Genomic DNA, 71,602 nt, shown 5'->3' with positions numbered 1-71,602 from the left:
AATATTTAGTGAGAAGACTGTCATTATTTTTTTGGATTTCTTTATGACCTGACTTTTTTTTAAAAGATAGCTAGATTCTCTATCTGCTTCTGCGTTCAGTCTGCTGGGATACCTCTCTTCATGTAGCTTCCACCAAACTCCACTGTCCACTTATAAGAGAACAGGGATGCAAAGGGCAAATAACATCTTAGTATTATTACTGAAATAGTCTTGACCTTATGCACCCCTGAAAGGGCCTTTGGGACCCCTGGGGTCTCGGGCTGCTGTCAGAGAACCACCACTCTCTATAGGGCAAATGAGCCAAGGGCCCTGCCTTCCTAAGAGTCACTTCTGGAGGGAGTTCATTCCACTCAAAGCACTCCTGTGGACATCTCAACTGCATTTCCTTCCTTTTTTCCTCCACTCTTGCTCTTTTCCTGGCAATTGCATGTCGTCTCAGTCGACTTTTTCTTCCTCCGTGCCCTGGATGCAGCCTGTCAGGGAGATGATGAACCTCGAGACAGGATCCTACAAGCACTAAAGAGGGGCTGTTTTAATCTTAGATGCCTCAAGCTAAAGACCAAGAAGTATAAACTGTTAATTCCTATCATTCCATTTCTAGGGAAAAGAACTTCTAAAAGATCCTGACTCAAATTCATCAGACTAAGAAACCTAGTATTGAACAATGATACTCCCACTTGGGTTTCACTGAGATAAGTAGTTCTATACAGCCGTATACTAAGACACCCACCACACCTCCAGGGAACCTTGGCTCCCAGGTACCACCCCACCCCCAGCCTCCCATCAGCATCAGTGAAGAGGTCACACCATCCACCACCACCAGGGATCCTCACTGCTGCTTCCAGGCCACTGTCCCTTTCTCTGCCCCAAAACCCAGCTTGGAACCTCATGTCATCAGACTATACCGTCCATTGGCCTGCCTTGTTGTGAAGACCTGGGTCACTCCCTCCCCACCTTGGAGATTCTGGCTCCTGGCTCAGTACCGATCTAACACCACTCCTTCATTCTGTTTCTTCCTCTCAGAACCCTGCTCTCAAAATTACTGGGCTATTCTCCCATGAGCTTGTCCTCCATCTGCCTGTCCCTCATTCCTGTGGTCATCTGCTAGACATGCTCACTACCAATAGCTTCAAACTCTCCGTAATCTGACCTTCAAGCACCAAAGTCTCCATCTTCCCAACTCAGCACTACCCTATTCTCAATAATATTTTGACCACCCCCGCCCAGGGACTTACACTTAAAATCCAAAGTCATTTTTATGGCCTTCAATGTCCTAATGATTAGGCCCCTGCCTACCTCTCTGGCACTGTCTCCTAACCCCCTATTACTCATTGTGCTCCAGCCCCACTGACCTTTCAGCCATTCCTCGAACATGGCAAGTCCATTCCTACCTCAGGACCTTTGTACCAGCTCCCTCTTATGCCTGGATAGTCCTACCCCTGGATATTCTCAGCCTTTCTTTCTCACCTCCTTCAAATCTTTGTTAAAAATTACCTTCTCAATGAGGACCTCCATAAACTATTTAAAATCCCACCCATACACCCATCCCCTCACCCACAGGGCAGTCATCCCTCCTCTACTTTATCTTTCCATGGCACCCACCACTTTCTAGCCTATAGTAGACATTACTATTATTTTGTAGAGAGGTGGTTTCTGGCTGAGGGCAGAGATTTTTATCTGTTCTGGTTAGTGCTATGTCCTTAGTACTTAGAACAGTGCCTGGCACTTAGGAACCATTCAGCATTTTCTGTATGAATGAAGGGAATTGGATTGTGCAGATTTTGAAACAATAAAAATAAGAGCTCATTAAGTCATCTTATACACATAGTTTTAAATAATAAGTACCTGCTCTCCCTGTCTCTCTTTATGCAACTATCTCCTTCAGCATCTCTCCACACCACCCTCAGCCCTCTGCCTCCACCGACAATGTAGGACAGAAAGATGATTTGTTTTACTGCTCTAGTTACATGCCCAGTTTTCAACCTACCAATGCAGAACACTGCATTCAACTAGCTTTTGATCTTTCTAGGAAGATGAAGATGCTTCCTAACTACGCGCTCTCCCCTCACACCTCCAGGTTAGTCTCCCATAGTGCCCCCAAAGGGCTGTGTCCCTTCCCGGGTCAGTGCAAGGGTGCAGGAAGCCAGAGCCAGCTGTGGCCTGGGCTCTGAACAGCATACCGATGGCAGGCAGCTCCCACCTCTGCAGTGGCCCTGCAAGATGGAGGGGAGGGACAGTGCGTGCCATCACCATGGAAACCCCCTCCCACTCCTCAGGCACCAGAGGAAGGCAGAGCCTGCAGGCTGTTCCACTGTGTTCTTAGAGAAGTGGCTCATCAATCCGGCCTCTTCTCACAGGAAAAGAGGCCTCTTCATAAGGAGTGTAGTCACAGATCCTCCCGGGAGCCTGTGCATACAGGCATACTGGCAGCCACTTTGCTGTCTGACTTCCTGCTGTAACCAGTCCCACCAACTGTCCCAGGCAGGGCTGTGGGCTTGAAGGCTGCAAAGATCAAGCACCCTTCAGAGCAGAGGACTGGAAGATGGGCCTCTGATTGCTCCTGTTGCTTGAGCACATGTGGCTAAGGCCCTCCAAAAGTCACCTCGTACAGCCTGTCCTAAAGCTAGCTCTGTGCTTGCTTTGAGGGGCAGAACCAACCACCAGGAGAGGACAGAGGCCTAGGAAATGGAGTGGTCAGCTTTTGATGTCTGCAGGGAAGACACATCCACCGTAGGAGAACAGGTTTCCTCCCCCTCCTGTGGCCAAGACTGGCTCCAGATGAACCACACCTGAGGACCGGGACCTGCAAGAAGAGGGGAATGGTTCTTTGTCCCCCAGAGGCATGCCTGCTGAGCTGCAGAAACTGTGGGCCCGTCTGGTGCCACCCACGCAGCCAAGCACTGTGAGACAGGGCTCCAAGGGGAGCATTCTGGAAGCCTAAGAATATGGTTCTTTTTCAGTCTTCTTACCAAGCAACGGAGAGAAAGGGAGGATCATTGGCATGTGGGGACTTGAGCTTAAATATTGGTGGCCACTCCTGGTCCCAAGATTTCTCCCCTGTTGGAATAGCCCAGCACTGTAGGGCCTGAAGATCCTCGAATATGGTGTGCCCAGGAAACCTACACCCCATCCTGCTCTCTATGGCCCTCAAAGGGTATGAACAGGACCCCAGTGGCTATTAAGGGAGGGGGGCCCTGGACAAAGCAGTAGGAAGCAGTAGGAAGCCCCACCCAGGAAAAGTACAGAGGAGGCATGGCTGCTATTCTCAAAAGGGCAGGAATCCTCAGCCATATGGAAAGCCATATGGAAACTCACAACCACACACACCTCTACACAGAGTGGAGGCCACCAGCCCCACACAGAGCTCAACATCCAGACCGAAGCCAGGACACTGTCCATAACCAACACGTGGCCTGTCACACGAGCACAATCGTTTCTCCCTCCAGCTGTCTTCCCTAGCGTTGGGCTGCAGGAGGCCCACACAAGCCCAACATCTGCAGGGGGGAGGGGAGGTGTGTTCACCCCACAGGCTCCAGTCCCCGCTCTACTCCATGCAGGGGTGGGGAGAAGAGCTTGCGAGGAGTCTGAGTCTGAAGTTTTAAAATGAACAAGATGGAGGTTTACATTCCAAGTCAGAAACTGATTTTAACCAAGAGGAACCAGAAAGCTATGGAATCTAGTAAGATGCTCCTCTCCACCACCCAGCAGGGAGGAGAAGCCGACCAAACCCCAGTGGTAGCAGTTACTGAAGAAAGAAAACCAGCTCCCATTTCCACCCTGTCGGTTTGGACCTTCTCTGCACACAGGCAGGCAGTGCTAGGAGAACACAAACAGGATGGGAGCTGCCCAGCAGGGGAGGCGAGAAGCTGGCCCCATGGGCATGTGTTCTATCCCTGCCTCTCTCCCTAAGTGGACCTGGGATAAAGGCAAAGTCCCTGGGCCTGACTCTGCACGATGCTAACAGTGAGCTTGGTGCAGTCACTGGGTCTCTAGAACCTGGGTCCCCAGGAACAGATGACACATTCCTTCATTTTGGTAAATACCTGAGAACCTACCATCGCCAGGAATACAAGAACAAACAGGGCTGACCCGAGCTGGCCCCCAGTACAGCAGAAGAGACAGACAAACAGGCAGACACAGCTCAGCAGGTGACATGCTGGGAGGAGTTTCAGTGTCTGGAGTGGAGCAAATAGGAGGGAACCCAGCCCCCTCTTTGGGGTATCAGGAAAGCCTCCTGGTCAGAGAAGTAGCTCAGTGGAGAGCGAAAGGGTAGATAGATGTGAGCCAGCAAATCAGAAAAGGTTTCCTGGAGAAGAATCACACTTCATCGCCCTAGGACCCACGGGGCAGCACTGGGAGTCACGTGGGCTTTCTCCCAAGGGCAGTGCGGCACCATTTAAAAATGAAATGAGGAATGGCTGCTTGATGGGTACAGGTTTTCTGGGGGGAAGGATGAAAATGTTCTGAAAGTAGGTAGTGGTCATGTTTGTACAATACTGTGAATGACTTAAAAACCACTGAATTGTACACTTCAAAATGGTTGAAATTTTTAAATGGTGAATTCTGCGTTATGTAAATTTTACATCAACTCAAAACAAAAGGTAAATCACACCTGGAGGGAACTTTCGATGCTAGCCAAGCTGGCAGAACAAGGACCAATTTCCCTTCCTGCCCAAAACAACTGAAAAACAACATATGAAACATGGTTTCCAGGAGAATTGATATTAGGCAACAAAGGACAGTCGTCCCTGAGGAATGGCGAATAAATGAGGTGAGCCCCCTATGATATGGCCCAGCTCACTGGTCTGAACATTTCCAGGCCAGAGTGGGGAAGAAAGAAGAGCAGAGCCAACTCTTTGAGCTGAAGAGACGGAGTCAGGGAAGACCATGTAGCTAGTCAGCCGGCCAGAACACTGGCGAGGAAGGCACTGCACTGAGATGACCCTGGGAATCTGCAGTCTCCTGTAGGGCCTCATTGCTTGCAGGTGAGGAAACTACCTGAGAGCTAGAGAGAAGAGCACCAGAGCTCACAGAGCACTGGGAAGGCTGTCTGCTCCCAATAGCCAGGCTAGAAAACCTCCCAATCCTTGAACAGTGGATGGAATTTTAAGAGTCTTACTTCATTCCTCAAAAAAAAAAAAATAGAACCACCATATGATCAAGCAAGCCCACTTGGGTATAGATCCAAAGACCATGAACACGGCATCTCGAAGAGATACCTGCACTCGCATGTTATTGTAGCACTATTCCCAAGAGCCAAGATGAGGGAACAATGTAAGCGTTCATCAACAGAGGAAGGGGAAAAGAAGATATGGTGTGTATACACATACCATGGAGTACTATGCAGGCATGAGAAAGAAGGAAATCTACCATGTGCAACAACACGGATGGACCTTGAGAGCATTATGCAAAGTGAAACAAATCAGGAATACAAATACTATATGATCTCATTTACATATGGAATCTAAAAAAAGTCAATTTCAGAATGGAATACTGGTTACCGGGGGCTGTGGGGTGAAGGAAATGGGGAGATGCTGGTCAACGGGCAAAAACTTCCATTTTTCTTTTTTCTTGAGGAGGGAGGGTGCCTGGTGTCCCAATGAGTTGAGCCACCAACTCTTGGCTTTGGCTCTGGTCATGATCTCTGGATCATGAGATGGAGCCCCAAGCTGGGCTCTGTGCTCAGCCTGGAGTCTGCTGGAGTCTGCTTCTCTCTCTCGCCCCCTGCCCCTCCCCAGATCACACAAGCATGTATGTGTGCATGCTCTCTCTCTCTAAAGTAAATAACTCTTTAAAAAAAAGATAGAGCACAAGCTGGAGGATAGGGTGGGGAGGAGCAGGGGAAGACAATCTTAAGCAGGCTCCACACTCAACACAGAGCCCAACACCCATCTCATAACCCTGGTATCACAACCTAAACCAAAATCAAAAGTCAGACACTTAACCAACTGAGCCACCCAGGTGCCCCCAAACTTCCAATTATAACATCAGTAAGTTCTGGAGATGTAATGTGTAGCATTATACACATTACATTGTGATTATAGTTAACAATATTGCATTATATAATTATATAATTGTAACTGGCTAAAAATAGATCCCAAATGTTCTTATCACCAAAAAATGATAATTACATGATATAATGAAAGTGTTAGCTAACTATACACATGTACCAAATCAGCACATTATACAATGTTGTATGTCAATTAGATCCCAAAGCTGGGAACAACGATAACCAAAAAAAGCCTGGCTCCTGGGGCTAGACAGACATGAGTTTGATTCCAGACTCCTACAACCTACCAGCTGTGCCACTTAAATTTTGGGAGCCTCAGTTTGCTCATCTGTAAGATACAGATTCATTTGATTCTTGTAAAGATAAATGGAAGAATATGTTTTTCTTTCAATAAAGCATGACCTCAGTAGAAGGGGGAAAATTAGCCCTTGTGTTGCCTAACAAACTTAAAAGCAAGACTCAAATGAATCAAATTGTTTCCGAGCAACTTAACTACATCCCAGAAAAAGATTTGGGAATGTTTACAGAAGGGACACCTGGGAGGCTTAGTAGGTTGAGGGTCTGCTTTTGACTCAGGTTGTGGTCTCAGGGTCCTGGGATCGAGCACCATGTCAGGACTCCCTGCACAGCAGGGAGCCTGCCTCTCCCTCTGCCTCCTCCCCTTGCTTGTGCTCTCTTGCACAGTCAGATAAATAAAATCTTAAAAAAAAAAAAAGTGTACAGAAATATAAAAATACCCAGCACCAAAAAAAAAGGTAAAATTCTTCTGGCATCCAATAAAAATTGCCAGGTATAGTACACAGTAGGAAAATAAGGGGGTAAAAAGCCAAAACAATTGAAACTGACACAGATCTGACAACAGATGTTAGAATTAGTAGACGAGGACATTTAAAACAGAGATAACTGTATTCCATATGTTCAAAGTTAGGCATAAACATGGAATATTAAAAAAATATCAAGCTTTTAGAGTTGAGAACTACATCTGAAATTAAAAGGAAATGACACCATCACATTTGCTGAATGGGAACACTCACCCTGGCTGCTCACAGAGAATAGCTTTGGGGAAATCATATGAAAGCAGGTGTGAGAAGCTGTTAGAACATCTCAGGGGAGAAATGGTGGCCCGAAGGGGAATACCAGTAGCAAAGGAAAGAATCAAACCCTTCTGAAATATGCAAGCAGGGGAAGTGGCAGGACTGGGTGACTACTCAGGTGAGGAACCAGAGGACGGACCAGGTGGCACAGATGAAGGGAAGCAATGCACTCCCTCTGCTTCAGAGCTGCCCCTGCCCCCTCAGGTGTAGTCAGCAATGGTTAGAGGAATCAGAAAAAATGCAATTCAGGAGGCAAGAGGGATGCATGTGTCCAGCAGGAGCTGCACCAGGAGCAGGAGTAGTGCCTCAGGAACTAGAAGGTAGGGAGAGGGAGACTGGAACAGGGGACAACCAAGCACCAGGCAGGACTCAGATCATTCAACGCCTCATAGGTTGAGGAGAAGAGTTCACCTGCTACCCAAGGCCCAGTAAGAATCTACTAGAAGGCTTCAAGCAGGGGACAAAAAAGAGTTGCATTTAAAATGTCACTCGGGGGCGGGATTGGGGGGGCACCTGTATGGCTCAGTCAGTTAAGTGTCTGCCTTTGGCTCAAGTCATTATCTTGGGATCCTGGGATCAAGCCCTGCATTGGGCTACCTGCTCAGTGGAGAGTCCACTTCTCCCTCCCCCTCTGCCCGTCCCCACTCCTCACACACATGTGCTAATATTTTAACCCACTGAGCCACCCAGGCGCCCCATGCCTCCCAGATTTTTAATGAAAGAAACACATATATCTACAAAAATAAGGGTAAACAGGATGAAGGGATGGAATATGACTGTAAAGATGAAAATTTAAAAAGATTCTAAAAAAGGAATTGATAAGATAAGTTGGTTAAAAAAAAAAAAAAAGGAAGAATGTGATCATGCTGCAGACTAGAACAAAACCATGTGCTAGATTTAGGGTATATTTTGATCTATTAGAAGAAACTATCCCCAAATTTTAAAGAAATAAAAACACATGCATACAAAAATACAAAAAAATAAGTCATATATAATATGACTTTAACAATTAAAAATTTAAAAAGATTTTTAAAAAGGTATTGATAAGATAAAATAGTTAAAAATGTTAAAATATGAAAGAGGAAAAATTTAAAAAATAGGAGAAACGAAAATTTAAAAAATTTAACTTTGAAAGCCTAAAGAATCATGGGGGAAAAGCCATGAATTCTATGCGTTGCTTTCCCCTAGCTCAGGAGTTCTGTAGTTCTCATTGATGAGTGAACTTGGTCTGGATGTTCTTGCTGATCTCCTGGCAGAGGGGCCTGTTGCCATGATTCTCAAATGTCTGCCTGAGGCGGAATTGCACCACCCTTGCCAGGGGCCAGGCTAAGTAATCTTCCTGGTTTTGCTCTTGGTAGCTTTTGTTCCCTGAATGCTTTTCGTATAGCTTTGGAGGCAGGGAATGAAAATGGCACAACTGTTCAAAATCTGTGGGACACAGCAAAGGTGGTCCTGAGAGGAAAATACATGTGATATAAGCCTTTCTCAAGAAACAACAAAGGTCTCAAGAACACAACCTAACCCTACACCTAAAGGAGCTGGCAAAAGAACAACAAAGAAAGCCTAAACCCAGCAGGAGAAAAATAAGAAAGATCAGAGCAGAAATCAATGAAATAGAAACCAAAAGAACAGTAGAACAAATCAAGGAAACTAGGAATTGGTTCTCTGAAAGAATTAATAAGACTGATAGAACCCTGGCCAGACTTATCAAAAAGAAAAGAAAAAGGACCCAAATTAATAAAATCATGAATGAAAGAGGAGAGATTACAACCAACACTAAAGAAATACAAACAATTATAAGAACATACTATGAGCAACTATAAACCAGCAAATTTGTCAATCTGGAAAAAATGGATGCATTCTTAGAGACATATAAATTACCAAAACTGAACCACGAAGAAATAGAAAACCTGAACAGACCCATAACCAGTAATGAAATTGAAGCAGTCATCAAAAAATCTCCCAAAAAACAAGAGCCCAGGCCAGACGGCTTCCCAGGGTAATTCTACCAAACATTTAAAGAAGAATGAATACCTATTCTCCTGAAACTGTTCCCAAAAATAGAAATGGAAGGAAAACTTCCAAACTCATTTTATGAGGCCAGCATCACCTTGATCCCAAAACCAGACAAAGACCCCATTAAAAAGAAGAATTACAGACCAACATCCTTGATGAACACAGATGTGAAAATTCACACCAAAATACTAGCTAATAGGATCCAACACTACATTAAAAGAATTATTCACCACGACCAAGTGGGATATATTCCTGAGCTGCAAAGTTGGTTCACCATCCACAAGTCAATCAATATGATACATTAATAAAAGAAAGAACAAGAACCATATGATACTCTCAATAGATGCTGAAAAAGCACTTGACAAAGTAAAGCATCCTTTCTTGATCAAAATTCTTCAAAGTGTAGGGATTGAGGGTACATACCTCAATATTATCAAAGCCACCTATGAAAAACCCACAACCAGTATCATTCTCAATGGGGGAAAACTGAGAGCTATTCCCCTAAGGTCAGGAACACAGCAGGGCTGTCCACTATCACCACTGCTATTCAACATAGTACTAGAAGTGCTAGCCACAGCAATCAGACAATAAAAAGAAATAAAAGGCATCTGAATTGGCAAAGAAGTCAAACTCTCACCGTTTGCAGATGACATCATACTTCATGTGGAAAAACCAAAAGACTCTATTCCAAAACTTCTAGAACTCATACAGGATTCAGTAAAGAGTCAGGATATAAAATCAATGCACAGAAATCAGCTGCATTTCTATATACCAACAAGACAGAAGAAAGAGAAATTAAGGAGTCAACCCCATTTACAATTGCATCCAAAAGCATAAGATACCTAGGAATAAATCTAACCAAAGAGGCAAAGAGTCTGTACTCAGAAAACTATAAAGTACTCATGAAAGAAATTGAGGAAGACACAAATGGAAAAACATTCCATGCTCATGGATTGGAAGAGCAAATATTGTGAAACTGTCTATGCTACCTAAAGCCGTCTACACATTTAATGCAAATATCAAAATACCATCAATTTTTCTCAAAGAAACAGAAAAAAAGAGTCCTAAAATTTATATGGAACCAGAAAAGACCCCCCAATAGCCAGAGGAATGTTGAAAAAGAAAACCAAAATTTGCAGCATCACAATTCCAGACTGCAAGCTTTATTACAAAGCTGTCATCATCAAGACAGTTTGGTACTGGTACAAACACATAGATCAATGGAACAGAACAGAGAGCCCAAAAATTGACCCTCAACTCTATGGTCAACTCACCTTCAACAAAGCAAGAAAGAATGTCCAATGGAAAAAAGACAGTCTCTTCAACAAATGGTGTTGGGAAAATTGGACAGCCACATGCAGAAGAACGAAACCAGACCATTTCCTTACATCACACACAAAAACAGACTCAAAATGGATGAAAGACCTGAATGTGAGAAAGGAATCCATTAAAATCCTTGAGGAGAACACAGCTAGCAACCTCTTCAACCTCAGCCGCAGCAACTTCATCCTTGAAACATCACCAAAGGCAAGGGAAGTGAGGGCAAAAATGAACCATTGGAACTTCATCACAGTCAAAAGTTTTTGCACAGCAAAGGAAACAGTCAACAGAACCAAAATACAACTGACAGAATAGAAGAAGGTGTTCGCAAATGACATATCCGATAAAAGGCTAGTATCCAAAATCTACTTATCAAACTCAACTCCCAAAGAACAAATAATCCAATCAAGAAATGGGCAGAAGACGTGAACAGACATTTCACCAAAGACATCCAGATGGTCAATGGACATATGAAAAAGTGCTCAACATCACTCGGCATCAGGGAAATACAAATCAAAACCACAATGAGGGGACGCCTGGGTGGCTCAGTGGGTTAAGCCGCTGCCTTCCGCTCAGGTCATGATCTCAGGGTCCTGGGATCGAGCCCCGCATCGGGCTCTCTGCTCAGCAGGGAGCCTGCTTCCCTCTCTCTCTCTCTCTCTGCCTGCCTCTCCATCTATTTGTGATTTCTCTCTGTAAAAAGTAAATAAATAAAATCTTTAAAAAAAAAAAAAAAACCACAATGAGACACCACCTCACACCAGTCAGTATGATTAAAATTAACCAGTTCGGAAATGACAAATGTTGGTGAGGATGTGGAGAAAGGGGAACCCTCCTACACTGTTGGTGGGAATGCAAGCTGATGCAGCCACTCTGGAAAACAGTATGGAGGTTCCTAAAAAAGTTGAAAGAAAAGCTACCCTACGATCCAACAATTGCACTACTGGGTATTTACCCTAAAGACAAAAATGTATTGATCTGAAGGGCACATGTACCCGAATGTTTATAGCAGCAACGTCCACAATAGCCAAACTATGGAAAGAACCTAGATGTTCATCAATAGATGAATGGATAAAGAAGATGTGGTATATAATACAATGTAATACTATGCAGCCATCAAAAAAACTGAAATCTTACCATTTGCAATGTGAAAGGTACTAGAGGGTATTATGCTAAGCAAAATAAGTCAATCTGAGAAAGATAATTATCATATGCTCTCTTTGATATGAGGAATTTGAGAGGCAGGGCAAGAGATCATGTGGGGTGGGGAGAGAAAAAATGAAACAAGATGGGATCAGGAGGGGGACAAATCATAAGACTCTTAATCTCAGGAAACAAACTGAGGGTTGCTGGGAGCTGGGGGGAGGGGTTGGGTGTCTGGATTATGGACACTAGGGAGAGTATGTGCTACAGTGAGTGCTGGGAATTATGTAAAAATGATGATTCACAGACCTGCACCCCTGAAGCAAAAATACATTATATGTTAATTTTTAAAATAATGGTAAATAAAATACGATTCACTCTGGCAATAGTGGAGAATGGGTTGGAAGGGGCATGAGTGGAAGCAGAACTGCCAGTTAGAGGGCTTTGGTCATCATGAGAAATTAAAGTTTGCACTTGAGGGGTGGGAAGCAGTGAACAAACCGGGAATAAATACCAGAGGCAGAATTATCAGGCTTGCGATGGGGATGGATGTGGGGAAAGATGGAGGTGACAAGGATAGCCCCAGGTTTGTGGCAGGAGTAAACGCCACTTATTAAGGTATTGAAGGCTAGCAAGGTGCAGACTGGAGAGGGGAAAAACTAGACCTCCAGTTTAGACAGAGGAGACTTGAGATCTAGTAAGCAACTACAGAGTTTAGGGGAGAGAGCTGGGTCAGAGACGGCAATGCGGCAGAGAGGTGGGATTCCAAACCGCAGGACTGCAGAAGATCACGCGGAGTTTGCCACTGGAAAGAGGTGGAGACAAAGAAGGAGTTTTAGGTACAAAAGGGAGACTGCAGAGGCTGGAGTCCCTCCTCAAAACTTCTTGGCCTCCACAGGATTAAGCCCCACATCGGGCTCCCTGCTGAGCAGGGAGTCTGCTTCTCGCTCTCGCTCTGCTCCTCCCCCTCGCTCTGCTCCTCCCCCTCCTTGCTCTTCTTATAAATAAAATCTTAAAAAAAAAAAAAAGTATGACCTCAGACAATCTCTCCAGCCTCCAGAGGGAGGAGTATTTTCTCTTTCTTTAAATGGTGAAATCCTATAAATATATAAGTTTTTATAAGTAGAAGGGGGAGATAACCAAAGAGGGGACAAGGGGACATGAGCCAGGCAAGACATCCGTTGCAAGATGTTGTAGAATACATGGCAGCAAGAAGAGGACATTCCTGACTGTGGGCTCCTGCAGCTTCTACTAGTGGGAGGTTCAGCACCTGAGAGGCAGGGGTGGTAGCAGACAGACTCAAGTTTAAGGAGTGGAGAGGTAGGAATACAGTGGCCTCCAAGTGGAAGAATGATATCAGTGTAAAATTTCCCGGCAATGTTGCGTGTCCCAGTCAACACACAATGTTGGTTGATCATGAATCTGTACAGATGCTGACTGGCGCCACTGGGTGATCTGCCCCAGGAAGGCTCTTCAGCTCTTGAAAGGCACTAACACCAAAGCACCGTCTCCTACCCCAGCCAGCCTCCTATCAGGCCATTTCAGAATCAGCTGCACGAGGCCCATCCCAACTCACGAACTGGGTGTTCAGGCATCCCTGAACCTTAAGGGCTCAAGGTAAGGCTCAAACCCAATGCCCCCAACTCCACAATAAAGCTCGTGGGCAAGAACATAGGGATTCATTTGACTGTTATCAAGACAAATGGGATAAATGTTTTTCTTTAAAAAAAAAAAAATTACTGGGTGCCTGGGTGGCAAGGTTGGTGAAGCATCTGCCTTCGGCTCAAGTCAGGATCTCAGGGTCCTGGGATTTGTTATACCCAAGTTTTCGTGTCTGAGCCAACACTGATGCAATCACACGAGGGTTTATTTGACAAGCTTAAGCTTGGGCCCAAGTATACCCAACACAGAGGAGTAGGGACTTGGACCCCGAGCTGACATGCTTAAGCTTGGGCCCAACTATACCTGACACAGCGGAGTAGGGACTTGGACCCTGAACTGGATTACAGTCAGAGTTTTTAAAGGCAGAGTGGGGGTGGACTTGGCAATAGATATTTGGGCCATGACTGCTGGCTCAGCAGTAGGTGAGGACAAAGGGAATGTTCAGAAGGGCTATCAGGGTAAAAAAGACTGCCAGGATATTGGAGACCTGGTTATTATCAAATCATGGCCATTTCTCCCTCTGATAAGGCACTAACATGACAATTGGGAGTTTCCTGGTGGAATGTCACATTTCTCCTATCAAGTGTTCTTGTTAGTGAGATTTAGGTTTAACTTTGTTTCCGTTTTCTTCCGCCTCGGCCTCATTCAGTTTTATGGAGGGGAGGGCGATGTTAGGGCTAGACTCGAGGTGGGTACAGCCTTGTTTTTTTTGGCCTCCACAGGATTGAGCCCCACCTCGGTCTCCCTGCTAAGCAGGGAGTCTGCTTCTCGCTCTCGCTCTGCTCCTCCCCCTCCTTGCTATTCTTATAAATAAAATCTTTTTTAAAAAAATGTATGACCTCAGACAATCTCTCCAGCCTCCAGAGGGAGGAGCATTTTCTCTTTCTTTAAATGGAGTAATCCTATTAATATATAAGTTTTTATAAGTTTAAGCTGGTCTCCCATATGCACACACAAGATAACCTCAGTAAGGCATGAATGTATGGTTTTATGGATATTTTTATGCTCACAAATAACCTAACCATAATTGAAACTAAAAGACTTACTACAAGTCAAGCTGGTTTTGTGTTCATGCAGTAGCTCACGCACGTACTCTTCCTGACAACCCTTCACGATAAATTCTATCAAGGGTCTCACGAATGAAAAAACAGAAGTTCAGAGAGGTTAAATGATATGCCCAAGGTCACAGAGGAACTACGTTGCTGAGCCACAATCTCATTTTTCACTTCTTGTCACTATGCTTTTCTGTCTCATAATATGTGTATTTAAATAAAAGTGAACCTAGATCCTGTTCTGTAACCCACTTTTGATAACGAAAAAGTCCCATGGTTATCTTTTTTAAAAAAGATTTATTTCAGAGAGAGCGAGCGAGGAAGCAAGTAAGTGGAGGGGAGGCATAAAGGGAGGGGACATCTCAAGTCAACTTTGTGCTGAGCACGGAGCCTGACACAGAGCCTGATCTCACAACCCTGAGATCATGACCTGAGCCAAAATCAAGAGTTGGTCACTTAACCAACTGAGCCACCCAGGCACCCCTAGCTCCCTTTTAATGAATATATTTAATTCCAGTGTGCGTCTGTATCATATTTTCCAATTACAAACTATGCAGCAAAAAACACATTTGTAAACACAACTGGGGAACCCCCCCCCCACCCCATGAGGGATGCTCCCGGGCATCACTGACTCCTCCCAGTGCTTTCTCCACACCATCTGCCGCCCTGCCAAGTCCGACTCCTGGATCCCTCCTGAAGCCTTATTCCATTCTCCATGGTCACCTCTTCAAGTCATTTCATCAACATCAGCTATGGTAGACTCCAGAGCAGTCTCCCTGCCTCCACAGTGAGGTTCTGAAACACAAACCTCACCCTGTCACTCCCCTCCTTAAAACCTTTCCATGGCCCCTAACATCCCATCCCTAAACAGATGCTAAGCCCCCTGCCAGAGTTTACAAAGCCATGTGGCCCCTGCTTAACTCTCCAGACTCCTTTGTTACCAACCACAGTCCTTGCCCAAACCTTAAGGAGAAAAAGGAAAAAAATAAAAATAAAAATAAAGGCGGGAGTGGGGATGGGGGAGTTGGTTTTCATTCAACATTCGACAAGCTGTGTTCTCTTGCCTCCTGGCATTTGCAGAAGCTGTTTCCTCAGGCCAGAGCACGTTTCTTCCATCAAGTGTCCATCCATGGTTTCTCCTCAGGAAGCCTCCTCTGCCCTTCCCTAAACTGGGCTGGAAAGTGCTTCCCCAGCAGCTGGTTCTTCCTGCCCCTGAATTTATTTTCCTGTATCCTGATAGAATTTCCTGCCAGTGTCCCCCCCCTGGACAACAGGCCTGAGAGCAGGGGCAATGTGTCACTTAACCATCACAGCCCTGGTCCCTAGTACAGAGAGGCCTGTGTATATGATTGGTTAAACTAATGGAAAGAACAAAGTCAACTTGGAAATTTTAATGGTTGTACCGACCCTTCTGTGGCTTGGTACCATTGCTCAGAATTGGTTTGAAAGAATATTTACATTAACATATTTAAAAAGCTTTGTGTTCCTATTGAGAGTTCATCAAAATTCAAAGCCTGAAAAATGTCACTGGAGGCATATGCTAGGTATGAGTGGACTTTTCATATATCAGAGCACCCTTATGGTCCGGTGTGGTGGGACTGCCTACCCCAAAAACAATCAACTTAAAGAATTATCACTTGGACAGACTAGAATTGCAAATAGGACTTCTTGTAAGCTTTAAGTAATGAAGCCAAACACGTGATACTTAGTAAAATGTATACAAATAGCAGCAATCCCCACAGAATAAAAGTTACCTATATTAATGGAGAAACTTCTGTCTAAAGTTCTCAAAGCCACGACCATTAGTCACTTTTAACATTTTACTTATTTGATGGGATGCCTGGGTGGCTCAGTGGGTTAAGCCACTGCCTTCAGCTCAGGTCATGATCTCGGGGTCCTGGGATAGAGTCCCGCATCGGGCTCTCTGCTCAGCGGGGAGCCTGCTTCCCTCTCTCTGCCTGCCTCTCCGTCTACTTGTGATTTCTCTGTCAAATAAATGAATAAAATCTTAAAAAAAAAAAAATTTTACTTATTTGAGAGAGCGTGAGAGCCCACACGTGGGAGAACAAGGGAAGAGGAATAGAGAGGGAGGGAGAGGCACAAGCAGACTCTGTGCTGAGTGTGGAACCTGACATGGGGCTAGATCCCAAACACCCTGGATCATGACCCAAGCCAAAATCCAAGTGGAAATCAAGTCGGACAGACTGAGCCACCCAGGCACCCCAAGCACTTTGTATTTGGATTAATAGCAGATGAAGAGAGATCACCAAGGACAGTTAGCTGGTAAAGGACTAACTAGCTACCAGGCTCTCGGTCCTTTGTTCCTTCTACCACAAGAGACCCCTTTCCAAAGCTTCTAAATTTATCACCGAGTATGAAAACCACTCACAATCATACTTTGTTTTCACAGGGCCCTTCTATATCTGAGGATGGAAGATCTAATACTCTTCCTTAAAACCAAGTGTCCTAATAGTCTTATTTTCTCTTTTAGGAGTCTACTAATTACAGAAGTTCAGACTGATTCAGTTATATTTTGAAGATAAAAATTTTTTAAGATCGAGATCAATGTATGTGTTCCTAGTATTTCATGCCTATCTTGCCACTTCCTTGTTTGCTTCTGAACAGTGGAGGCTATAAAGTACACATTGAGGGGTTTAGGTTTCAGGGATAAGTGGCAGCTTCTAAAATAAACCATTAAGGGGTACCTGAGTAGCTAATTCAGTTAAGCGTCCAACTCTTGATTCCAGGTCAGAGTCATGAGATCAAGCTGCATCGGACTCAGCGCTGGGCATGGAACACGCTTAATATTCTCTTTCCCTCTCCTTCTGCCCTTCCCCACTCACACTCTCTTGCTCGCTCACTCTCTCTCTCAAAATAAATAAAATAAATCATTAAAATAAACCAAAGGGTTTTAAGTTTTTTTTTTTTTAAGATTTTATTTATTTAACAGAGGGAGAGAGATCACAAGTAGGCAGAGAAGCAGGCAGAGACAGAGGGGGAAAAAGCAGGCTCCCTGTTTAACAGAGAGCCCGATGTGGGACTTGATCCCAGGATCCTGAGATCAGGACCTGAGCTGAAAGCAGAGAGTTAACTCACTGAGCCACACAGGTGCCCCTAAGTTTTTCAATAAGATAAATGATGGTCAGATTACAGACCCTAGTCTGTTAAACACTTCTGCTAGCTTTCGGTTTCCAGCAAATTCCATAGAATACCAATTGCGATAACGACGGAAAAGGGTTCAGATTCTGACTACAGATGCTACAGACCTTACAGGAGAGAGGCTTCCTACATAGGCTGGTATTAAATAAGGATCCATTCAATTGGACCCCATGGCCCAGGCAAGTAAAGGGAAGGAAGGGAGCTGGAGCGAAAAGACACAGTAAAAGGACACTTCAGTTGTCCCTTCGGGCTATTTCATTTAGGGTCTATAGCATAGAAAGCTCACCTAAAAGGCAGTGAGCATTCCACTGCCAGTCCAAGTATTCGAAACAAGGGCCAACTATTGCCAGATCTCCTTTACCAAGAGAAGCTCCAAAACCAAAGGTATGTGATACATTGGAATTTTAAATGGTGGCCACAATTTTTTTTTTTTTTAATATCCTCCATCCCAGCCCTCCAAAAAAGAAAATCCATGAGCAACCATTTATAATCTGATATTTTGATCCCAATCCCCAACTTGGGAGCCAAAGTGATAGCTCTTCATGTCTCTGGCATATCAAGGAATTTCTGCACTTCACAGTTCTCATCTGAAAAATAGGGTCATAAACTTGAAACACAATAATGCTTATTAAATACTTAAAGCAGGTCCCAAAACAGTGTAAGCAACTGAACAGAGTTTCCTATAGGTGAAGAGTGGTTATTACTAACCATAAATTATCTGCTGCACTCTTGAAAGAACCTAATTGAAGATCCCAGGGAGGAAGAGTTCTCAGAAGATTTAGAGCCTTTCAAATTCTGATTACCAAATAGTGAGTATTAAAGTCATTAGAAACCAAATAGAACCAGCAATAAAGAATGCTTAGCAATAGATATTTAATGAGCTAGAAGTGGCTCTTCTAATTAAGAGATCTAATAACTGTCACTAGTTAATGGCCACAGAAAGGCAGTATAAAGTACACATTGAGGGGTGTATGTTTCAGGGAGAACAGTGGCAGCGTCTAAAATAAGCTGTTATAACAAACCGAAGGGTTTTAAGGGTAAGCTTTCAAATGAGATATACTTCTATTGTCAGATTATAGTTCCTTGTCAAACACTTCCACTAATTTTCATACCATTTTAAGCAAATTCCAAAGAATACCAACTGCGAGATTAGGAAGAGTCTGTTAAAGAGTTGCTTTATTAATACAAAACATACAAACTATTAAACACTAAGTAGTTTAAATATCTAAGTCATAGCAAACAGGTGGCAATTCAACATCCAGGGTCGACAGAACACTTGGAGACTGCAACAGATCTAGAAAACAAATTTTTTTATTCAATATCTGCAAATGCTTTAGTCCATCTCAACAGACATTGGTTGTCAATTTTACTCACAAATTCTTATTTTCCCCTTTGTCTAATGAATCCCTAGCCCCACCCCAGCTAGACACACACACACACACATACACTCAATTCTTGAAATGTGGCTAAAACCCCAGAATTAAACTTCATTAGGAAATAAATCTTAGACATACCTGAAACTCCATTACTCTGAGAGACCCAAGTAAGAGCCAACAATACGACTATGGTAATTTATAAAATAGTATACGCTATCCCATCAGAACAAATCGAAAACATACAGAGGCCTCCCACCTTGGTAGTAAGATTTTGCCGTTCTGTGCTATTGTGCTCAGGTGTCTTGATCCTAGGTTAGCTTTGGATAGAACTTGGAATTCTCATTCCAAACAAGTTGATTACACTTCAAGTTATAAGCTATGAAGCAGTATCCTAAATTTACTCTTATTTTATGCATCTAAACTGTCCAGATTCCAGAAGGACTTAATTTTACCTGGGCATTTGGGACTGAAAACAATACCAACTGAAAGCAGTTTTCATTATTCTGAAACTTTAATTAATCTCTTAAGTTTGAAACAGAAATTACTTATAGGCTAATCTTCTACACAATTCTGCCCCCACAGTAATGGAACCATTAGGACACAAATAATCCGCAGCCCTTCTAGAAGGGCACTTGTTCACTTACTAGACTCCCATGGTGGAGAGGGTATCTTCAGAGGTGAAGGGGGGCCCAGGTGTAACAGCTTTTCAAGCTCCCTCTCCTCATCAAGGATCATGAGAGGCACTCCATTCAAGGGGAGGTGTGCAATCTGGTGTTCTTCAGGCAGGTCGAAACTCTCAAAATCTGCCACAAAGACAAAGCACTTTATCAAGGCAGTGGTTCTCAGAGTGGTCAGGGGCCCTTTGGGGGTCTGAGACACTTTCAGTGGAACAGTGAGGTCAAACTCTGTGCTTAATAACATTAACACCTTCTGCTGTGTTGACATTTGCAGTGATGGTACAAAAGCAATGATGGATGGAACTGCTGTGCCTTGGCACAAATCAAGGCAGTGGCAATAAACTATATTTTATAGTCACTACTCCACAGTACCATTCACTTGCAGTAAAAAATTGCCAGCTTCACGTCTCACTTTGCCATCTGCAGTAAGAAGTATTAATTTTATTAGCTCTCAACCCTGAAGAACAGTGGTCTTTTTAGTATTCTGTATGATGAAATAAGTACGCCATAAAGCACTTCTGCTGTATACCAAAGTACCAGGTAAGCTCAAAGAAAACGAGATTTGCATGATTATTTGGTTTGCAAGCTAAACTAGAGGCCTTTTTCCTGGAACACTATTTAGTTGAAATAACAATGGATAGACAAACTGGTTACTCAAACTTGGGTATTTGTAGCACATTTTCTGAGAGGAATGAAAGAAGTTCTATCACTTCAAGAAACACGATATTCATTGCCAATGATCACAATTCCAAGAAAAAAAATAAAACTAGAATTCTGGAAAACTTATCCGCAGTCATTAGCTTGCCAACTTCCTAATACACTTTTCTGAGGAGATCCGTGGTGGCATTAATGTGTGTTTGATACTGCATAATGACACACTTCAACATTTGGATGAGCTACAGTTCCCAGTGAATCATTATTTCTAAATGATCAATGTGTGATAAATGCAAAAATAAAAAATACATTCAAAGTGCAGAACAGACCAGTGTATTTTAGCACTTATTGTCAGAGTACAAAATGTTCACTGATAAGGTTTCAGATTACACATTGCAACCCTACATTTGGAAACTGCCACTTGTTGGGTTTTAGTCTAGTAAGAAAGAAAACTCTCCACATTTATTTGAAAAGACTATTGAAATGCTCTTCTTCCCTTTGTTTTATTTTTTAATTTTTTTTAAGATTTTACTTATGTGAGAGAGAGAGAAGGATTACAAGTAGGCAGAGAGGCAGGCAGAGAGAGAGCGAGGAGGAAGCAGGCTCCCGGCTGAGCAGAGAGCCCTATGCGGGGTGCAACTCAGGATCCTGAGACCATGACCTGAGCCAGAAGGCAGAGGCTTAACCAATGAGCCACCCAGGTGCCCCTGCTCTTCACTTTCTTAACTGTGTATCTGTATGTGGCCAGATTTTTTTCAAGTACTTCAACCAAAACAAGAGATACAATAGATTGGATGCAGAATCAGAGGACAACCCAGTGCTTTATGTTAAACCAAATTAAGCAAGTTTTCAAAAATAGAAAACTACACAATTCTTCTGTTTTAAAAAAGTTATTTTTAGGTTTTAGAAAAAAGTTACTTACATTAATGAATGGGGTTTTTTTTTTTTAAGGAATTCATATTTTTTATTTAAATATCCTGCATTAGGAATCAAAATTGATAAATGACACACAAAAGTTCTCTGGTGTCTTCATTAGCTTCTAAGAGTTGTGAAAATCCCACAACAAAAATAAGAACTACTGGGTTAAGTCACACTCCTTCTTATAATCCAAGTGCCTTACTTCTTAGGATTAGAGTAGATTTTGGGGGGGGGCACCTGCCTCAGTTGGTAGAGCATGATATTCTTGACCTCAGGGTCTTGAGTTTACTGAGATTACTACAAGAAAACTTTTTAATTAAAAAAAGAATACAGCAGGGGCGCCTGGGTGGCTCAGTGGGTTAAGCCGCTGCCTTCGGCTCAGGTCATGATCTCAGGGTCTTGGGATCGAGTCCCGCATCGGGCTCTCTGCTCAGCGGGGAGCCTGCTTCCCTCTCTCTCTCTCTCTCTGGCTGCCTCTCCGTCTACTTGTGATTTCTCTCTGTCAAATTAATAAATAAAATCTTAAAAAAAAAAAAGAATACAGCATATTTTTCTTGATAGTAACAGAAATAGAATTTAAATATTCTTTCCTCTTTTTGAGAGGTTTAGCATTTCCTCAAAAGAACAAAGACGGAAGGAGAACCCATTGTTTTCTGAAGTGTGAAAGTTCTTTAAAGCCTAAATACTAGGAATTAGCCTGCTCTTTTAAAGACTGACTAAAACCCAGAAGTTAAGAAGGAATTGAGTGATATGGAACTATTTAATTTAAAACCATTTAATTATATGGGGGTACTCAAGTAGCTCAGTTGGTGAAGCCTCTGCCTTTGACTCAGGTCAGGATCCCAGAGTCCCAGAATCAAGCCCCACTTCAGGGTCCCTGCTCAGCAGAGAGTCCAGTTCTCCCTCTTCTGCCCTCTCCCCCTGCTTGTGCTCCGTGTCTCACAAATAAATAAAATCTTTTAAAAAAAAACAAAAAACACTGAATTATAAAGGAAACCATAAACAGACAAAAGAATCCAGAGGGAAAAAGTCTGCAACATATTAGGGTTAATTTCCTTTATCCACAAAAGCTGTTACAGAAAAGGAAAAAGGAAAGGAAGACCTATTATCAAAGAAAAACAAAGATACCAACAGGAAATTAAAAAACAAACTATAGGAGGCCGATAATCAAGTATGCTCACCACACATACATGCTCCCCAATTTAAAACAATAAGATACCCATTGCCCTTTTGATAAGTTTAAAACATCTGCTGTTAGAGATTAGAGAAGCAGGCATCAGCCACTGTACATGAATTCAGTAATTTATGCTATTTTGGAGGACAACTTGGCCGTATCTCTTTCCTCAAACACAGCATATGGAAGTCCTCCTTCCTGATCAAGATGCATAAATCTACCTCATTTTCCTTAATGGCTGAATGGTAATCATCAGTATGGAAGCACTCCGTTTTATCAAATCTTAATCACATACCCTCAGAGACTCAGCTATCCTGACAATCTCATAACAATACAATTTCAAGAAAACTGCAGAATTGAATTATATAAAATGTATTATATAAAAGCCAGAGACAACCTGGATGTACAGAATGACTAAATGCCCTTTGGATGAAAGGGCAAAAATGCCAGCTCAGAAACCTAGAAGGTGCTGCAGGACCTGCCCACAGTCTCACCTCTGTCGGCCTTCCCTCTGCCTTTGTCCCAGAACCACTCCAGTCCTTTGTTCCACCTCGGGATCTCTGCACACACATAGGTGTGGTGCTCTTGCCTGGCCCCTCCCTGCTTCACGTAGCTCTCCCCTGTTACCCTTTAAAAGGCCACATCATGGCACTTCCTGAGAGAAAGCCTCCCTGCTCTTCCAGGTGAGGTTCAGTTCCCTCTAATGGGCTGGTTTCTCCTTCTCAATTACAGTGAGAGAATTTGTTCATGTTTGACTTTCCCTCCAAATCATAGGCTCCATCAACGTGGGCCTGTCTTATTAAACACTGCATCCAAAGCCTGGATACAGTAGCCTCTCCTCCAGTGGGAGTAGATTAAAGCTTGAAAAGGTGCTTCTATAACAGAAAATACTCCAGATACATTAGCAGGTTGACGGAGTAAAAATACACATGCTATCACGGACTATGTGGATTTTTTTCAGACACTGTTCAATTTAACATAAAACTCACTTTCTAAAAGGCTTGCCACAAAAAACAGTCCCATTTAGACTTATTCAATGTTAGTGAACAAATCTTATCTCCCTTATGTTTTTGAGGTCAGGAACAATGTTCTCCACATCTTTGTACCAATTCCCCTTCTGACCTAAGATGTTCCTTACAAATAAATCTGTCAACAAGTACGTTTGTGGAAAGAAACCCAGATTTAGACAGTCTTATTACAGTTTTGGGTCACAGTTCACATTCATATCCATATCAGATTAGAGCTGAATCGGATTCTAAGAGAAACTCAAAACTAAAGCATTTTTGTAATACCAAAAGAATACTACCTAAAGGATTGAAGGGAAAGAATTTTTCTATTTCTGGGTAGGTGTCATCAGAGGCAGGAACAGAGCTTTTTGCTTTGACAGTCTTCTCAGTCACCTAAAACCATCCAAGAAAATATGAATTAGTGAAAGGCAAGCCTTGTCAACTGATTAGGACAAAAGATCATTAGTCTTCTTCAAGACATGTGACTGCTTCACCAGCTTTTCAATCTCATGCTGACTTCTAAAAAACCATAATCCTTAGTTCTCATAATTACATACCAATTCTGCCAGCAATTCTAGTGGCATGGCTCAAGAGTTAAGTCTGAAATTTAAGTACCCACACCTCTCAGCACAAGTCACCAAGAAGGCAGAATTAATTCAGAACTAATCAACTCATTCACTCAACCTGTCAAAGAAAACAGCATGACTCACCCACACAGAAGCTAATCTGAGAAGCCATTTTTGGGTTTTGGAAGTGTGATTTCCATCTATGTTTCCCCATCAGTGCTCCCTTAATTATTTGCTTAGTTATTATTAAGTTGAAATACACACACTGAGTAAGATTCAGCAAAAGACAGTTAAGCAGTTTAGAAGCCTGGATAATTCCCTAATCTTAAATTGGCAGATAGGCAGTGTACTATAGCAGGCCAAAGCAGAAGCCTGCACATTCCTGATCCAACCTTACGTCATATGTGCATACCTATAGAAATCCTTAAAGCAGGGTTTCCCCACACTTCAGTTCTGTGTCACATTCTCATTATTGTTGCCATAGCCTTCCAATACTTGAACCTAACATTTCTCTTACTCAACTTAGTTTAAAAAGATATCTTGTTCTAAACCACACCTCAAGTCTTATTTTAATATAAAGTACGAGGGGTTTTTTTTTTTCCTAATACATAATAAAACCACTTATTTTAGCAAATGACGTGTAAATCTATGTGCTGAGTCATCTTTCACAGCAAAGTCTCCTCAGTCGGGGATGCAGAGACTGTTAACTCGTGCACACACACTAAGGTCAACATGCTAGCAGAGTACCTGGTGCTTCCTCCAGGAGGCCTTTGGGAGGAGCATGGTACCTCCTAAGCTATTATATTAGCTCCATGACCTCCGGCAAAGAACCCTCCCTCTCAATCCTTTCTATGACCATACATAGATACTACCAATCAATCTTCTCCACACTTATTAAGAACAGGTGAGGCAGAAATATTCACCAGCTGCTTCTGAGACTTCTGATCTTGCGGCACAGAGGAAGACCACAAAGAGTAAGCTTCCCATGTTTCCCTCCTGTTAATCCATATCGGGTAGCCTACATTTCCTTGCATTCACAAGAGAGAAAGCAAAGTAGGAGGCCTATAGTCACTTTAAGAGTCATAAGCGCTAAAGTGTTTCAACAGTGACTTTGTAGCCAACACTTACCTTTTTGGCAGAGAAGGTTGGCTGCTTCTGTTTGAGAGGTCCACTAGTCTTTACTGAATTTTCTGTGGCTCTGTTGACAGTTCCCAAAGCCTTTCTGGCAACTCTAGGTACGGCTGCTTGAGTATCAAACATTTTGCCTACCCGTGGTGTTGAAACCTGAGATCTCCCATCTAAAGCTTTGACTGCTGAGGAAAAAGGCTTACCATAAGATTATTCAGGCAATAAACACGGGTGCAGCTAGAAGGCTGGCTGTGTAAATCAACCCGGCCTCATTCTCATCCCCAAACTCAACCTCCACTTTTGTTGGTGGCATGGCCATAGGCCTAACAGTACTTCGGTTCTGTACCCCCTTAATTATCTGAGGTACTGAACATGAAAAAGAGACCCAGGAGCACGTTGCAATAGTGGTATTCGGTAATACCTAACTCAAGCTGTCAAGTACACAGAAGGCCGCCCCAGCTCCGGGACACGCCCACAATTGATTGACAATACCGGACTCGGGTTGCAGCCGGTTTTACTTACAAGGCCTCGACCCCAGCTTCAGCCCGTCCTTGGGAGGCACACGGGTGCTTGGTTCTCCATTTTCCTTATCAACAAAGATCAGGCTAGCCATTCTGGACCAGCTGCGGGTATGAAACATACATTAGACCCCGGGGGTTATGGAAGAAGACAGAAGCGAAGGTGTAGCACAGACCAAACTTTCTACCCTGAGCACGTCCACGCAAAAACTAGAGCTAAGGAGCGAGCTTAGCCCGTTCTTGAGCCAACAGGCATTTAATCCAGCTCTTAACTCTTGAAACCTGCGCCGGAGGCTCTAAGTTCCAGACGACTGGGCGGTTTGGGGCTGGCACAGGTCCTGGTACTCATCAGATGGAGGACTGCCCACGCAGAACGAGGCCGTGGCTCAACCCGGCTCGGCGACGCAGACGACCCCGGGAAGCCCCAGACCCCGACCTCCAAGCCCTCCGGCTTCCAGCCCCCAGCCCCCAGCCCACCGTCCTCCTCGCGGGACCCGCGCTCCCAGCCAGTCACTAACCCACGGTCCACCCACGTCGGGACCAACAGCCAAACTCATCCGAGACTCAGCCTCCAGAGAGTTCCCCGGACTCGGAGTTTAAACCACAACTCACGCTCCTATTGGTTCATCTTCCCAGGAGGCGGGACCGTGGGTGGGGCGGAGGCTCCCAGGAAGAACCAATGGGAAGAACCCATGGGCGGGGGGGGGGGGGGGACCCAGGCTCCCGCAGACCCGCAGGAAGGTTTTTCCCGGGAAGTTGGTAGTTTGCTTGCTGGGAAGAAAAAGACCGAACCTGCGGACACCTTTGACTGTAGGTCATTTAATGGGACTTATTTTAAACCTCTTAACTTTATTTTAAACCTCTGTATCTTAACAATACATTCATCACAGCTGCCTGGAAGGGCCCGGTGGCGGAGGGCACAAAGGCGAGGGAAAGACCTGGGGAATAATAAAATTATAGATAAGGAATTCCAATTCCCAAGATAGGGGGAGAAATAATGCTTGAAAAAGTTAATGACCCTTATTCTATTTTTGTAGTAAATGGAAATAGATTAAACAAATACAAGGTAAAGGAATAAAATCAAAAGACCAATACTGCGGCGCCCAGTGGCTCAGTGGGTTAAGCCTCTGCCTTCAGCTCAGGTCATGATCCCAGGGTCCTGGGATCCAGCCCGGCATCGGGCTCTCTGCTCAGCAGGGAGCCTGCTTCCTCCTCTCTCCCTCTTTACCTGCTTCTCTGCCTACTTGTGATCTCTCTCTGTCAAATAAATAAAATCTTTAAAAAAAAAAAAAAGGACCAAAACTGATCTGTATCATCCCATCCCTACTCCCCACAGGTCACTAGATACATGCTAACTTGTAGGGAAGTTGAGAGAGAACTGTTGAGCCTACATTATTTCACAAAAGATTTAGCACCACACCTGGCATAAACGCAGTTCTCAATATATGTTAGTTCATTTGCCTTTCTTCCCTAGTATTTCAGAACCAAAATTGGTTGAATGATTAATTCATTCAATATATATTTATTGACTATCGTTTAAATGCTAGACATTGGGCTAGGCATCAAGAAGAAAAGATCCTAACTCAAGAGGGCAAAAAGGACAAAAAAAACCCAAAAACAAAACATGCACACCTTTATTGCCCCTTCCCTGTCCTTTTCCTTTTATTCCCACTCCTCTCCTTGTTTTCTCTCTGTATCTCCCTCTAAATATTTCAACTCTATATTGCATCATCAGCACATGAAAGTGCTCACTTTGAAACCATATCTGTACAGCACTTATAGCTCCGAAGTGGGGAGTCTCTATCTCCTAAGGTCTTTGGATGCAAGATTTCTATCTCCCCAAGTTAAGTCTTCCCTTTACAACAGTAAGTACTGTGTCTCCCAAGTTCATACAGAAACTGAAAAATGCTTTAACCACCTCCTCTTTGAGTGATTGTTGTTTTGGCACCAGACCCACTTTACTACTCCCTACTATTACTAGATTACCCAATTAGTAACCACCCTCCACTTATCACAACAACTAGATGCTAATTAATCCCAGTTTATTCTAATCCTGATTTACAAACAGCAGCCCATCTAAAACTCACCCCTTGCTTCCCTATGCTCTCCTCCAAATCCTCCATGGGGGACCCCAGCCTTACAAATCTATTTCCATCTCTTCCAGTACCATTATAAGATTCCTCTGTGAGATGTGTTCCCTGACTTATGCCTGGTGGTTTTAAAACAGGCCTCAACACTTCCAAGCATATTTCAGAAATTGTTTAAAGAGATGAAAACAAAGTGTGGGTGATTCAGAGACTACTCACTTTCAAACTATTGTCTGACTCTGTCCCTTCACCTATTGCCCTGTAAATATCAAAGTTAGTTATTTACATTCCTGAGCTCTAGGCACTGCAAATTTTTAATAAGAAAAAATATATATTGTATTATAAGAGGCTTTTATTGAGGCAAGGATGTGAGCTATTTTCACTTTTACTTTTTTTTATTTTTTTATATATTTACTTGAGAATGTGAGAGAGAGAGCATGATGGTGGAGAGAGGAGGAGCTGAGGAATAGGGAGAATCTGACTCCCCACTGAGCAGGGAACCTGACATGGGGCTCCATTCCAGGACTCCAGAAAGGGAAGGCAGACACTTAATTGACTGAGCCACCCAGGGGACCCTTGCTTTTACTTTTAAAAGCAATACATGTTGGGGTACCTGGGTGGCTCAGTTGGCTAAGCAACACAGTCTTGATTTCAACTCAGGTCATGATTTCCAGGTGCCAGGATCAAGCCCTGCAATCAAGTGGGAAGTCTGCTTGAGGATTCTCTCCCAATCCCTCTGCCCTCCCCCTGCTCGCTCGCTCACTCTCTCTCTTTCTCAACAAATAAATAAGATACCTGATATCTTTTAAAAAATTTTTAAATGACAACAGCACAAAGAAGAAAAGCACAAGAAATTCTATGAAAATTACTGCTTATTTTCCAGTATTTTATCTTACTTAATACATGAACTTTTTTTTAAAGATTTTATTTATTGTTGAGAGACAGAAAGAATGAGCATGGTGGGGCGGGGGGGGGGGGGGGGGCAGAGGGAGAGGGAGAAGCAGACTTCTTGCTAAGCAGCGAGCTCCATACCAGGCTGGGCTTGATCCCAGAACTCTGGGATCATGATCTGAGCAGAAGACAGACACTTAACTGAATGAGCCACCCAGGCGCCCCCATGCCTGTGCTTTATTTTTATTTATTTGTCAGAGAGAGAGAGACAATAGGCACAGGCACAAGCAAGAGGAGTGGCAGGCAGAGGGAGAAGCAGGCTCCACACTGAGTAAGGAGCCCAGTAGGGGACTCGATCCCAGGAAGTGGGATGATGACCGACCTAAAAGCAGGGCTTAATCAACTGACCACCCAAGTGTCCCCACACATGTACTTTCAAAGGAGGCTTGGGATGTCATAATAGAAATTGTTTTGTAGTATTTCTTTTCCAATGATAAAACGCGAGATCACTCCGGTGCAGAATGTCACAATTATCAAATAGTGCCTTACGTTCTCATATCATCTGGTATTCCTTTCACAGAGACTTTTTACAACTAAATTACTTGAATAATCATTTTAGTGTTTCACTCTGTATGATGTAATTTCGAAGAAATACTCTTTTTGCTCACCACGTCTCCAAAGTGTTACACAGTATCTGCCTAATTAACGCTAGTTTTATCTGTTTGTTTGTTTGTTTGTTTGTTTGTTTTAATATGTCACGAGGTTCCCCATTCATTTCATAGTTCCGTAGAGAGCCTTAAGTTGTCCGTTCTCGGTACTTCAAAAAAACAAACAAACAAAAACACACATCCTAACGCTCCCCGAGTCTAACATAAACAACAGCACAAACTCTGGGAGCAGAAAAGCATCTACTCAAAATAACCTCCTCCTCTTTCCCAAGGTAAAGACGCTCTCGAGATCCCGCGATAACAACATCGCGTGGGAGGCTAGGACCGCCCCCTCCCCGCCCCGCTCCCGCCGCCTCCGTGTTAGTGCGCATGTGTCGCTCGCCCGGAAACTACCGCAGTGGCTGCGGGGAGAAAACTGAAAGCCCGGAAGTAAACATTGACGGATTGACTTCATTTTTGTCGGGTGATTTCGGGGTGGCCTGTGGCCCGACTGGGTAAGAAAATGTGGGAATTTGGGGATCGGGAGGAGATGAAGCTGGAAAACTCTGGGAAATAGAACAAGGGCTCCTATTTCTTAGACACATCCTTACAGAAGTGATGAATTCCAGATCGAGGAGGGAACGGGAATTGGGAACCGTGAAGAAAGCCACCGTCCTAGGCCTTAGACACTATACTGGTGCCAAGTCCAACCAGGACTGTGTCTTTTTAATGGTGTTTAGAGTAACAGCTATCAGATTTATTGGAGTTTCACTTCCCAGCTATTAGCTACTTGGGGCTCCTGAGCACTTGATTTATGGCTAGTCTATTTTATACCTGTAAAATTTGTATCAGATTTTAAAGATTTACTTTATTTTTTCTTATGTTCATTGCATGTTAAAATAATATGTTGGGGGACGCCTGGGTGGCTCAGTTTGTTGAGCGGCTGCCTTCGGCTCAGGTCTTGATCCCAGGGTCGTGGGATCGAGTCCCGCATCGGGCTCTCTGCTCAGCGGGGAGCCTGCTTCTCCCTCTGCCACTCTGTCTGCCTGTGCTCACTCTCTCTCTCTCTCTGACAAATAAATAAATAAAGTCTTTTTAAAAATATAATAATAATATGCTGGCTATATTGGATTAAGTTAAAATATTGTAAAGTAATTTTACCTGCTTTTTAACTATCTTAATATGACTACTGGAACTCTTAAAGTGATGTATGAGGCTGGCATTGTATTTATCTTTGCCCTGTATTGAGATTTTAGGCTTGTGTAATGGGATATGACATAATCAAATTTATGTTCTGAAAAAATAACACTGCAGTGTGGAGAACTGATTGGAAAGAAGGACAGGAGACCAATAAGGAGGGGAAAGTAATAATTTTTATTAAAATGTTAGCATTGAGAATAGATAGAAGTAAATAAATCTGAATGCTATTCAGAAAGCCAAAAAAGCAGTAGTGATGAAATATTTATGGAGATTAGCTGGAACATATATGTTAAGGTATGAGTGGTATTTTTCATTAATAGAGGAAACAGTGAATGGAGATGCCATTCCATGGAGACGCTTATGAATTTGAATTAAGATTTGCTGAGTTCAGGTGTCTCTAAGACGCTCTAAATGGAGATGCTGTGCAGTAAGCAGTTGGAATATATGTATCTGAAGAACAGATAAAAGATCTAGAGAGGAGCAATAGGTTGGAGAGCCAACAGTAGTATATTGTGGCTATTGAAGCCTTAGAAAGAGATGAGCTTTCTACTTATGGAGTCCAGAGTGATGAAAGAGACTAGCCTTGTGGAATCCAAAATTAAATAAATGGGCAGAAATAGAGGAACTTGTCAAGAAGACAGGAGCAGCAGGAGAGATTCAAGAAAAACCAAGAGATAATAGTGTTACTTAAGCCAAAAGATACGCATGTTTCAAGAAAGGAAGGAACAGGGGTACCTGGGTGGCTCCATTGGTTGAGCGCCCAACTCTTGATTTCAGTTGATGTCATCATCTCAGGGTGGTGGGATTGAGACACAGTCTGCCCAGCTTCCCACTCATCAGGGAGTCCACTTCTCTATCTCTCCTTCTGCCCACCCACCCATACCTACATGCATGCTCTCTTTCCCTCTATAATAAGTAAATCTTGGGTCACCTGCGTGGCTCAGTTGGTTAAGTGTCTGCTTTTGGCTCAGGTCATGATCCCTGGGTCCTGGGATAAAGCCCCATGTCAGGCTCCCTAGAGTCTGCTTCTCCCTCTGCCCTTTGCCCTGCTCATGCTCTCCCTCCAAAATAAATAAATAAAATCTTTAAAATAAAATATTTTAAAAAGGGGAAGGAAGAGAACTGAAAAATATCTAGTGGATTTAGCACATCGATCCTTGATGACTTAGTGGTAACTCTTCAGAGAGATGGGGGTGGAAGCTAAGTTAGAGTGACTGTGGAAGGAAGTAGAAGATGGGAAAATAGAGAATGGATATAGATAACTCTTCAGGCATTTCATCTTTAAGGAAAATGGGACACTGTTTACTCATGTACGGTTAACATGCTAGAAAAGCCTGAGACATACATAGAGAGATTCAGGAGTGTTAATGAGAGAAAGAGTCTTATGAAATTTTAAGTATGCAGGATGTATGCAGGATGCCTGGGTGGCTCAGCCTCTGCCGTCGCCTCAGGTCATGATCTCAGGATCTGGGGATCGAGCCCTGCATGAGGCTCTCTGCTCAGCAGGGAGTCTGATTCCCCCTCTCTCTCTGCCTGCCTCTCTGCCTACTTGTGATCTCTCGCTCTCTCTCTCTGCCAAATACATTTTTTTAAAAAATAAAAAAAAAAAAGTACACGTGTATGCTTCTCTCCATTTGTAAATTAGAGTTGAGGAAGGAACTGCAGACAGTACATAGAGACTTTTTGTAGAAAGGAAAGAGACCCTTCCCTCACAGATACTTTAATAACATATGAAATACTATGTATAAATGAGACTGCAGTATGTGTTATTAGGGTGTACTTTTGATAATTTCACTGATGAACTCATGAGGGCCTAGTTTATACTAATATATATATATTTCTTTTCGTAGAGGGGTCCAGATAACCATGTCAGCTGCAGCTGTAGATGCAGTTAATGCGGCCCCCCTGTCGGGGTCCAAAGAAATGAGTCTAGAGGAACCAAAGAAGATGACCAGAGAGGACTGGAGAAAGAAGAAGGAGCTAGAAGAACAACGAAAACTGGGTAATGCTCCAGCAGAAGTTGATGAAGAAGGAAAGTAAGTACATTGTTTGCATGATCTGTTCATTAAAAATTCAAATTTATGTTCACTTAGTAATTTCTCATGTTTTGCTTTGACAGTTTTTATTATTTTATCAGATTTGTATATGTAAGATTTAATAATAGAAATGCATTAAAGAACTTCTAATGAACAGCAGTCATCCCTTTCAAGTCTTCCCACTCCCTGTCCCACTCTGCAAAAGTGACTACTTTTAAATCTTTCTATTTTGAGTTTTTCTGGTTGATAGCTCCACATCTCTAAATAATGTATCTACATGATTATTTTAATCAACTCTAGGCATTATTAACTAACTTCTTGATCTTGTATAAGGTTTATCTACTCATATACATCCCTATTTTCCTTATCTCTTTCCTGACTTCAGTTCTGTCACTACTATTAGTTGCTATATTGGAAATGTTTTCACTCTAAAATAAATTACATTGTTTGGGGCACCTGGGTGGCTCAGTGGGTTAGGCCTCTCCTTTGGCTCAGGTCATGATCTCAAGGTCCTGGGATCGAGCCCTCCATCGGGCCCTCTGCTTAGCGGAGAGCCTGGTTTCCCCTTTCTCTGCCTGCTGCTCTGCCTACTTGTGACTTCTCTCTCTGTTAAATAAATAAATAATATCTTTAAAATAAATTACATTCCTTATCTTCAGGTTTTTTTGTTTTGTTTTCTACTATATTATAGAGATATCAGGCATATACTCTCCCCCACCCCACTACACTATCTCTGTTTTTACAATCTGTTTTGGCTACCTTTGTAATTGTAATACCAATTATTTTTAAACTTTATTTTTTTTTCTTTAAAGATTTTTATTTAATTGATGGAGAGAGACACACACAGCGAGAGAGGGAACACAAGGAGGGGGAGTGAGGGGGAGAAGCAGGCTTCCCACCTAGCAGGGAGCCCAATGCAGGCCTTGATCCCAGACCCTGGGCTCATGACCTGAGCCGAAGGCAGTGTTTAATGACTGAACCACCAGCACTCCTCAAACTTTATTCTTTTTTTTTTTAACTTTATTCCTTCTTTTCTTTTTTTTAAAATTTATTTGACAGAGAGGGAGATCACAAGTAGGCAGAGAGGCAGGCAAAGAGAGAGAGAAGCAAGCAGGCTCCCTGCTGAGCAGAGAGCCCAATGCAGAGCTTGATCCCAAGATCCTGAGATCATGACCTGAGCCGATGGCAGAGGCTTAACCCACTGAACCACCTAGGCGCCCCCACAAACTTTATTCTTAAAAAACATATTTTTTTTAATTACAGAGACATCAACCCTCATATACCTCAGTATATTTCTTCAGTGCCATGGTATATCGATCCGTCAAAAAGACCTACTTTAAAGCACCAGAGACCACAACCAGAGAAACAGAAGCAATACAGCTCATCTGGAGAATGGTACAAGAGAGGTGTAAAAGAGGTATGTAAACAACTTTTATATATATCCTTATGAAAATGGAAATTTTATTTTAAGAACTTAATTTAAGAACATTTAATCAAGTTATATCAGAATATAGAACCTTTTACCTGGGATTAAAATTTACAATACATACTACTTTTGTTTCTGTGTTTTCTTTTCTACATTTTATGTTGCTAGAATACTTAAACTTTCTCATTTATAAAAGTGTGGAGACTTTAAGTAGTTTTACTCTTAATGAGTAAGTCACTTCACTAGACAATATAGTAATGAGAACCAAAATTATTTCTAACTTATTCAGAAATAAAACATTTTGTTTTTCTTTATATCTATTTACAGAATTCCATAACTACTAAGTACCGCAAGGGGGCATGTGAAAATTGCGGGGCCATGACACACAAAAAGAAAGACTGCTTTGAGGTAAGTTCATCTTTGAGAATTCTAGAAACTTGTCAGAGAGTCTCTTTTTTCCTATCAAAGAGCTTAATTCTATTTTTCTAAAGTTACCTAAATTTTGGTACAAGTTAAATAAGAATTTGAGTGAGATTAGTTTAGCACCATCGTAATTTTCAGCTGGGAGAGGAACTGATAATTGAACAGACCACAAACTCCCATGGTATGTTTATGCTTGCTTTGTAAAGGTTATCTGAAATTTTCCTCTAGGCTACAGGAACTTGGGGAAAGGTTTGATTTTATTCTATTTCCCAGAGACCTAGGCGAGTTGGAGCAAAATTTACAGGTACTAATATAGCTCCAGATGAACATGTCCAGCCTCAGCTGATGTTTGACTATGATGGGAAGAGGGACCGGTGGAATGGTTACAATCCAGAGGAACACATGAAAATTGTGGAAGAATATGCCAAAGTTGATCTGGTGAGCAAAGTAACCTGCTTTCCCACACTGCTTAAAGAATGTACATTAAGCGACTCTGGTTTTGAGTGTTCGAGCAATATAAAAATGGTGGCATTTTTATTATAGTAGTGGAAGGTCTGATAGAATAGTGAAAATAAAGTGTGCTAACCGTATTGGCAGCAGTTTCTTCTTATTTGATTCTTGTCTTTTTTATTTAACTCCCTAATGGAGGCTGCAGAAGATATTGGAAGCATGAGAACGGATTAGTATCTAGGGCTTTTGGATTTTTAAGGTTATGAACTCCTTCCAGCCCCACACACTGCATCTTGTCTGGGCCTGTTTTACAGATGTCTCACATAGCGTTTGAGAGAAGTGAAAGAAGAACAGGATAACACATATCAGAAAATTGAATTTTATTTTAATTCAACTTCAGGTTTTTTTGTTATGATTTTATAAGCTTTCCCCCATTCCTTCAAATCCACAGTAAGGCTGCTTTTTTTTTCTTAAGTAGAGTGTACATTTAAAAGTCATGGGATTTATATAATGTAAATTTCATCTATTCTTGAACAGTGGAATATGTGGTAATCCTGGGCCTGCCAGGCAAGCATCAGTCATTTGGGGTCAGGTTACAGCTGCCCCTTTTGGATAGGGCTTGTTCTTTGAAGTTTAATCACTAGTGCTGTTTGGCTCAGTTTACATTAATGCCTGACTCGAATAGGAGTTTGTAAATCCTGTTATTTAGGAATCATACATCTAGAGTTACAGGAAATCTCAAAGAGATGACCTTGTTTATTGACCTTTCTGGAAACTATAAATTTATTAATTTTAAAAATATAAAAATTAAATGTTCATTTGAATGTTGTAAAGTAAATTTCAAATGTTTCCTTTTTTGTTAGGCAAAACGAACCCTGAAAGCCCAGAAACTCCAAGAGGAATTAGCCTCAGGAAAATTAGTGGAACAGGCTGTAAGTAATGAAAATGATCCATAAAAACATTAAACTCGTAGTAAACAAAAAATGAAAATCAAAACAAGAATTCATTTTATATCTGTCTAGTTAGGAAAGACTTAGGAAGAGAGAAGTGCTATTGAGAGGAAAGACTAAAACTGGCACTTCTCTAATATTCACGGGAACATACCTTGATGCAGTCATTTTGGAAAGAATATTGCCATAAGATATTTATATACATTTTCTGGAATTAAGTCAGTAGGTCCTTCTGTCTTAAAGAATTTCCTAGTAATCAGAAAAAAGATCACATATGCAAAGATATTCATTGTAACACTTTTTAAAATGGCAAGAAATTGAAGTAGCCTAAATAGGAGTAAGGAGTTGGTGAAGTAAACTGTCTTGCATCTGTATAATAGAATGTTGCATAGTTCTTAAATGACTTTTATCAACACTTGTAACAAGAATGGATAACACTTATATTTAAATAACATATGAAAAAAATATTGTAATATCACATAGGGAAAAAAAGCCAGAATACTGATTCTCATTCACTGTAGAATTAGTAAATTTTTCTTGGTATTTTTACTAGTATCTTCTACTAGTATTTTCCATAATGACTGGAATAATTTTATAGCTGAGTAAAAAAATCTATAGTAAAGCTGTATTGCCAATTTTTTATTCATTACAGCTTAATAGTGCATACTGTGCTTAGTAAAGGTTTTCTTTTTAACAGATTGATGGCACACATAAATGATAAGTAAAACATTTGGAGTTTAAGTTCCTAAAAGGGACTCAGCAAATATGAGTTACAAACAGACCTAAGTAAGTAATTACCAGCTGAGCAGTCACTGAGACCCCCTGGCAAGAAAGTTCACAGCACAGGTTAACAGAGAGATATCAAAATACAGCTCTGCCCCTGGCCAGTTAGGTGGTCACAGAAAAAGTAATTTATTTCTCTGAGCCTCATTTTATCATCTCAAGTAGAGACACCACCACCTACTGCCTAGGAGGCCTAGCATCATATCACAATGTAAGTAAACACTTGATAATTAGAAGCTGTTACTATTACCAGCTCTGGAAAAGAAAACATGCTGTTTCTCTTGTTCTAGTATATTCTCTGTTGTTTGTTGTAACCTGGTCTAATTTATTTCGCTGGTATGCATACTTAAATGTGTATAGAAGACGGATGATTTGTGCCCACTTCAGTACTTGGATATTAATATTAATTACATGCAGTAGAATAGTCTACTATAGAGATTGAATTTTTGTATGGCAGTATAAATGTTTTTTGTTGAACTAGCAATTTGTGGGAACAAAAAACATTTCTGGGGTGCCTCGCTGGCTTAGTCAATAGAATGTGCAACTTTTGATCTCGGGGTTGTGAGTTCAAGCCCCACATTGGACCATACATAAAAAATAAAAAATAAAATATATATCTATTATGTTAATAGAAATATATATATATATTTCTGATGCTGAAAGTAATACATACTGAGTGAAAAAATAGAAAATTATAAAGAAGGAGAAAAAGTATCTCTTATGTTAATTATTAACCTTTTGAAGTGGGCCTTTCCAGGGCCCACTCCGCCTCCCCACATGTATCTATATGTGTGTAATTATAACATGTTTTTAACATGGATTTCATCTTTACATACTTATTTATCACCTACTCTTTCAATTCATATATAGTGCAGTGAACTCATGTTTTCACTGTCATTATAGACCTATCTATTTTTATATTAATTCACATGGTTCAAAACTCAAGATACGCAGTTATCTATTAAGAAGATATACAGTAAAAAGTTTCCCATCCTGGCCTCCATCTACCCTATCTCTAAAGCTCACCCTGCCATAATCTGTTTTATTTTTCTTGTGGATCCTTTCAGAGTTTCACAAACAAAAACAAATAATACTATTCCCACCTTTCTCTCCCCTTTTTTTTTAACAATAACTGCAAAAAAAAGAGGAGCAGATTCTGTTTTTTTCCTGCAAATTGGATAAAATCACTTCTAATGGATGTTAAGTATTCACTGAGTGCAGTAATTTATGTAACAATTGTCTATTATTAATTTGACTTGTCCCAGATTTTTGATACTATATACAACACTGTAAATAACATTGTTTTACATACCTCTTTATATAATTTATTTATATAATTGACATATTCCCTTAGGACGAATTCCTTAATGTGTAATTGATGCAGTGAGTATTTTTATTTAAAATTTTAATGTCATGGGGCGCCTGGGTGGCTCGGGTTAAAGCCTCTGCCTTTGGCTCAGGTCATGATCCCAGGGTCCTGGGATCAAGCCCCACATCGGGGTCTCTGCTCAGCGGGGAGCCTGCTTCCTCCTCTCTCTGCCTGCCTCTCTGCCTACTTGTGATCTCTGTCAAATAAATAAATAAAATCTTTTAAAAAATAAAAATAAAAAATGAAAATAAAATTTTAATGTCATATCACTTAAGTACCATTCAGGAAAGCTATGCAAATGTATGTGTATATATATATATAATGTCCACATATGTATAGTCATTGTGTTTACATAGAGAGGATAGATACATTCGTACACACTCATATTTCCACATCCCCCCACTAATGCTCTAAGGTAGTCTTTTTAACTTTGAAGACTTCTAAAAGGATGTGATAAGATGCTGACTACTTTGCTATAGGCCTTTTGTGGAGTTAGAGAAAATCCTAACCAATGCTAATGAAGGAAGGATGTCTTTGTGACAAGGATCTCAGACTCTCCTTAAATTACAGTACAGTGGCATGCCTGGGTGGCTCATTGGGCTAAGCCTCTGCCTTTCGCTCAGATCATGACCTGAGGGTCCTGGGATCCAGCCCTGCATCTGGCTCTCTGCTTGGCAGGGAGCCTGCTTCCCCCTCTCTCTGCCTGCCTCTCTGGCTACTTGTGATTTCTCTCTCTCTCTCTGTCAAATAAATAAATAAAATCTTTTTTAAAAAATTACAGTATTGTATCATTTGAGTAGATTCCTCATTGCGTGATTTTGCAAAAGTTGTTTTGGCTCTAAAGATACTTTTTACATGATTCTAGTAACATTTTCTTTTTAGACTTGATAGAAAAACTTCAGTGAGGCTTGGCAAAAATGGTATATGCCTGAAGGTTAACATATAAGAAATGAATATATATTGGATACATTGGTCATTTTTATGTCCTTCCTACCTTTGTGCAGTTATAATCCTGTATCACTGAAAATTCTCTAGAAATTTTCTGGCTTTGTAGACAGTCTGGTACAATTATTCACAGTGACATACTGGTATTCAGAATTTACATGCTGATTACAATGAGAAATAGGATTTGTTCAGCTAGATTTAATTTATGATGTTTTACTTATATATTTAAAGTGTTAAATAATTAGTAGATTCAATGGAATAAAATTACAATTCTTTTTTCTTCTTGAATGATGCAGAATTCTCCAAAACACCAGTGGGGAGAAGAGGAACCAAATTCTCAGACGGTAATAAATATGTGCCCTGTCTGGGTATACATTAAATTTTTCAATTTTTGACAGCTAATAACAATAACAATAATAATAATAGCTTTAAGAAATATAAGTAAATAAGAGTTTGGTTAGAGGGAAAACAGGAACTAGATGTTGCTCTTTTTTTCTTATTTGTTTTTCCTTCTTTCCCCTTCCTTCAGGAAAAAGATCATAATAGTGAAGATGAGGATGAAGATAAATATGCAGATGATATTGACATGCCTGGACAGAACTTTGACTCTAAGAGGCGAATTACTGTCCGGAATCTCAGGATTCGAGAAGATATTGCAAAAGTAAGCCTTGCCAACTCAACATACACATCCAAGAAAATATTTGTGTTCCCACCCCAAATTTTGTCTACTCAGCTGGTATCTGAGCACTGTATGGGTTGATACATTTTGTCATTCCAAGATTAAGTATCATTCTGTTTTTTCCTCTTCATCTGTACCCCACCAATGCATACACACATGTAATTGATCATGATTAATTCCTCCGCCTAGTCTGCTGAAATCTTTTTTTGACAGACGTAAACATTAATGCAGTCTTAAAACATTTTCCCTTCTAGTATTTGCGGAATTTAGATCCAAATTCTGCTTACTATGATCCCAAAACTAGAGCGATGAGAGAGAATCCCTATGCCAACGCAGGGAAGAATCCAGATGAGTAAGTATCAAGTTAAATGTATAGGTTTCACGGTGGGGGAGGAGTGTTTTTAATCGTAAAACTGAATCTGAGTTAAAATGAACAATATCTATGGCTGGGTCAGAAAAGAATGAACTTTCCTTAAAGAAAGCAATTTCTGAAACAATTTGTTTTTTAACTTGTGTTTACAGAGTGAGCTATGCAGGGGATAACTTTGTAAGATACACAGGAGACACCATTTCAATGGCTCAGACACAGTGTAAGTGTTTCTCTGTCAAGGTATTTTATATCCACTCTAAAGAAATTTGGCGGCATTTTTAGAAGCTTGTTTTCGATAAGTATGCAATAAATGTAGCTGAGAACTCATTAAGATACTTTTGATTATTGTAGTGTTTGCTTGGGAAGCCTATGACAAGGGATCTGAAGTGCATCTGCAGGCTGATCCTACAAAACTAGAGCTGCTGTACAAGTCCTTCAAAGTCAAAAAAGAAGACTTCAAAGAACAGCAGAAAGAAAGCATCTTGGAAAAGGTAATTTTGATCAGAATGTAAAGAAAAGAATGTTCATTGACGAGAAATGACCAGTTCATCATTTGATTGACATGTGGAATACAACACACAGAGAGGCTCTTTTAGTTCATTAGAACTAGTTCTATCCTCCTATTAACTTGATCAATTGTATACATTGTCACTATATTCATATCAGGAAGCTTTTGGAGCAAAACAAACCATGGAAAAACTTAGTAGTTTAAAATAAACATTTGTTATTTCTCACAGTTTTGTATGTCAGCTGGGTCTCCTGGTCTGGGCCTGCTCATCTGAAGCTGGATGATCTAGAATGGTCTCATTCCAGTCTCTAGCAGTTAGCAGGTTAATTATCCTAGAAGCCCACCTCTGGAACAGCTCATCTGTACCGCATGTGGGCCCTTACCTTGTAGTAGGCTAGTCCAGCTTCAGCAGGCATTCTTGGTACCAGAGACTAGTAACAAGAAGCACGATGCCCCAGTGTACCAGTGCTCTTCAGGGCTTTGCATCGCATTTGCCAGTTTCCAACAGGCCTGAACAAGTAACATGGTCAGGCCCAGATTCAGAGGTTGGAGAAACTATCTCTTGAGGGGAAGAGTAGCAAAGTCATGTGGCAAATACGCATGCATACGAGAATAAAAGGAATTAATGGCCATTTTGTAATCTATACACTCAAAAGATGAATAGCAGCTGGAGACATCTTTTATTTCCCTCTAAGATTTTTGTGCCTTTTTTTGACGGTATTTTGTATAACAAAGGCCATAATGATTATTCCTTTCATGTTTCTGATTGGAAATAAACCCATCAATAGAGATTTGAATGTGAATCTTTGCTGTAAAATGTATTTAATAATGTTCACTGTTCTTTTAGTATGGTGGCCAAGAACACTTGGATGCCCCTCCAGCTGAATTGCTTTTAGCTCAGACTGAAGACTATGTGGAGTATTCAAGACATGGGACAGTCATCAAAGGACAGGAGCGGGCTGTCGCCTGCTCTAAGTATGAGGAGGATGTGAAGATCCACAATCACACAGTATGTGCTAAACCAGAACTATTTGGTGTCCTTGTTAGCATTTTGCTCTGGGTCATATTTTCTTACTACAACAGTAGCGAATCATTGTTGTGCTTTTCTTTTTTTTTTTTACATTTTAATTTTGTTTTATTAAATTTTTCCAAAAATACAAAAAATGTGGAAGAATACTATTATGTTCATCCACATAGCTACTACTTAGATTCAGAAATTTTTTGCATGTCGGTATATATGCTTTGGGGCATGTACATGCACGCGTGTGTGTGTATGCATGTAAATATAATATATATATGATTTATATATTTTTTAACTAAAACATTTGAAAATCACAGATACTATGATATTTCACCCATAGAAACTGTATCATGCATCTTCTAAAATCAGGGATATTCCCCTCCATAACTATCACACTTTATAAATTGACACAACTCCTTCATAGCATCTAATCTCTGGTTCTTAATCACATTACTAAAATATACACAAAAATGTCTTTAAAGAGGTGGTTTGTTTTTGTCTTGCATCAGAATCCAATCAGAGTTCATTTTGGTTGTTGTATCTCTTTCTCTATCTTCCTCAGTCGTATCTCCCTTTTTTCATGACAGCAACTCTTTAACAGATAAGGTCATTTATTTTTTAAACTGTGTCATATTCTGTATTTGACTGATTCCTAGTGATACTGTAGGATTTATTCCTCTATCTTCTGCATTTCCTGTAAACAGGAATTCAGAGCTAAAGGCTTGATTAGTTATAAGTTCAAAATTATGACAAGAACATGTGATGCAGAATTCATAATTCATACTTTTTATGATGAATTCTACAGAATTCATAATTTTTATGATGAATTCTACTTTTTATGATGAATTCACATCATAAAACATACATTATTTGCTATACTCTTGAAGTACTCAAACTACAATTGTCAAAGTCAGATCAAAAACTGAACTAGCTATAGGAGCCAGGCCACTAAATGTATATGATCGAAGTGACCCAGGCACACACACACACACAACACAAACCCTGTCTAAAAGGGGCATCCAGGGCACCTGGGTGCTTCAGTTGTTAAGTGACTGCCTTCAGCTCAGGTCATGATCCCAGGGTTCTGGGATCAAGTCCCACATCAGGCTCCCTGCCGGCCTGCTTTTTCCTCTCCCATTCCCTCTGCTTGTGTTCCCTCTCTCTGTCTTTTTCTTTGTCAAATAAATAAAAATCTTTAAAAAAAATAATAATAATAATAAATAAATAAAAGGGACATCCACTGGTCACCAACAGCCAGTTCTTGCCAAGTGGGAATGTGGGCCCAGAATTTCCCAGTTCTTAATTTTTGAAGAAAAGTCAGATAATCCTAAATTTTTTTTTATATAGTTATGGGAATGGAAAGCAAGACCATTATAATTTAATGGCTGCTTCTTACACCTGAGGTCAGGCCACCCTTTCCCTGTTACCTTGCCATGGAATCACCATAGTTTTCCTCCCAAATTACCTTGTAAAGGGCTGTATTATTTGGTACTCATATCAACAATATATGAGAATCCCTAGTTTCGGGTTCCTTTTTAAGTAACAACTCTCTCTCTGCAGCATATCTGGGGATCTTACTGGAAAGAAGGCCGATGGGGATACAAATGCTGTCACTCTTTTTTCAAGTATTCCTATTGCACTGGAGAAGCTGGCAAGGAGATTGCTGTAAGTAATTGTCCTCTAGTTCTTAAACTGTAACACAACCAAAGCTGTTAAGTCAGAATCTGTATTAAGTATGTTTTCTCATGTTTCAAATGTTAACTTTTTCTTCAGTGATTAGTGATCACTGACTGTGATACCCAAGTCAAATATCTTTTCCCACAGAATTCAGAGGAATGTATTATAAATGATATAACTGGAGAAGAATCTGTGATAAAACCTCAAACCCTCATGGAGGTAAGTCTGATCATTTGTCCTGAATTAAGTCCTGGAAGGCTGACTTTAAAATTTGTGCCGGAGCTTTGTTTTTGCCTTAATAACACTGTATATTTCAACCCTCCCTTTCAGATGCATCAGGAAAAATTAAAAGAAGATAAAAAGAAGAAAAAGAAGAAGAAAAAGAAGCATCGAAAGAGCAGTTCAGATAGTGATGATGAAGAAAAGAGACATGAAAAATTGAAAAAGGTCTCTGTGAACTCTAAATAGTCAAAGTGATGACAGTATTCTTTATTTGTAGCAACCTTAAGAAGTGAGGAAATAGGGGCGCCTGGGTGGCTCAGTGGGTTAAAGCCTCTGTCTTCGGCTCAGGTCATGATCCCAGGGTCCTGGGATTGAGCCCCGCATAGGGCTCTCTGCTCAGCAGGGAGCCTGCTTCCTCCTCTCTCTGCCTGCCTCTCAGCCTACTTGTAATCTCTGCCTGTCAAATAAATAAATAAAATCTTTAAAAAAAAAAAAAAAAGAAGTGAGGAAATAAGCCCCAAGTCTGGATGATTTGTTTAGGTTACCTTGTATCAGGTCTAGAATGCAAAAGGAGATTTTTGTGTATCTCAGTATTCCCTGTTTCTGGAATGTTTGATAAAAATTACCAACATACTGAAGAAATGTGCTTTTAAAGCTGTTATTTTAGAGTTACTGGCTGCCTAGAAAGAATTGCCTTTTAGCTCTATAATTTGTAAGTTTCAACAAGTCCTTGGGAAAAGTCAGAATGGTAGTTTCCACAAGAAGCATCAGTTGTGGACTTCTGTTAGTGAAATCAATATCATTGAATCTTTGTTATTAAGTAAATTTTTTTTAACATTGAAAATGTGGTAGAATGTTTTGTGCTACATGAAAATACGGTATCAGCCAAGTAGTGATTAGTTACAGCTTGACAGTAGAAAGGCTGACACTTGAAGCTCTTTTGGACAATCTAGGTTTTTGATATGACAATTTATATTCAGTGGGGTCTTTGGTATTCTGCTATTTTAGAACAGAAGAGATCTGATGTAGAGCTGTGGTCTCAGAACATCTCGTGTTTTTCCTCTTACTATAGGCACTGAATGCAGAGGAGGCCCGCCTTCTTCATGTCAAGGAGATCATGCAAATTGATGAGAGGAAGCGGCCTTACAACAGCATATATGAAACTCGGGAACCCACTGAAGAGGAAATGGAAGCCTATAGAATGAAACGTCAGAGGCCAGATGACCCCATGGCTTCCTTCCTTGGACAGTAGTAACTAGTTATAGACAGTCACCCAAGATAGACACAGCTGATACATTCTTTTCAGCTTCTTGCTGATGATTATAGATGGAAAAAACCCATGACTAATACTCTTGCTGCCTGACTTTAATAAAGACTCTGGAAGTCTCATAGCAAATTCATTTCTTTACACACTGAAGAAACAAAAACAAAGAGGAAGTACATTAAGTGTATATTTTTATTTTACTTCCAGTTTTATATTAGGTGATGTGCAAAGAGGCCTTGGCTCTCTACCTAACAAGAACATCTTCTACTCAACATTTATTAAGTCTCTAACTTTATTTCCTCAATTCTTACGGCCCTTTATCTAGTGCTAGTACACATTTTAAAGACAGATGAGTTACTCTTTCTCAAAATCACAGTTTTGTTTTTTCAAATTACTAGTAACTATAGTTGTAGTTATTTGAGTATCGTTTGTTTTTGCCTTCTAAGGTTTTCCTGGTCTAAAGCTAAAAATAAATCAGGTTACTGAAAGGAAACCTTTAGAATATATGTATGACTTTATCCCCCATTTCAGTCTGTATAGTAATAATTCTGTTTTCTATTTGGTTATATAATTTTGATTTTTAAAATATTTCCTTATACTTTATACCCAGAACTAAATGGATTAGTCTTTGAATGGAAAAATAACTCTTTTGTTATCTTCGAGTCACTGATCAGTACTAGGTGTTTTACCATTCTGGACATGAGCCTTTAGACACAGAAACCCTTTCCTCTATCATAGAGTATGGTTTGTGGTACTATTTGTTGTTTTAATTGTGATTGCCTTTATATAATGATCATGAATATTAAATTTTAGAAGACTGTAGAGTATCCATTGTACCTAATCTTTACAGAAAGCAAAAATTGCTTGTAATTGTATAAAAATTGCAGAAAGCAAAACCTGAAATTGAAGGTTTCTTCAGAGAATTACAAGGATAGCTTATAGGGCTATTAATAACTGAGACTACCATGATCCTCAGGCCTCTTCTAAGAACATTGTGAAGATAATACAGTGAGAGTGGGATCATGAAAACAGCCTGTTTCAAACCCTGACACAAGTAATTGGCTTTTAACAGCTCTCTGGCTTCTAAGCTACCAAAACCCACTAGGATACCACATTAAGTTACCATCTAAGAAATTGTGCTGGTGAGAGTAACAATCAAATTGTCAAGTACTATGGATACCATAGCTAGATTCAAACTAGTACTAGTACGAAGTTCAAACAGCAATGCAAAGAGAGCTCATTCTTATCTATTTCAAGAAAGTCAATGATTTACGTTTTCATACTCCTACCATAATATGGAGTGGTTCAACATAAAGTCTAACAATGTCTACTTTTTATTTTATTTATCTTTTGTTAATAAAGATATATAATTGAGAATACTTAACTGAGTGGTTTATAGTATTATTTCAAATATTTGGCAGAAAAGTAGTTTATGGCAAGGGATTTTGAATTAGAAAATTTCAGGATCTAACTCAAAAAATGTGTCGACTTTTCTGGCTCTCTGTTCCCTCTTCAGTGAAATCTAATTTACTGATTTTAGGAAGACTTCTATACTACCTGAACTCACGTCTTATTTCTCCATTTTGGAAAACAAAGATAACACCTGGAACATTATTCATTATGTGAACTTTAGCTGCCTTTTGAGCGTTGAAACTGTACTGTAATTTTTTGTATGTTACTTCTGCAAAAAGAACTTCATGGTGTAAAGGATAATGCCCCTATCTATCTTACAAAAAGCACATGGGCTTAACAATTCCAGGTAGCTTGCTCAAGTCCTGACAGTTAAAAGTGCTAGAGCCAGGACATAAAGCCAAGTAACTCTGACTCCTAAATCCTACTCCTGTCTCCAGTATTTAAGACCCTGCTTTCTGGACCAGGAAGACTGGTCTTTTGCAGGCCTCAGTTGGCCAGGTTCACCCTGGACAGCTGATAATGATGCATCTGTCCCACATTCTTTGATAGTGCCCCTTTCCCCAACCTTGTGGCATGTTTCTACCAATACTGACTATACAAAAATGAATAAATTGTCCTTTCATTAAATTTGTAACAATTCTGGAAGTACGTACCACCCTCCCACCCCCACCATCACCCCAATTTCTTTCAGCAACGTTTTCTAGTTTCTGCTTTGGGATTTTTCCTATAAAATCTCTCTAAGGGTGCCTGGGTGGGTTAAGCTGCTGCCTTCGGCTCAGGTCATGGTCCCAGAGTCCTGGATAGAGTCCCACATGGGCCTCTCTGCTCAGCAGGGAGCCTGCTTCTTCCCCCCCACCCCACCCTTTCTGCCTACTTGTGATCTGTCAAAAAAATAAAAAATCTTTTAAAAATAAAATAAAATCTAATACGGATTTATAATTTTAAGATCATGTTAAAACGAATTTTAAGGGGCACCTGGGTGGCTCAGTGGGTTAAGCCCCTGCCTTCGGCTCAGGTCATGATCTCAGGGTCCTGGGATCAAGTCCCGCATCAGGCTCTCTGCTCAGCAGGGAGCCTGCTTCCCTATCTCTCTCTCTCTCTCTCTCTCTCTGGCTGCCTCTCCGTCTACTTGTGATTTCTCTCTGTCAAATTAATAAATAAAATCTTTTAAAAAAGAATTTTTTAATTGAAGCTCTTTTCTCTAAAGTGATAATTCTGAGGAAATTCATCCTCACGCTCTAATTTATGGAAAGAGGTGACTTGCATGGACAAGAAGACACAAGCTCTAGACGCTCTTATCCACTCTGAGTATCTTCATGGAGTTTACAGCCTGTCGCATTTGCTTCAGTGTTTAATTTGGGAGTTCAATGAGCTTCCTTCTCTTCACTCCTTAATCACACACAGAAAATGCTAATTACTGGAGTGTTAAAAATTTATTTCAGTGCTCTGAAGAGCTACGTAGACTTTGCCATACTTTCCATTCCTTCGATTCTACGACTCATTCTTTCTGGCAGACACACACACACACACAAAAAAACCTCCTTGCTACGTACACAATTCAAAAAAAAAAAAAAATTGGAGAGGAACAACGCGCATGCTCTTTACTCAAGCCTGCTGAGTCCTCAGCCGGTGGCTAATGCGCCTGCGTGCGGGGAGAATCCTCGCCCCGTCTGCGGGCGGGAAGCCACACGGAGGAGAACCCGGATGGAACCGCGGCGCGGCTGGGGTGGAGGTCGCTGCGGACTCTTCTGTTTCCCTGCGCCCGGTGGGTTCCTGCTCGGGGACCGGACCTGAAGAGCCGCCGCCCTGACTGGTTCCGGCGCCTAGTGGCTGGACCCCAGCCCGATCGGAGAGCGACCTGGAGCTGGAGACGGGCGCGTGAAAGAAGCCCGAGCATCCTTTGGGCCTGCGCCCAGGCTCGGAGACGGGCGGGTGGAGTCCGAGCGGAGTCTTCCTTCCTGGCCGCTGGCGCGCGTAGCTCCCCCGAGCCGCTTCCCAAACGCGCCGTCCTTAATACACCAACAGGTCCTACCATTTACGAGCTGCGTGTTCCTTACATGCATGCTTCATAATTAAAGCTCCCAACAACCCTCCAAGGTAGGTACTATTGTCCTTCCCACTTGAGAAATCGAGGCTTGGAAGGGACCCAGCCTCCAGGTGACAAAGCCAGGATCCCAGGCGTTTGCCTCTGGAGCGTTTGCTCAGCTACTGTTCGGTTTTCTTCTGCCCGTTGCCTTGAACTGCAGAGTGTGTTGATGAAATTCCGTCCCCCAGACACCCGCACCTCCCTTGGACTGGAAGAGGTAGTGGCGAGATAGAAGTTGAATTGGGTTTGATTTGGAGTTTTAGGTTTACAACTGCACTTGGGTGTTGTCACTGTGAAATATATATGTTAGCATTTCCCAGAAATTTCAGTTATGTGAATGCTCACTTTTAACTGGCTTTTCATTAGTTGTGATACTTTTTGTGATCCTTATCTACCCTTATGCCTCATAAACTTGCAAAAACATTTTACTTAGTGATAATCACGTCTTTAACTCCGCATCTTAACTCTCAAAGGAATCAAACAAATTATGTCTATTTTATAAGATAATGCATTTGTTCATTTTACTGTTTACTATGGAACGTTTTCCCCATAACATAAAAATACTGAGTGGTGTAATGTAACAACCATCATTCAGCTTTGTTAACAACTCAAGGCCCATCTTTTTTTTTTTTTTTTTAAGATTATGTTCATTTATTTGACAGACAGAGATCACGAGTAGGCAGAGAGGCAGGCAGAGAGAGAGGAGGAAGCAGGCTTCCTGCTGAGCAGAATGCCCAATGCGGAGCTCCATCCCAGGACCCTGGGATCATGACCTGAGCCGAAGGCAGAGGCTTTAACCCATTGAGCCACTCAGGTGCCCCTCAAGGCCCATCTTACCTCTCCTATCTCCACTCCACTTTGTTTGTGTGTATACAGTATTTCAAAGGAAATCACAAACGTCATTTCACTTGTAAACAACTAAGTCTGTATCTCTGATAAATTAGTACTTTTTTCACACAAACATACCATTATCACATCTGTTTAACAATAATGTCTCTTTTTTTTCTTTTTTTCCTCCCCATTTTTTAAGCAGTCTCCACATCCAGCATGGAGCCCAAAGTGGGGTTCAGGCTCACAACCCTGAGATCAAGACCTGAGCTGAGATCAAAAGTCGGATGCTTAACCGGCTGAGCTGTCCTGGTGCCCCAGTTAACAACAATTTTTTAATACAATGATGCTTTTTTAATGTTTACATATTTTAGGATATTGTGATTACTAAGGAGCAAGTGAAAATCGAGAGGTTCTAAAACACAAGAAAGCCTCTTGGGCAATAAATTCCTCTTTGAGAATCATGAAAATTCTTGCCACCTATTCTCCCTTTTTGAGGGGGATGAGGAGGACTACTGCAAATGAATTTTTCTAAAAATCCTTTTGTTCAAAACAGGTAAATTTTCAATCATACATACATACTTGAGTAGCATAGTCAGGGTGAATTGGAATGGACTCTTAACTGGTCCTGTAATAATTTCTAATGAGACTAAAGGAAAGCTTTTTCATTCACTTCTGCTCCCCAAAACATACGTGGTGAATACACATAAGAGAATATAGAAAGATAAGCATTTTTTATGACAGTGTCATAATTACACTATCAGTCAGGAGGTTCTAAACAGTTGGCCCTATCATCATCACTTGACAAAAGAAAGTTTAAGATCAACATTTAAACTTCATACCATCTTTCTTGATGGGCAGATACCTTCCAGTTTTTAACTGACTCATACCAGACACCCATATGGTATGTCAACTTACTAACTTACATAGAAGTTCATTTTATAGCTAGTTAATTGTGGCAGAGCCACTAGAAAGTTAGTGTTTTAAGTTACTGTTCTTGCCTTACTTATTGTGAGGGTTGTTTATGGCCAAGGTCGGCATTTGGACTTAAATGTGTCCCTGTTAAATTATTTCTGCCACATTCTGTAGTATAGAACTTTGGAAACAGGGGATCACTTGTTTATTGGGAGACAGAATTGTTTTCAAAGGTATATTTGAGCCTACCTGTGGGCTATACCTTTGCTCATTGCTAAGGAGGAAGAAAAGTAAAAGGCATGGCTTTCTTTCTGTCCCTTAACTTTCTTAGGAGGTTGTTACCAACTCGGAAACTTAGAAGCCCATTAAAGCATTTACTTAGCAACCTAGCATATCAGCAAGCTAGGGTTTGGCCTGAAGGATATGTTTTCATTATTCTAAATCTGACTGAACTAGACTATGTATTAGAACCACCTGGACAGGGGCGCCGGGTGGCTCAGTGGATTAAGCCGCTGCCTTCGGCTCAGGTCATGATCTCAGTGTCCTGAGATCGAGCCCTGCATTGGGCTCTCTGCTCAGCGGGGAGCCTGCTTCCCCTTCTCTCTCTGCCTCTCTGCCTACTTGTGATCTCTCTGTGTCAAATAAGAAAATCTTAAAAAAAAAAAAAAAAAAAGAACCACCTGGACAAGATTTAGAGCCTTTTTTTTTTAAAGTAATCTCTACCCAATGTGGGGCTCGAACTCACAACCCCAAAATCAAGAGTCCCATGCTGTACCAACTAAGCCATTCAGTTGCCCCAAGATTTAGAGTCTTTTGTCCTTCTAGAAAAGAAGATTTATTAGTTCTAAGGGAGGGAGATGTATAATTTCAAAGAGGTTCCCAGTGATTATGATGAACATCTCTTATTAAAGATTACTGTTCTGGGGCGCCTGGGTGGCTCAGTGGGTTAAGCCGCTGCCTTCGGCTCAGGTCATGATCTCAGGGTCCTGGGATGGAGTCCCGCATCGGGCTCTCTGCTCAGCAGGGAGCCTGCTTCCCTCTCTCTCTCTCTGCCTGCCTCTCCATCTACTTGTGATTTCTCTCTGTCAAATAAATAAATAAAATCTTAAAAAAAAAAAAAAGGTTACTGTTCTAGTTATCATTCATAAGAATTATCTAAAATGTTTATGTAGAATACAGATTCTGTACCCCTACTGTAGAGCTAGGGGATCAGAATCTCTGGGAGCGGGTACCATGAATCTACATTTTATCAAAAGATTTCACTGATTCCTCCATTTGCTAAAGTAGGAACCATTACCTTCTAATTCCTGTTCTCAGATTAAAATAAATTTAATCTTGGGAATACTGCTTATTTTCATTCCATTGTTGTGGCTTCTTTCTTGACCACTTTTATTGAGGGGTAGCTATATGAAAAAGCATCATGAAATTCCTATTGTAACTAAGGATGTCCTATGAGAGATATTTTTCTGAAGTCTTAGTAACAAAAATAGTTGTGTTTCTCCTGAACAACTTGTTTTGCTTCTCTGTATGGACAATATGAATCATGGTTTGGTAGTGTGTTACACTTTAGCGGCAAGGAAGCTCTGAGCTGAATTTGTATCCTACTTCTGTGTCAAAGGCTACTTAATCCAACCCACTTGAAATTCTCTGCTTACGTTGGAATCAGAGCCAGTCAAGAATCAGATAGTATTACAGACCCGTTTAATCCTTAACTATGAAAATGAACTGGCCACTATGTCAAAATATCTCCTTCGTAAAAGTATTTAGTGAATTACTCCCTTCTCTATTCACTCGTTCATAACTGCCTACTGGCGGAGAATGGAAGGAGGGGGTAGTATAGTTGAGATGCCCTTTTAGGGAATACAAAGTGTACCAGATTTGCTTGGAACGTACATCACTGAAAACAAATTAAGCCATAACTTCAGTTCACCAATAGAGGTTTTATAGGTATTCACCACCTACATAAATGCAAATCTCCCAAATGTAGCTTACTGGTAAGTCATTTATTCTGGGGCATTAGCTGTGAGCTGATAGTTCTAAGTTGGACCGTCATGCTCTCATGGTTTACTTTCAACTGACGTGTTACAGGACGTGTCTTGACATGTACAGATGGCATGTGATGTGGCTTTGTTTTTGTTTGGCTAGCCCATGGTTTTTAATGTGTGGGTTATATTTTGCTCCCAAAGCAAAATTCTGCAGCATCTCTGGAATACTGCCTGAGAATTTGGGGGTGCCATGTCGAAGAAACGCAAATGGGATGATGACTATGTTCGTTACTGGTTCACCTGTACAACGGAGGTTGATGGAACTCAGCGCCCACAGTGTGTGTTGTGTAACTCGATATTTTCAAACGCTGACCTCAGACCATCCAAATTGTCTGACCACTTTAACAGACAGCATGGTGGTGTAGGTGGGCATGATCTCAATAGCCTGAAACATATGCCAGCACCATCGGATCGGAGTGAAACCTTGAAAGCATTTGGAGTTGCATCTCACGAGGATGCCCTATTACAAGCATCTTATCAGTTTGCATATTTATGTGCCAAGGAGAAAAATCCTCATACAATAGCTGAAAAACTAGTGAAACCTTGTGCGTTGGAAATAGCACAAATAGTTTTGGGACCCGATGCACAAAAGAAGCTTCAGCAGGTACCCTTATCAGATGATGTGATCCATTCTAGAATTGATGAAATGAGCCAGGATATCTTACAGCAAGTTCTAGAAGACATCCAAGCCAGTCCTCTGAAAGTGGGTATTCAGCTTGCCGAGACCACAGACATGGGTGACTGCAGTCAGCTAATGGCGTTTGTACGATACATAAAAGAAAGAGAGATCATAGAAGAATTTCTGTTCTGTGAACCACTGCAGTTAACAATGAAAGGAAAAGATGTGTTCAATCTCTTCAGAGACTTCTTTCTGAAGCATAAGATAGCATTTGACGTATGTGGCTCTGTTTGTACTGATGGTGCCTCCTCTATGCTAGGAGCGAATTCAGAATTTGCTGCTTGTGTGAAAAAGGAGGCACCTCATATCGTGATCACGCATTGTTTGTTGAATCCTCATGAACTTGTCACAAAGACCTTGCCTACAAAACTGAGAGAGGCTCTGTTTACTGTGGTGAGGGTGATAAATTTCATCAAAGGACGAGCTCCAAATCATCGCCTCTTTCAGGCTTTTTTTGAAGAAATTGGAATCGAGTATAGTGTCCTCCTTTTCCACACTGAAATGAGATGGCTTTCCCGAGGTCAGATACTCACCCACATTTTTGAGATGTATGAAGAAATAAATCAGTTTCTCCACCACCAAAGCAGTAATTTAGTCGATGGCTTCGAAAATAAAGAGTTTAAAGTTCACTTAGCGTACCTTGCAGATTTATTCAAACACCTGAATGAACTTAGTGCATCTATGCAAAGGACTGGGATGAACACAGTATCAGCCAGAGAAAAGTTATCTGCTTTTGTTAGGAAGTTTCCATTTTGGCTAAAGCGACTTGAGAAAAGAAATTTCACCAACTTTCCTTTTCTTGAAGAAATCATTGTTTCCGACAACGAGGCAGCAAGCATCGCAGCTGAAATACCACTGCACCTGCAACAGCTGAGCAACTTCTTCCACGGGTACTTTTCTGTCGGCGATCTTGCTGAGTCAAGTAAGTGGATACTGGATCCGTTTCTTTTTAATCTGGATTTTGTCGATGATGGTTATTTGATGAAAACTGATCTTGCTGAATTACGAGCTAGTGGCCAAATCCTAATGGAATTTGAGACGATGAAGCTCGAGGATTTCTGGTGTGCTCAATTCACAGTGTTTCCAAGCCTGGCAAAGACAGCTCTAGAAACCCTTATACCATTTGCAACTACATACCTTTGTGAATTGGGATTTTCATCACTTTTACATTTTAAGACAAAGTCCAGAAGCTGCTTTAACTTGAATGATGACATCCGTGTGGCAATTTCAAAAAAAGTTCCTCGTTTCTCAGACATCATTGAACAGAAGCTACAGCTACAGCAGAAGTCACTGTGAGCGGATACATTTTTAATGTATAATTCTTAATATATTTTTAATTCCATTGTAAAATTAAGTTATAATTGTGTCTCTTTTATATTTACGGTCTACCAAAGCCCGAGAAAAAGTTTAGCATCTGTAACTTCTAATTCTCACAGTTTTGGTATTAAGAACACAGGCAGCAGAGAAGATGATGTATCGCCTGGTGGATACATAGAATTCTTCAAAGTGTCTGTTGAACCTGCTGATATGATACATAAAAAGACACATAAGCCCTAGAGTATCCAGCTAAGTGGTACAGTAGGCTAGGAATGGAGTCCATGGAAAAGAGAAGATCTCCTAGAAAATGGATCTTCATGTTAAAAGTAAAAGTTGAAGGACAAAATGACAGACTGAGTCCCCACATCTCTGTGAGTGTTGTTACGGGGAGGTTAATGGGATCAGAAGAGGATTGTGAAATGTTATAGTGGGAGAAGGGATGATTCTAGTTTATATAAGATATACTTTTAAATGTGTTCTTTGGAGGTAGTCTTATAATATCCAGTCCTCTCACTCCCATGCTCTAAATACCACGACATTAATAAATGTCCTGATAGTCTATTAGTCACTCTTTGTCTTTTTTTAAATTACAGCAGGACTCTAAGTCATTGGGGCTGCTAAAAAGAGCCTTGCCATAGAGATTCTGATTTAGCAGGTCTGGGCCTTCATTCTCAACCAGCTTCCAGATAGTTCTGTTGGATTCTTTGGGCTTCTGTCCTCATCTTACCCCAATTTTCTCATTTATTTTACATCTTAAGCTATGTGAATTTTCCTAACTTAGTTCAAAGCTTTTGAATGGACCAGAATATAAATACTAAATAAATTGACATGAAGTCACTGTGGTAAATCAAGGCCATCAGAAAATTTCCTGTGGGAATTTAAATTTATATGCTTTTTCTAGATAATAATTTGGTAAAACATTAATAAGTTTACATTTTTATTTCAAAACTTTAATATCTTATCGAAGTGGTAGGCTAAAATATGAGTCCTATAATGAAAAGCCGGTCCCTTTCCTGCCCAATTACTTAACCAATTCTGTTTATCTCTAAGTAATGTGTTTATACCAAACACATATGCCAGTTCTGTGTTTTGGTTTTTTAGTTTTTTAATTAAGCAGACTCCATCCTTAGTATGGGGCTCGAACTCACAACCCGGAGACCATGAGTCACATGCTCCACCAACTAAGCCAGCCAGGCATCCCCACATACGCCGGTTTTGATTTATCAGCTTTAGAAGTTATATATTGACTCCTCTAGATAATAGGTAATTACTGAATTTATAAAATGTTCATTTCCTTTCCTACTATTCCTAATATTTTATTATGGTAGTATTAATTTTAGTTCCTTTGTTGATTATTCATAGCCCTTTGGGGATTTTTCCCTCTAGGAATTTACATTCTGGGAAGAGTCAGGGATATCCTGATTTTATTTATAAAATGGGTAATTGCAGCATTTTTATGATAGTGAAAAATTGGAGGAGAAAAGACTGAAGGAGAATGGAATCTGACTAACAGTTATCACCTGAGTACTACAAACTGAAGTTTGTATTGTCTACACGAAACAACCTGAACACCATCCATCAAAATATTTTTATCAATAAACATAAATACATGGCTTTCATCTAAAAATGTATTTATAAAATATAATTCCTAATTTTTTTCTAGTATGATCTAACATCAAAAGCAGTGGGAAGAATTTCCAAAGCTAATGTAGGAATAAATCTGGAAGAGTATGTATAAAGTTTCATACGTGTGTGTATCTAGAGATGGGAAGGAAGAAGGAGGGGAGCAATGTAGGCATGTATGAAGCATGGAACCTAACAATACAAAAAAGCAGGACTAGGATGCACTGCCAGAAGCAAATGACCTTTGATGGCCCGTCTTTCATTAAGTCCACTAGAATTCTCTTTTAAACTAAATTCATTCATTTCTGCTATGAAACAAAAATTCAAAGGATATTTTAAAGGGAATCGCTGAGGTTTTAATTTATTTTCAAATTCTACAACGGTTATTTTCCCTGATCAAATACAGAGACTGCAATATCTGCTAAAATGAAGAAGAAACTTGGTTTGTTGTTGTTGTTGTTTTTAGTTTGAAAAAGTTTCCTGCAATGGTACATACATTGGCACTTACAAGTCTTGTGTTGGTTTCTTTTTCTCCCAAGAGATAATTGTCCTGTATTTTTTCTATAAGGGTCATATAATTAAGGTCATTGGTCAATTGCAAAAAAGAATCAGGATAAAAACATAATCTTTATGACCAGCAGATGTCACTCTCTATGCATGATTGGTTGAAAATAAATTTAACCACATAGATTTTGCCAAATACCTTGTTTTAAAAATCTGTAGAAAAAGTATTTGTAGCTCAAATTAAAAATGCCCCACCTGAGGGGCGCCTAGGTAGCTCAGTCACTTGAGCTGCAGGTTCTTGATTTTAGCTTAGGCCATCATCTTGGGCTCCTGGGATCCTGCCCATGTGGGGCTCCATGCTCAGAGGGGAATCAGCTTGAGAATTCTCCCTCTCTTTCTGCCCTTCTCCCTGCTTTTGTGCTCTTTCTCTCTAAAATAAATAAATAAATCTTCCTCTTTTTTTTTTTTTTTTTTTTTTTTAAGAAAAACTGCCCCACCTGAGCCCTTGCTGGCTCAGAATTGGCAAACAGAACTGTGGTGGAGCATTGGGAAATGAGGGTGGGAAAGAGAAAATACAAGGAGCTTTTTCTCCAAAACTGACTCGAGCATGTGGATGTTTGACATCTCAACTAGTTTTTCTAAGCCACCAAGGGCTACTTGAAGTGGGTGGATAGGTCAGCACATACTCCTTTGCTATTCCATGACAGTAAGGCTGAGAAGTACCAATAGCAAAGCCATTCCCAGATAATGTGTCTTTTCCAGTGAGAGTAAATTGCTGTCCTTTCCATGATAGAAGGGATCTAATTTAAGTAACCTGTCACTAAGTGTGCCCATATCAGGGCTCAGTATTGGTCTCTGGTCTCTGCTGTTGGCAGGTCAGGCACTCAGTAGGTACGTCTTGGTGAAGGGAGGTCCATGTCGCTAAGCCTATGTATAAGCCTCTGTCCTTGCCAACATGGCCACTCTTGTCCATGGACCCACTGAACAGTCACTAGGATGACTAGAAAAAGAAGCTGACTAATAGCTACACAGTATGTCATCTTGTCCTGATACTGAGAGCCTCCTCTGTCTTAATTTAGGTTCAGCAAGCCCTTCAAGGAGTCCTCAAGCCAAGACCGGCTATCACAAGAGACCCCTATATGCTTTAGTATTCCTGTTACTCTCCGTCATTTGCTGGAAGCAGCCCAGCTGGGAAGCATGAATCAGCACAGGTGTGATGAATTTCAAGAGCAACAGCTGGGGCCCATGGTCAATTATGTTCCCTATAGTTGCATGTTTACAAAGTACATTCTTATGGATGTACAGTGTCTTTTGGTGAATATTAGCCAGGAGCAAAATAACCTTCAATTCTCTGCCTATTCTGAGAGGTCCCTCTATATACTTTGTTCCAGACCTCGTCACTTGTCTTACATATCTGTTCTTCTCAAATCCTGAACAATCATCCAATCGTTAGTTACTGCTCTTGAACTCTAGAGTTTTGATGCATACTTCTGGGTAGTGCCCAGTTCAGACATAGCAGACAAGCAGTTGTACAGCTCGGAATTCTTTGGAAGACTCCCTGCATTCGGATCTTTCAGAGATGCACCCGATTGACATTCTAATGCTACAGCAGACTTTGCAGCTTCCAGCTGCACAGCCTAGCGGGCAAAATAAACTATAAACCAGACTTAAATTTCTTGTTAGTCAGCTGGTCAGAAGTAACTCCTCATGCAGCCAAAGTTAAAGACAGAAAAAGGAAGACTTGTAACAGGAGTAGGTGTCAAAGAATTTGAGCCACCTACTCAGGCAGCTTGCTTATGCGTTCTAGACCTGCTTGATCTCTCTCCCTTACATACCACTGCCGCTTGAGGAGAGGGGGCTGCTATGCACATTCCAGTTTTTGGCTTGCTGAATCACACAGCAACCAGTGCCACACAGCTGTTTCTAAAAGGAAAATCAGTTAGCTTCAAAAGAGGGTATGGATTTGCTCCCTAGCCCTAGAGCTATATGCTCCGCTTCTCATATCGGCATTTGCCAGAGGCTCCATACAGAATCCTTATTTGCCACACTTAATGTCATTGAATCTACTGGTCTTCAGTTTCAGGGGGCAGAATAGCTGGCCCTACACTTGCTACAGAGCCTTTTCACTCCACTCAAACCGGCAGTGTTATGGTAAATGGGTCAGAGTGATACACTCAAATGTGGTATGTGTTGCCTCCAAAAGCCAAAAAAGCCCACCAAGGATCAAGCCTCCCCTTGCAGTGAGAGGTGATACAAGGTACAGCAACTTACATTTCACCTGGAAAGAACTATTGCAACATGCTCCAAACCATTAGCACATCCGAAATCCCATCAAGGTGCCTGCATCCCTGGATTTGTATGGAGTTTACCTCCCGCTCTCCGACCTCCCGTGCATTTTACGAAGGCATCTGAAGTACTGGCCACTACCTTCCTACCAGGTCCAATCTACATGTCATCAGTGAAGTGGACCAGTGTGATGGGACTGTGACACATCAAGATGATCACGATCTCTCAGATTATGACAGACAGGAGGCTGAGGTCACCCTAAGGGAAAACTATAAAGGCGGTCTCAGTTCTGCAAGGTAGAAACAAGCTGCTTCTGGTGGCCATTGCAGATTGTTACAGAGAGAGGGGATAAACAGCATTTGCCAGATCACTACTGGTACGTGTAATGCCAAAGGTTATGTTGATTTTCTCCCATAAAGATAGCACATCTCGAGCAGCAGTTGCAATAGGAATCATCACCTAATTACTAATTACTAATCATCACATAATTACCTAATCATCACCTAATTACCTAATTACTAATCCATAGTAATTCTCAGATCCATTGACATTTGGCACAGGACAAACAAGTAAATTTAAGTGGAAATGTGAAGATACCAAGCCTATGGTGGTGGCACTAATCTCTGCAATTTCCTCTAAGGATGTGTTATTACTGTTGGCTTGGTAAGGAGAGATTTTCTAGTGGCTTCTCCTTGGCCCTTTTATACAACAATAACCCTCAGTCCATGGATCAGAGAGGAAATTTGGGGAATCTGCCAGTAATTAAGTATGTCTAGTGCAATGACGTTCAAGAACTAGAGATGTAACCACTGGGTTCACAGACCTACTAGGCTCTCTGTAATTTTAACTTGGGTCAATATTCCATTCATCATCTGACCAACATTAGCCCCCACTTTAACTGGTGGACCAGAGTACTGTTTTAGGTTCCCAGAAATTCCTGCCAGTTCAGGGCCAGGGCTTATTAACGTCCAAAAGATATGAAGGGTTTTTTTCGGTACATGGTCACCCTATTAAAGACTGCAGGTCTCTGGGGAAGTCTTGAAAGACAGTATATAGTAAATACTGTGGCAGTGTTGTGGAGTTCTTAAGAGAACTCAGCATATCCTTCAGTCAAGGGGCTCTGGGCATGATAGCTGGCTTAGGTCTGGAAACCAGAGAAGAGTCTCTCTCTCTCTCTCTCTCTCTTTTTTTTTTTTTTTTTTTAAGATTTTATTTATTTATTTGTCAGAGAGAGAGCGAGCGAGAGCGAGCACAGGCAGACAGAGTGGAAGGCAGAGTCAGAGGGAGAAGCAGGCTCCCTGCGGAGCAAGGAGCCCAATGTGGGACTCGATCCCAGGATGCTGGGATCATGACCTGAGCCGAAGGCAGCTGCTTAACCAACTGAGCCACCCAGGCGTCCCAAGAGTCTCTCTCTCTGTAGTGACTTTAGTCAGACTTCTGAACACCAGACCTAGAGTTTTTCCTAATGTGTAGACCAAGTAATATTTCATAGACCCATCTATTTTATTCCTAGGTCCACTGTACCAACTAGCTACTGTATTAGGGTTCTCCAGAGAAAAAGAACCAATAGGACATGTGTGTATGTACATAGAAGAGATTTAGTATAAGGAGCTGGTTCGCATCATTATGGAAGCTTGGCAAGTCCCAAATCTGCAGGGTGGGCTAGTAGCCGGACAGGCAGGAAAGCAGATGCAGTCTGAAGACAGTCTGCTAGAGATTCCCCTTTTGCTTGGGAAGGTTGGTCTTTTTATTCTATTCAGGCTTACAACTAATTGGATGAGGCCCACTCCCATTTTGGAGAGCAATCTGCTTTACTCAAAGTCCACCACCATCTGAATGTTAATCTCATCTGAGAACAGAAACAGCCAGAGTAATGTTTACCAAACATCTGGGCACCCCTCGACCCAGCCAAATTGACACATACAAGTAACCATCAACAGCTACCGTCAGTGATCCCTGAGAGTCAAAACATTTTGATGGCCATTTTGTCCCTGCTGTGTATTATGTTAAACACGTTCCCCTTATTTCTAGTGACTAAACACTGCTGCTTAGTCTCTGCTACTCTACTCCTCAATCCAGATGAAATTAATGAACAGGAATGAATTGGTGACAGCACCTTTTATGCCAGCTTAAAGAGAACAGCCACCACAGAGATTCTCAAGAATACTGATGCTTGATCAGTAATGCTTGCTACCTTAATGAAGGAGTGTCCACTAGGTCCTCTTGAACCATGTAGTAGAGGACAGTAGTGACGGAAGTTTGAAAGTCACACATAATATGTCTACTCCGACACTTCTCTCTCCCTACAGTTTTCCATTCCTTTCTCTACATTATGCCAGGGAAGTTCTGGAATCTCAAACTGATTCTTATATGTAGGTCAATACTGAGTCCAAATAAGTAAATTCTTAATATAGGTTAACACATTAAATAGAGAATCCCTGATAAGCACACCCATATCAGTAAATCTGGCCTTTTATCGTCTGCCTTCTTGGGTCTAATGCTCTTAGAATCCCATTCTACACATATTCACCAGGTTTCGGCCTATGTAAATTAGAAAAAAATCTTGCGGTTATTTTGAATTATAAAATCTTTTCTTCAGGATCAGACTCTGAACTTGTTTCCTTGTAATATGCTGAATCTGACTCTATTTATGGGTCTAGTGGCAATAAGGGTTAGTACAGTAGATCTTGCAGAGTAAAGGCATCTCCTTGAAAAGCGTCTGCCTCAGGTGAGGTTAATATAGAGACTTCAAGCAGAGGAAGCCTAATCTCAGTCATGGAGGGTGAAGGCAAAGAAGGCTCAGAGTGATTTAGGGGTTAAGATTTTTAGCTTCAGGGGTGCCTGGGTGGCTCAGTGGGTTAAAGCCTCTGCCTTCGGCTTGGGTCATGATCCCAGGTGTTGGAGGCAGGCCCCTGGCCAGGGCGGCCTCTGCCATTAAAAGATGACGCCTGGCTAGTTGCCAGGTTAGGATTGCCTCGTGAGACTAAGCGGAATGCCCAAAGAGGAAGTAAACAGCATTGGTTGCTAGCGAAGTTATTTGTTTAGGTGCACAGCCTGATTCGCTCCGTCCTGTACCCTCTCGCTGATTGGTCATGTAAGCGTATATAAGTGTGTAGCCTTGCGGAAATAGAGAGAAGATACATCTGAACTGGGGCTTCTTGTTGTCCTTGCGGGTCAAGGGCGATAAATGGTGCCGGCACCCGGGAACTAAATAAAGGAATCTTGCAAGGTAATCCGCAGGAAAGCGGGGAGTAAAGGTCCGCAGGTAAGCGGGGACATTAGCCACGTTCAAAAGTGGGAAGTCCGCGGTAAAGCGGGGTGTAAAGGTTGACTGAAGTATATGCGTGTAAAAGGTTAATGTGTTAGTTAGTGTCTTTAACATCCGCGTCTGTTGTCTGTGTGTTCATAATGGGATCTGAAGTATCTAAAGTGCGGTTGGAAGGGTCTTTAAAAGACCTGCTGAAAGCCAATGGAACTCCACTAAAAGCAAAAACTGCTCAGGTCTTTTTGAATACAGTGGAAAAGGCGGCTCCATGGTTCCTAGATGAAGGCTTGCTAAACATACCTCAATGGGACCACCTGTGATCCAGGGTTTGGCCCCTGTGAAACCTATTAATGCCTCGGGGCCATATCAACCTTTTAAGTTGCCCAGATGCACCAATAACAGGGTATGGCCACCGGAGTGGTCTGGATGTCAGAATACCTTGCGCTCAGTTTACATCAATGAAATGCATAGCTTTACATTCACTCCATGCTTTCCTACTTATAAAAATACTACCTTTACAGGGTACAATTATTCCTTTCAAAATCCTAAGCAAGGCAATCCCTCCTCTCCCTTTGATGCATGGCAGGTCTGTAACTTGCTAGGAGCCTGTACTGATATCTCAGCAGTGTCCATGTTAAATGGTGGCAAATTCCTCAACTGTTCTTATAAACAAAATGACTCTAGTACCTTTGAGACAACCGTTAATGTGTCTTGTCCCAATATTACTTATCAGCCCACTCCCATATGTGTCTCGCCACCGTTCCTTTTCCTCGGAACAAATGCTAGCGAGCTGAATGATACGTTGAATTGCACTAAGAATTGCTATCTTTCCCAGTGCTGGAATGTCACGGCCTTCAAGCTGGCTGTGATTATGCGTATCCCTACCCATGTTCCTATTCCAGTTTCCATTCCAGAGGACAAGTTACTGGTGGTGCTATCCAGAAAGAAGAGAGATTTTGATATCACAGCTGCCGTTGTGACAGCATCGGCTATATCTATAGCAGCTGCCACGGCAGCAGCAGTCTCGCTTGCTGCAACTAGACCCACCGTGGAAGCTGTGAACACCCTTGCAGAAGGAACGGCGGCTGCCCTTCAAACACAGACTCAGATCAATGCACATCTGCAAGCAGGAATCCTGATAGTCAACCAGAGAGTAGATTTGGTTCAAGAACAAGTGGACATATTGGGGGCCCTATTGGGACTGGGATGTATAGCACACTTCCCAGCAATTTGTGTAACTCCCATAGCCTATACTAATATGAGTGACTTACAGAATGTCTCCCGACAGCTCTCCCAATACTTGCGGAGGAATTAGTCCGCAGAATTCCAAAACTACACTCAGCACCTGCTACTAGGCATAACAAGGATAAATAACACCAGAGTTGAGCTTGCAACCCTCCCAGAGATAATCAAAACATTGCAAGATGTGTTAACCTTTACAAAACAATGGGCTAGCGTAATTGGTCTGATGACAATCCTCGTAGTGGGCTTGATTCTACTAGTAAGGAAACTGCAAATTTGGAGGCGACAGCAACCTAGGCAACAGCAAGCCATGGTGCAGGCCTTGTTTTTAGCCATCGAGGCTGGAACATCCCCCCAAGTGTGGCAAAGTATGCTGGATCGGTAGTCAACGACAGGTAAGATTGGTGGGGGAAATATACCAACCTAAAACAGGACGCAGATCATTGATATCTGCCGTCTGATGACGGGTAAGGATATTCCCCGCCATTGACAACCTAAGACAGGCACAATCCCTGCCATAAAAAAGGGGGAGATGTCGGAGGCAGACCCCTGGCCATTAAAAGATGGCACCTGGCTAGTTGCCAGGTTAGGATTGCCTCGTGAGACTAAGCGGAAAGCCCAAAGAGGAAGTAAACAGCATTGGTTGCTAGCGAAGTTGTTCGTTTAGGTGCACAGCCTGGTTCGCTCCCTCCTGTACCCTGCTCGCTGATTGGTCATGTAAACGTATATACGTGTATAGACTTGCAGAAATAAAGAGAAGATACATCTGAACTGGGGCTTCTTGTTGTCCTTGTGGGTGGAGGGCGATACCAGGGTCCTGGCATCGAGCCCCGCATTGGGATCTCTGCTCGGCGGGGAGCCTGCGTCCTCTTCTCTCTCTGCCTGCCTCTCTGCCTACTTGTGCTCTCTCTCTGTCAAATAAAATCTTTCAAAAAAATAAAAAAAAAAAAAAGATTTTTAGCTTCATCCAAGCCCATGCTGATGTCTTCATTCCAAGTCTTAGAATTCGACACTGTCCCAGTTCTCATCCCAACTTGACTGAGAGACATAGGCTATGAATTCAATTTACATTTAAATTCTGCAGCCCTCCCAGTTAAGTATTGCGTCTGAATTTGCAACTACAAGAGATTTGAGATACTTTTTAGAATCCCCTAACCAGGACTTGAGCTGAGACTTTCAAGAGCTGAGGGTGTCATTTTCTTTCTGTAAGCACTCCCGTGCCCACAGAAGAAGGCATCCCACCCACAGTCCTCCCAGTCATCATTATCCCAGTCAGCCACTTGATCTCAGGAAGTTCATCAGGATGATCTACAGCCAATAATTTGACTAATCAGTGCCGCTCTGTGGCATGGGTTACCAGCATCCCATTTCCGTGACAAGAAGCTCAAGAGTGCACTCAGGTCTAGAGACAAATCCAAACACCTAAAAAATTTCATCTCTGAGGGTCTGTTTCCTGTGACTTCTGGTACCAATTTCTGCATCAGTCAAGATGTGTCAGGGGGCACAAACTCTACCAATTACATTCACAGACAGAATTTAATATAAAGCATTGTTAACCAGGCATTAGAAAACTGGAAAGGCAAAGAAAATACAGTAGTAAATGCAGAAAGCAGTTACCAGCCCAAAAGCTGGGAGAAAGGAGAAGAGCTTGGGATTAATAAAACCTAATAGCTCGGATAAAGGGACCCATGGGGCTGGGACAGGAAAGACATCTGCCAGCTGAAACCTGTATGTCTGAAGAAGCATAATGAGGCTGGTTCTGAGATTGTGGAAAAAATGGAAACTTGAACCAGCTGCTCCCAAAGGAAATGATTCTGTCATTGCCAGCATGAGGAACTGTTGTTTGGGTGACACTGACAGTAACAGGAAGCAAAACAGAAAGGAGCAAGTTCCTGGCCAAGTCTACACTTCCAGTCTCCCTCTAGTGCCCCCTATTGTCTGACTAACAGAAGACCAGGGGGCAAAGAGGAAGGAATTAGCAGTCCCAACCTTGACATAGAGCCAGTGGAGTTCGAAGCTAAGAGAGTATAACGTAATAACCGTGTGTGTGTGTGTGTGTGTGTGTGTGTGTGTGTATGTGTCCACACACACACGTGCATGTTCTGAACCATGTTAAAGTGAGTTCCAACATTGTGTTCTTCACCCCTGCATACCTCAGCATCCATCTGACAGTAACTCCCTAATACTATCTAACACTCAGATCATATTCAAGGTTTCTCCAATTGCCCCCAAAATATCTTCTTAATTTTATTAAACACCTTTTAATTTTGTATGACATTTGAAGGAATGTCTCACTCTCGGAATTGGTTGTTTTCTCTTATATCATTGAACTAGTGCTTCTGTTCTCTCTTTTCTGCTAACCAGAGGTTAGGTGTGTGTATGTGTAACCTTTTTTCTTCACAAGCAGTAGCACATATAACGATTTTTTTTATTATGCCAATCGTAAAATAAGTGGATGAGACCTATAGAGCTAAGTGTCTTCAGAGAAATCTGTAGGTCTTTCGAAATACAAGATTTAGACAAATTAGTCTCTGTTCACTGCACAACAGCTGATAGACAAAAAAAAAAAAAGTCTTTCTAGCCACTAGCTACATCTCACTTACACAGTCTAATCGTGCATCATCTCCTCAATCTTAGATTTTCTGCTTTTCTTGCCAGACAAAAGGTAGAGACAGGTCCTTTATTTCTCACAGCCCCTCCCCACATTATGCTGGCAGAACATGGCAAGGCCTTGGTTTCTATACTCATTCCTATGCTGCTTTATCAAACATTGATTCCCTAAAGCAAAAGGTTTCGACTTTCTTAGCAGGGCGTTTCCCTCAAATCAAATGTCTTATTCCTTTCTGGTCCCCACACCGGCTTGAAAAACATCCTCAAGAGCGTTTTGCATTAGATTCCAGAATGTCCCTTCAACTGAGGCCCTTCAAGTTACATCTGGAAAGTGGTTGGATCTTTTCTGGGTCATTTCCTGTTGAATATAAGTGGTAACTATTTTGGTCTGACTTCATTCGTGCTGGGAATCTTGCTAGCTCAGGGCTTTAACTCTACTGAAACCTTGGGCCAAAGGAGCCTCTCCGTGCTCTCTGGTTCTTCTTTTCCCTCCCGCAAAGACCCTGTGCTTGCGGAAGCCATCGCCCAGCTGCAATGTGGCCCCCACAGAAGAACCTATGACTGAACAAGAGCTGAGCTCACATGGCATCTCTGGATCCTGCTTGCCCTGTAACCTTGGGAAGATGGCCAGCTTCCCTGCCTCTGTTCCTTCAGCTGTATAATGGGAGAAATAGTCATCACAAACTTGGAAGACTCAAACACACTGAATTTTTTCTTTTTTAAGAAAGCATATAGTTGTAGGGGGAGGGTTAGTAATTTTAACTCTCCCAGCTCTGGCACAGCCGCAGATCCAACTCATCCATCAAAGCAAAGGAAGAATTTCCAAGGACTATAACACAGTATAGTCTTTTATTTTATTTTATATTATTGAGGGAGGGATATAGAATAAGTACTAGACTCCCATGTTTTAAAAGTCAAATTGCCCTATACAGTGAATAATAAATCTTCCTTTTACAACTATTTTCCAGTTCCCCTCTCTAGAGACAACCTTTTAGGTCATGATGTTTCGTATCTTTCTTGAGGTAGATTATGTTCATACGGTCATGTGTTTTTCTGTGTGTTTTCCTCACCTCTTTTTAACTTGGATGCTAGCAAACTATACACACTGTTCCACTCCTTATAGTCCTCACTAAACAAAGTATCTTGCAGATAATTCTATAGTAGTACATAGAGTACTGCCTCTGTGTAAGTACATATTTAATTAGTTCCCGATGGTGAGCCATTCAGATTGTTTCCAGTCTTTTAGTTCAAACACCGTTGAAATGAATATATTTATGCACATTTCCAGAATAAGTTGTGGAAACAGAACAGCTATGTCAAACATAAACTGTGTATTTTCAATTTTTATAGTCTGCAAGCTCTCCTTGCAGTTCAACTATCATCTTGTTTGATTCTAAGTGACATAATACACAGGGAAGCCAACACTCACTCCAACATCTCAATCTCTCTATGGAAGGACAGCAAGTCCTCTCTTTCAGCAGCTGTCTCCCTAGTGCTGCCACAGTAAGAAGACCCCATCTGGAATGATCTCATCCTGGAGAACTTCACAGCCCAAAGCCCCTTGTTGAAAGTAAGCATTGACAATTTGGGTCTTGGCCATTAGCTATTTGGAATGATTCAACAATCACTTTAAACCCTCTTTTGTGCCAAAATTGCAGAAAAGGGCTGTAAAAGGACAAAGAAGAAGGCCAGGAAGGCCTACATTTTAATCATGGGTGGAAGACAAAAGATGGTAGACTTTCTCTGCCTTGACTTCACAACGAATTACCAAGTCCCTGAAGGTCTCTGTCCTCTTTTTCCCCATGTGTACAATGAAGACCACAGACCAAACTATTCCTCAGGACCTTTCCTCCTTTGGAGATTCAGATGCAGTGTAGGTCAGGGGTCCTTGCCCTCCCAACCTCACCACATTCAAAAAGCAAGAGCTGTCACAAATTGGTACATGACTAATATCCGAGTGGGTGGTCCAGTTGACATGGCATTCAGACAGTGCTGTGCTGGTGAATAGGCTGGAGCCTTGGCTGGGGGAAGAGAGTCTTGATTTGTCACATTTGCTGATCTCCATAGCGTAATTACTCCCACTTTGACGCAAATATGAAGTTCCTTGACTCAGAATTGGAAAGAGAAGCACAGAGGCACGGCATGGGGGGCTGTCTCCAGCAAACCACTAGTTAGGAATTCAAGGACATGTTCTTCAGATGATTCTGTAATGAGAGGCCCTTCATGAAAGAGGAGAGACTTGAAGTGGGCACTGAAGGATAACACTGTAGGACTCTTTGGTAACTCACGGTAACTAACAGGAACAACTCACACTGGCTGGAAAACAGACAGAAAATGAATATGAGAACGTCAATGTTGTCCTGCAAGTATCTGCATAGATTTCCAATAATGTGGTCAGAGCACGCTCTCTCTCCCAGCTGTCGGTGTTTCTTGCACCTGCTTCTATCTGTATGTTGACATCACTGGCTCCTCCCATAAGCAGGCTCTCTCCAAATGATAGGAAGAATGGCGAGTGCAGCCCAGGGCTCTCTCTTTACACTTAACAGATTCAGAAGAAAAGCAAGTGCCATCTCATGGAAATCACATGGGAAGATTCTGATGATATCTGCTTGGATCTCGTACCCACCATGTGGGTCCTTAACTGGGCACAAAAGGAAGGGGTGCCTGGTCCACACGCCCCTACTCCTGTAGCCAGAGGGCAGGCAGAGCACCAAGATGGACCACTCTTTCCTTACCACCCAGGACACATGAGAATCACCCAGAAGGAATTCCCCAGTGGACAGAGAGATGATGGGCAGATAAAAGCTGTGAATTTCTAGTAGACACATGGGTAAGGCTTTGCGGAGAGGCAGAAGAGTAGTTCGAGGGTCCTGCCTGAGTGGAGGTGCAGACATGTGAAAGGTGAAGGTGACGTTCGGAGCCAGCCCGACCGCAACGGGGCTACCCATAGGGCAATGGCTCACAATGGAGGGCGATTTTTCCCACCTTGGGACATTTGGCAACGTCTGGAGATATCTTTCGTTGTCACAACTGGAGGCTAAGGGGTTGCTGCCATCATCCGGAGAATAAGGCCAAAAGATCCTGCTAACCATCCTGCAATACCCAGGAGAGAACCCCCCCAGTGAAGACTTACAGTCTCAAGCATCAATAATGCAGAGATTGAGAAATGTTGACACAAGAAAAAATCAGAGAAGTGGCTGGAAACATGTCAAATCACGGGGACTTCCAGTTAGTGAAGCTACAGAAACACCAAGAGGCTGAGGCTCTCTGCTATGACTATTACCCAGGGGAGCATTAGGGAGCTGTTGGGAATGGCTAGTGTGGCCCGTACACTCTGCTCCTTTGGCCTAGCACCTCTCTCCCTCCTCCCCCGCCACCTTCGCAGGGCTGGCTCGTTTCCATCCTTTGTGACACGGCTTCGATGTTACCTACTTGAGAGATCTTCCTAGACCTCCCAGGAAAGTAAGGTCTCTCACAGACTCCACACCACAGTTCCCTCTTCTTTTCCTTCATAACTCTTACCACAGTGTAAAATTCTAAGTTTCAGTGCTCCTTCGACACTTGTCTCTTCAAGAGCACCACAGAGGCAGAGAGCTCCCTTGTTTTGTGCACTGCCATGACCGGAACAAAAAAACAGAGTGCCTTGTGCACAGTTGTTGTTTGATATCTAACCAATAGATTAATTGGTCTGAAAGTTGCTTATAGGACTGGAATGGGGTCGAGGTGACATGGAAAGAGGAAACAAAGGTGGGCCTCTGGAGGTCTTCCCTGCTATACTGCTCACATTCTTGTACTGCTCTGACTCTGACACTCACAACATCTATAGATCACAGCATAGTGTATCAGGGTTCATGTGAAGGTTCAAAACCGTTCTAGCTATTTTGAGAAAACACGGATTAATAAAGAGAATCAAGTGAACTCAGAATACTTGCAGAGCAATGCCTGGCCTGGCCTGGTCCTCCGATAATGATTCCCAGAACACCACACAGTACTGAGTGCCCAAGGGAATACGGTCTCTGCCACAGTCTGGAAGCGGAGGTTCCAGGAGTCACCAGACGCACTCTCTGGCTACAGGAATACATAATTTTAGGTGTAAGCCGGGACCAGGAGTTACTGCCCAAACTCTAGAGTCATCTTGCCCCTTGTAGCTCATCGCCAGCACCATGGACCTTCTCTGGCTACTGCCTCCTCTCCACCAAACTCCGTTGTTTCTCCTAACTCAGTGTTGAATTCAGGTTTGCACAAGCGCACAGGACTGGCTAACCCTAAATTAGGACAGGAACCCTACCAGCAAGGAGTTTGGGAAATGGGACTTTAGTTTTTCAGCCTTTATAGTACAGGAAGGCAGACGGAGAAAGGTTTGGGCAGACGGGGAACAAGCCAGTCTGCCATCTCCGGGGCAGGGGCATGTGGCTGCCGGGTTATAGGCTCCCTGTGGCCATAAATGTCTTGGTGTCCTTCATCTTTAGACATGAATAGCATCATGAAATGAATTGAACTGAGGGGCTCCTGGGTGGCTCGGTCGGTTACGTGTCTGCCTTCTGCTCAGGTCATCATCCCAGGGTCCTGGAATCAAACCCTCACTGGGCTCCCTACTGAGCAAGGAGCCTGCTTCTCCCTCTCCCTGTGGCTCCCCCTGCTTGTGGTCTCTCTCTCTCTCTGACAAATAAATAAGTAAAATATTTTTTAAAAATGAAACAAGCTGAATCAAACAAGTAGGGAAATCCTCATTTTGTACACTTTATATGTTACTGATAGCATTTACCGCATTATGCCTCTTAGACTGATTTGTCTTCTCATTCCCTGTGAACAAGATGTTCACCTCCTTGTCCCCACACTCAAGACAAGTAACAAATGTTTGTGGACTGAATTAAAGGCAGAAACAGGCTAGACCGAGGAAGTTCTGAGCCCCTTTCCATCTTTTTTTTTTTTTTTAAGATTTTTAAAATTTATTTGACAGACAGAAATCACAAGTAGGCAGAGAGGCAGGCAGAGAGAGAGAGAGGAGGAAGCAGGCTTCCTGCTGAGCAGAGAGCCCAATGCAGGGCTCAATCCCAGAACCCTGGGATCATGACCTGAGCAGAAGGCAGAGGCCTTAACCCACTGAGCCACCCAGGCGCCCTGCCCCTTTCCATCTTGAAGCAGCCCCTGCAGCTCCTAGAACAGCCATTTCACGAATATTTGGGATTTCCTACTCCATGAAGCCATCTCCACTGGATAAGACCCCAAGGACTCTGTTCAGTTTAAGGGGACCTCGGTTCCAGGTCTCCCCCCAAAGCTGGAAGAACATCCACACCCATTCATTCAGCCATTAAACGTGTATTAAGTGCTTCCCAGGTGCCATTCTCCTGTACTTCTTTTCCCTTTCCTGTACTTCTCTTCAACCCTCGCCTTACCAACAAGAGCATGTCAGGGATTTCAAACTCTATGGCTGTGGACCCCCATGGGTAATACAAGGGAGATTCCTACTCTCTCCTGGAGCCCTTTAGGTTGTGATTGGCATCCACGCAGTCGAGGCAAGGTTTCCTTACCTTTTTCATTCCTGACATATTTGGGAACAGACCAAGGTACCCAGAGGGAGTGGTGGACAGAAGTCCCCTTTCTAGCCATCTAAGAATCAACACACTAAACCCTACTTCACATGTCCAACCTTTCCTCTGTGTTTAGAGCTCACACTCCCCTACACCAAAACAAGTCCCAACCCTCCCTCAGGGCTCGAACCAGGTCTTCCCCTGAACACCCAGTTTCATACCCAGTGTTTTCTTCTTCTGTGATACTCATTTCACTTGTAGTCACTCATGTCATCCTCATGAGACTCCAAGTTCCACAAGGACAGGCACCAGACATTTCTGGTTTACCTCCATATCCCTGGCACCTGGCTCAGGGACTGACAGATAACATTTTGAGGCTTATCAAATATTTGTTGGATGAACACCCGTTAAGCCTGCTAACTTTCAGTCTCAGCTACTGTTTATGTAATATTAGTAATAATTCTCTACATAGTTCAGTGGCTTACCAAACACCTTTATGGGGGAGTGGGCCATCTTCGAGGGGGAAAGACAACGCAATAATATAATCATTACTCTCTCTACTTTCAGAAGATGAAACACCATCCATGAGGTAAAGGACTTAGGTGGTGGAACCAGCAGAGTTCAAACGCATATCTGCATTAAAATTCTGAATGTAGGTCATATACCATCTGCTAGGCAGATGCTCTGGCCTCGGAGTAAAATGCTGGAAGCTCATAGAAGAGAGCGGTGGAAAGAGGAGGAAGAAGCGAAGGCCGAGCCTCTGTGGTTTTCTTTCTTCTAGTGTCTACTTGCAACCTGTTCAGGTTCTTGCAACTCTGCCTGTTCTGGGACTTGGA

General features: G+C 41.8%; 3 protein-coding genes across 4 annotated transcripts; 2 read left to right on the top strand and 1 right to left on the bottom strand.

The window, feature by feature from the left end:
* Positions 1-18,605: 18,605 nt before the first annotated feature.
* PTTG1 (PTTG1 regulator of sister chromatid separation, securin) lies at positions 18,606-26,080 on the bottom strand. Of its 2 annotated transcripts, none has more exons than XM_059416551.1 (6): positions 25,993-26,080; positions 25,479-25,579; positions 24,957-25,141; positions 23,562-23,655; positions 19,477-19,635; positions 18,606-18,750 (listed from the first exon to the last, which is right to left on the bottom strand). In XM_059416551.1, exons 2-6 carry the CDS (start codon positions 25,567-25,569, stop codon positions 18,674-18,676), a joined length of 606 nt encoding a protein of 201 aa, XP_059272534.1. In that variant the 5' UTR covers positions 25,570-25,579; positions 25,993-26,080; the 3' UTR covers positions 18,606-18,673. The 2 variants fall into 2 exon arrangements, with proteins under 2 accessions (XP_059272534.1, XP_059272535.1); XM_059416552.1 differs by having other exon boundaries at positions 24,957-25,138.
* Positions 26,081-29,505: 3,425 nt separating this feature from the next.
* On the top strand, positions 29,506-45,806 carry SLU7 (SLU7 homolog, splicing factor). The gene is made up of 16 exons (XM_059417294.1): positions 29,506-29,614; positions 32,150-32,335; positions 33,599-33,752; positions 34,089-34,169; positions 34,458-34,622; positions 35,498-35,566; positions 38,978-39,025; positions 39,211-39,342; positions 39,615-39,712; positions 39,883-39,950; positions 40,082-40,221; positions 41,086-41,247; positions 42,820-42,924; positions 43,084-43,155; positions 43,267-43,383; positions 44,231-45,806. The coding sequence occupies exons 2-16, from the start codon at positions 32,166-32,168 to the stop codon at positions 44,408-44,410; spliced, it is 1,761 nt and encodes a 586-aa protein (XP_059273277.1). The 5' UTR covers positions 29,506-29,614; positions 32,150-32,165; the 3' UTR covers positions 44,411-45,806.
* A 1,696-nt stretch (positions 45,807-47,502) lies between these two features.
* Positions 47,503-54,269, top strand: FAM200C (family with sequence similarity 200 member C). The gene is made up of 2 exons (XM_059417293.1): positions 47,503-47,932; positions 51,851-54,269. The coding sequence occupies exon 2, from the start codon at positions 51,900-51,902 to the stop codon at positions 53,682-53,684; it is 1,785 nt and encodes a 594-aa protein (XP_059273276.1). The 5' UTR covers positions 47,503-47,932; positions 51,851-51,899; the 3' UTR covers positions 53,685-54,269.
* Positions 54,270-71,602: the final 17,333 nt, after the last annotated feature.

The sequence above is a fragment of the Mustela nigripes genome, chromosome 12 (assembly GCF_022355385.1).
Source record: "Mustela nigripes isolate SB6536 chromosome 12, MUSNIG.SB6536, whole genome shotgun sequence".
NCBI lineage: Eukaryota > Metazoa > Chordata > Mammalia > Carnivora > Mustelidae > Mustela > Mustela nigripes.
The sequence above is the reverse complement of the archived record's forward strand: the minus strand, read 5'-3'. Positions and strand labels throughout refer to the sequence as shown.

Excerpts from the sequence above, each read along its gene's own strand:
- PTTG1 (XM_059416551.1), bottom strand. The coding sequence starts at position 25,569 with ATGGCTAGCCTGATCTTTGTTGATAAGGAAAATGGAGAACCAAGCACC. Across the intron at positions 23,656-24,956 it reads CAACCTTCTCTGCCAAAAAG|GTGACTGAGAAGACTGTCAA; the intron begins GTAAGTGTTGGC and ends GGATGGTTTTAG. Across the intron at positions 18,751-19,476 it reads CTCTCCACCATGGGAGTCTA|ATCTGTTGCAGTCTCCAAGT; the intron begins GTAAGTGAACAA and ends TTTGTTTTCTAG.
- SLU7 (XM_059417294.1), top strand. The coding sequence starts at position 32,166 with ATGTCAGCTGCAGCTGTAGATGCAGTTAATGCGGCCCCCCTGTCGGGG. Across the intron at positions 35,567-38,977 it reads GAAAATTAGTGGAACAGGCT|AATTCTCCAAAACACCAGTG; the intron begins GTAAGTAATGAA and ends TGAATGATGCAG. Across the intron at positions 41,248-42,819 it reads TGAAGATCCACAATCACACA|CATATCTGGGGATCTTACTG; the intron begins GTATGTGCTAAA and ends CTCTCTCTGCAG.
- FAM200C (XM_059417293.1), top strand. The coding sequence starts at position 51,900 with ATGTCGAAGAAACGCAAATGGGATGATGACTATGTTCGTTACTGGTTC.